The following is a 55064-nucleotide window of genomic DNA, read 5'->3' as shown; positions in this document are numbered from 1 at the left end:
TTAATGTATGTTGCATCATAGGGCATATAGCCCTAAACATACAATCGATATCTAACAAACTCTTTATCGATCCCTTGAATTGTGCATTTCCATATATAATGCAACACTTGATCAACCATAGTGAAAACCACCCACACAATATGTCTTCATTATGAGATGTCAACAACATGAGAATTATTGTTTAGACACATGTTGATGATATTTGAATCGATGCATAAGATAAGAGAATTGAATAGTAAATAAAACACAAATGTGAACCATTTTAAAGAAAACATCAGAGTTAATGTTTCATGAGAGAGCGATTAGATTTTAATCCTAAAATATACGAGAACTACTACGTTGCCTCTTAAGAGAGGCAATGCAAAAAAAGAAAGACAATTGAATGGGAAACTCCTCGATTTATCATAGTATGAGTGTATTGTATGTATCTATCTTATCATATGTGTTGATTTTACCATACAAAGTTTGTATGTCACATCATATAAGGCCGCTTACTATAAATGACAATGCCCATAACCTCAATGGAAATCACGGACATGGAAGCACATTAAGCAATAGAACTAATTGGATTGGTGCTAGCAACATGCCTTTTTTTCGCTCGATGTCTTGGGAACAAGAAAGCTGCTGTTTATTTGATTCACGCATGGATAGAAGGGGCAAGAGGGACGAATTGATCGAGGTGTACAAATGAATGGGAGTGACATAACGGGCAGAGCGTTTGGTTTGGTTTGGTCGGGTGGGGGGGGGGGGGTCTAAGAAGAACACGAGACGACATGGAGGAGAGGGAGGGGAGAAGGGTGGGTCACATATGTAATTTGGCAGAACTAAAAAAGAAGAAGAAGGGGTCATATATGTAATTTGGCAGAACTAAAAAAGGAAAAAGAAGGGGGTCATATATGTAATTTGGCAGAACTAAAAAAAGGAAGAAGAAAGGGGGGGAGGGTCACATATGTAATTTGGCAGAACTAAAAAGGAAGAAGAAGGGGGTCATATATGTAATTTGGCAGAACTAAAAAAGGAAGAAGAAGGGGTCATATATGTAATTTGGCAGAACTAAAAAAAGGAAGAAGAAACCGGGGGGGGGGGGGAGGGTCACATATGTAATTTGGCAGAACTAAAAAGGAAGAAGAAGGGGTCATATATGTAATTTGGCAGAACTAAAAAACGAAGAAGGGGGGGGGGGTTGGGGGGCTTTCTCATGCTTCTTTGGCTTCTTTTTCGTTTTCCTTTTTCCTTTTTCCTTTCCTGTGTTTGCTTTCTCTCTTTGAACACGCAAAAACAAAACACAAGAAGAAAGAAGAAAGAAGAAAGAAAGAAGAAAGAAGAAGCGAGTTCTGCTGCTGTCTCCTTCCAAAGCTCCTATTTTCCTGTTGTTTTTTGGTTCTGCTTTTGCCTGCCTGCCTGCCTGCCTGCCTGCCTGCCCCCGCTTCGCTCGTATATCGATCCGATCGAGCTCAGCCTTCTCCTCCGAATTTCCTTCTTCGTAAGTCCTCCTTTCTCAGGCTGAATCGTTCCTTCCCCTCCCTCCCTCTTGTCTCTTCTTTTCTTCTCCCTTTCGTTCTCTTTCTCTTTCTCTTTCCTTCTCTTGTCTTAGATTTCCCAGGTTTTGCTTTTCCCTGACCGATCACACTTTCTTTCTTTCTTTCTTTTCTTCCTCTCTCAGTGTTTCTTTGATCTCGCCCCAGTTCGCAATCTTCGTTTCTCTGGTTATTTCTCCATGGATCCTTCGCAGACCGAGGCAATACAGATGTTCATGAGCATCACTGGTGCATCAGAAGAAGTTGCTGTGGGGAAAATTCAGGTTAGATTCTTTTCATTTATAGGCTTATAGGAACAGCAAGATTGCGAATTTGTATGAAATGGGGGATTTTTCATGAATCGGTTGGAGATATTATAGCTGGATGATTAAATAAAGAAAAAATGAGGATAAGAATAGTAACAAAGAAAAATAGAGGCCAATCCTTATTGAAGGAGAGAGGTTGTACTATTGAGTGTTTCTAAGACATAAGTTTTCATCTGTTTGGGTTGTTAGATTCATGGGGATGTCATGGATGAATGTGAAGATTCAAGGTTAAGCACACTAAAGAAGCATTTTTTTTCTATTTATCTCCTTCAATGTTGAAGAATTTTTCCTATTGAGTGTTCACTAGAAGAGTATTTTCATTTCATCAGTTTAGAGTATCATTGCTGGATATTTAAGTGAGCAATATCTGAGGCTAAACATATGAAGAAAGAAAATTTGAGGCCAAGTATATGAAGGAAGAATGTTTAAAGTACAATTCTATGAGAAGGTTGTGAAAACTTGAGAAGCCTCATCCGTAAGTTAGCTGTAGAAAATGGCATCAAGATGAGCATATAAAAGAGAAAGTATATATGGCTAAAGCTGGATGAAGCAACCCTGCATAAGCAAATAAGTAGGGAAGGGGCCTCAAATTGGCTCCAACTTATTACATGGTGGGATGAAGGCCTCAGTTAATATGAGCTGTTAGGTGTGTATAGGTGCCTAACTAATCCATGATACATATATCCAAATATTAAACAATATATTTCTCAGGTCTCGTAGGTAGTTTCAAACCATCCAAATTATTTTCTTTGATCATGTATTTTGAACAATCACATAACTTGGAAGGTAGATAATCAATATTTTGCATCCAATTTGGATACTATACAGACTATACACCTTACTTGTGAATTCTTGTAGCTCTAAAATCTTGTTACTGCAAACTTGTTCTGAAGTCCCAGGTGACTTCCCAATAGAATCAGACCACAAGGAAGTGGTGAGCAAGGCCTAATGGCTGAAGTATTTCAAAGCTGAGTCAGGTCTAAGACCAATCAGGTTAGCTAAAATATGCGACTTATAAATAGTTACGTCTTCAGAACAGACAACTAGAAAACACAAAAGAAGACCAGATGGGAAGGTGAGGGGTTCATTGACAATAGAGTAATGGAGTTGATCTCCTTCAACAATTTTTCGGATATGTGAAGTAGATTTTCTCCAAGTCAAATGTAGTAAACCTATTGGGTATACTAAAGGTCTGTCCTGTAGCAAGTTAGACAGATTAACCTAGGCGGTGATAAAGAACCCAAACCAATTTTTATTGCTATAGATCTAAAACTGAAGGTGGACAATGACTTGGTTACACTCCTTAAGAATTCAAGGATGTGTTTGCGTGGAGATATGATGAGATGAACGTGCCCCACCCAGTTGTCATGCACACAATATCCATGAGGTAAGATGTGCAGCAAATTTTCAATGGCCTAGGTCGATGACCCTCACTGCAGACAGGAAGTCCAAGGTGAGATAGAAGAAAGCACAAAACCGGGATTATATGCTCCATAGAACACACCACATGGATATCTCCCATTGTAATAGTTCCTAAGAAGAATTGTAAGATTCAGTGGTCCGTTGATTCTCATAAAGTTAATGAAGCCACTACCATTATAATTACCCGGTCCCATTATCAAGCATATTTAGAATGACAAGTGGGCAAAGAGGCTTATGGTTTAATTGATGGATTCTTGGTGTATAACCAAATCGTGATTGCCACCAAGGACCAACACAAGGCAACTCTTGCCGTAGAATTCAGCACTTTGGGATCTCCTTCAAGTTAACAAGTGCGGATCATATATTTGCATCCAGCCTTAGAAAGGGTGCAATCATATATAGAGCAGAGTAGGTGACCTCCACCCCCTCAAGTTAACAATTGCTTTAAGCACTTATCACCGTAGGGTGAATCATATATTTGCATCCAACCTGGGGACGGGTTATTTTTAAAAGAAATGATAGTATTAGTTATCTTTGAGCCTGCTTAAATGCCATTTCAGGTTCCAAAAATGGTAAACAACTCGAAGAGTTCATCAGGGAATATATGCTATTATCGCCGGCTTGTCACTATGTTTGCTGAGCAAGTCCAAAAACCATATGCCACCAACGAATAAGGCAGTTGGTAACACTATCTTGTCGCTGTTGTGCCATTACATTTGGGATTCTGAACTTAGAGTGAAAGATATTCAACATTTGGCTAATTCAAGATGGAAGATCTTTAACATTTGTTCTCCAGAGGGAGGGAAGCACTTTCAATGCCTGCTGATAATGGTCTTTATCTATTGATGACAAAGGTGATGGGAAGGAAACATTTTCAGTGCCCGCTCATAATAGGCTCTATCTGTTGATGGCAAATATAATAAGGCTGTGGTGTAGATGGCCATGCCTACATCATGACAAATTGCCATTGCACAATCTATCATGACCACTTTCTAGTATCATAGTCAAGACCCTACCTGTGTAGCCCTTGATTTGCCCGTAGCATGAGAGATGGAGCTGAAGAAATCTGTAATGTTTCTTTGTCAATGAGTTGTTGTGGCTGTATTATTGTCCTTCAACAATCAATGTTATATCTTGTGAGTTCTGGCAAGAACAGTCCCAAGTACTATTCATCTTCATAACTCATTACCATCAAAATTCCTTCCCAACTTCGCGGTTTAGGTCAACATAATGCTGCAAAAATATGAAAATAACTATCGTATTTCTTGGAAAGACTTATGTATTAGGTTAAAGCTATGCTTTTAGAGCTAATTTTATTGCTCCTGCTATTAGGTTGTCCATATATTCTGTTTTTTACATTTTCCTTGATTGACTGATCAATAGTGTTGAACTATGCAGGTTCATCACCTCTCTCTCCAAATGTAAAATGTGCAACACAACTTATCTTACATTTCAAATTTCCACTTCCAGAGGGCATGAACATGATTTGCTGATTGAAATTCTTGTATTATTGAATCAGCTAGCTTCATAAAAACGAAAGCAAATAACTTCTGGCGTCTATCCCCTACTCACGGCTGTTTTCGTTAGGCTTCAGAGCTTATTGGCATTGATTAGCCAATTAGTAAAATAGTCTCGAGCATTGATTTCTATGCTCCACACTTGGAGCTGCCTAACTGAGAGGTTTCAGTAAAGACTGTTAAAAACTTTTAGTGGCTATGATATGATGCCTGTGCCCAATCAATGTGTTCTTTTGGCTTCTAAGAAAATTATAATGTCCCCATCAATTTTATTTGCCTACTCAATAATGCCTATTCTGTTTCATAATGGTTAACATGGTTTACGGGGCTGCAATTTACACTCCTGAAATAGTACAAATGATGCTCCAATGAATTCCATTGATATAGTCATCTATTTGATGCGTTTCAACAGTTTCATCTAACTGACCAACATGTGGATTGATATACATGCATAAATGTATGTATATGTACATATATATATATATATTATATATATATATATACATATATCAAGTGTATGTATGTGTATATACATATGTGATAAATATATGTGTTTCTATGTGTAGGCATGTTTGTATATACTTGTGATTTTCAATATATAGTGTATGTATATATAGTTTGATTTATATATGATTTTGTGTACACATGCACAATCTATTATATAGTTGAAATAGTGCAAACGATGCAATGTATTTTGAAGAAAAACCATGGAATCTGATGCTGTTCTCGGAGTGTGTTTCTTCCTTTCTCCTGAACCAGGTACATCACACTTCATAGGATTAGACAGGATGATATGTGTGCATATGACATTATATGACAGCAATGTCTCATCACGTATTTGAGACAATGAAATAGCTTTACGAGATAGTTTCCCACAAAGTGCAATCTCAATGTGATTGCACTTTGCTTACATTCTCTATTGCTTTATATGGAACATTCAAATTGTTTGGAGGCATCTACATGTTTGTATTTCTCTATTGCAATCCACTATGTTGGATCAGGTGATCCTCAGTTTTTATCCCATAGTTATTTCTTGCTTAAAGGAGAGAAGGCACTGTGGTTAGGATGATCGTACCTACTGTAACGATATATATGTCTGTTAATGTGTATATGTTAACATGCTGAACATACATGATGTTCTTGTTCAACCAACCTTTGCATTTCTAGGTGTTTGAACCTTGTAAGTTCTTTATCTATTTGCAATAAAACTCTGACGATATTCTATTTTTATTGTGGAGTGTTTGTTTGTTGGTCTAAATATAATCACTCTTCATGTTTGTAGGCTTATAGAGGAGATCTCAATGCTGCAGTAAACAGTTTCTATAATGAAGGAGAAAACTCTGTGTAAGTGGATTTTCAATTGCAGTTCTTTTCTATGAATGGGAAAACTCTTAAGTTTATGGATTCACATGTTTGAATAAACTGCAAATCATTTAAGCAAATTGAGATGGTATCTTTTTAATTAAGGCTCTATTGAAAAAATCTTAACTTAAAGGTTTGTACTTGTGTACATACTTTTCTAGAGATTTTTTTGTGTCTCTCAGCAAAATAAAATCTTAGAACCTGGAGACACATGTAGAAGTGATGCTAATCATAATAACTTATCAATGAAGCTGGTGGATTAATACTAATTCTGAATCTTCAATGTGAATTTTCTTTTGTCAAGTTTCAAGTGGGAAGTTTGAGATGTTTTGTAAACTAGAATGAAATTGTGTGTACTGATGCAGTTAAATTAGGACAGTATCTATTTATTTGTGCAGCTTGATGCTATTAATTTAGATTTGTATTTCAATGTAGCCCGCCTATGCAGAATCAAGAGCCAACTGGCAATGTAGACCTCATGGAAGTGGATGAGCCTCCAGCCGTACAGCATGCTCTCTCTCCACCCTTTTATCCCTTACCCTCAGCTCCTATCTTTGACAGAGGATTTAGGGGGCTTGATACCTTACGTCGAGGGATTCCTTTGAGGGGTCAACCCATTGTTTCTCAACCAAGGGATGTCAGGGAAGTACCGATTGAATGGAAGGATGAGGAGCCGTTAAGAGCGAGATCTCATGGAGATCTTCTCATAGAAGAAATTCCAGACACAGGGGTGCATGTACCATCTCAAAGTCACGCTCATTTCATAACAGACGATGAAGAAGTCTCTGGTTCGGCCCCCTCCAGAGATGAGGGCGAGAGATCAAGATACAGTTTTGATCCTTTTCGTACAGAAAGATTAAGAAGGATCAGCAATGCTAGTGCTCCATCCATTGATGAGATTCCAGCTGTGGCAAATAGTGAAGGGGATGCTATCGAACAAGAAATGCTAAGAGCAGCTATTGAAGCTTCTCAAAAAGATGCTATGAGGATGCATTCTACGGAGGTATTTTGTGAGGTTTGATTTTAGCATTATATGTGTTCATGTACTCCTCAACATATAGTTCATTAGATATTGAGTTGGCTCTTTGCAGGATCAAGGTGGAACGCATGCAGAGGATGATGATCTGGCAAGGGCAGTTTCACTGTCATTGAAGGTTCTCCTGCATTGCCACAACAGTTGTGTACTGTATTTGGCTGTATGTTATTAGTCAAGTTCTCTGGCATAAGTGTATGTTATTTACAGACTGCAGAGAGAGAAAAAGCATTGCGGGAAGGCAAAGATTTTTCTTGGCACTCAAATGAGGATGATTATCTAAGTTCTGAGGATGGAGGACATCGTGATATTTTGAAGAGGTGCATACATGTGAAAGTATTATATTTCAATTATGCGACTGTTAGTAGTTGTTGATCTATGTAGAGTGAATATTATCTTCAATATTGGACTCAGAATCAATGCTATAATGCCTTTAGTTGCACCATTTAAATTTTAGTCTATCTTGTGTACTCCTAGGAAGGGCTCTAGTTCTTCTGCAGGAAATGATTATGATGGGGATCTTGGAGTTTCAACAAGCACTTCGTTGCCAGTGGATAGAAAGATTTTGTCCAGTAATATAAATGATATACCCATTATCCCTATAGAGGATGTTGAAGATGATGAAGAGAAACCTCTATTCAGGAAGAGACCAGGTAGGCGTTCAAATCCTATGATGACACAACCTTCAAATATGGGGTTGCTGGAGTCACATGGACAAGCGATCCCTGTAGAGGATGTGAAACAATATGAAGAGCAACCACCGACGAGATCAAATAGGCGTTTGAATCCAAATATTGAGGTGCCCGAGTCATATGAACCAATAACTTCCACCAGCATGGATCCTATGCCCTCAGAGAGCAATGGAGATGCTGCACATCATGATGAGGTGAATTATATTGTGTGACTGCTGAGAAATTTTGTGTGTAAGCAAGCTTCTCTCAAAAAATAGCTGCTTAAGTTCACTTATCTTTGTTATTATAATTGTACTTTCATTACTTGTAGAGTTCCCGAAACTTATAATCATCATGAAGATACGGTAATACTATAATCCATAAAGATACTTATATCAATGCATGATTTTACTGTGTTGATCATCATACTCATGAACAATTAAGTGTTATAGTCATGTAGACACTTAAACTACCACATTAGTATTAATAATGATTAGAATTCCGAAGATAAGTCAACATCATAAATATTCGGCACTCTAAACATTATAATTATTAAGCACTCTAAATTGTTCAGGGAGCTTTAAGGTGCATGAGGCATGTTGTTTACTTATAATTTTTTCGTATTGGAATCCTTGCAGTGGGGAGTTCTGACCTCTGAAGAACAAGAGGAAGCTGTCATGCTTGAGGCAGCAATATTTGGCACTCTACCAGAAGATGCAGCTAGAAGATTTCGTTATCCATCTATTACGAATACAGTTGATGAGGATGGTCATCTGGATGAGGGTGGATTCCACAACTATGGTCGACCTGTACAACAACCTCCATCACCTACTGTCATAGCCCAACGCCTATTAAGAGAGCAACAGGTACTTGCAAACATTCTTTAGTTTTACTCGGTGTATTTCAGGAAGTTTTACTTTTATTTTACATTTTTATATTTGTTTTTGGTTTGCTCTCTGAATTGAGATAAAACTTTCAAATGTAACCTCTCATATGGCCCTGCAGGTTATTTTGCCCTAATATATCTCTCTTCTGTTTTTTTCTTTCTTCCTTTCTTTAGTTTCCTAAAACTACAGTGCACTTTTTGTGAAGTAGATGATTGAAAGGCTTTGCAACATAGAAAAGGGCCAGTGCACAAACACTGTAGCAGTTTTCTGTACAAACAAATCATTATATAGATTATATAATCTATACTTCTACGCTAATCCAGATTCCATATATATGCATATTTCTAGACTTTTATATGTACATATATACGCATATTTGTGCATGAACATCTATATCTATATACAATTGATCAATATGGCTTTGTTCTTGATTCTGATCAAAGCTGTATCCTGGATTCTGTACACCATTGTTTTGGAGCCACATGAAAACATAGGATGATTAATGTACATGCTTGCTGAATGTCAGAGCTTAATGAGTTGTGATTATTCATTTTGCACATGCGAATTTATTCTCCTTGATTGTCTATCAACTTTACATATTCTTTACTAAATGTTTTTAGGACGACGAATATCTTGCTTCATTGCAAGCAGATAGAGAAAAAGAGGTACATGCACTGCTTGAGGCAGAGCAACGTCGTATAGAGGAGGAAAAAGCAAAAGCTGTTGCATTAGAAGCAGAAAAGCGTCGAGAAGAAGAGGAACTACATCAACGCCTTGCAGAAGAGGTGGTTGAATCTCATTTTACCAGCAAGTTCAAGGGAAAAACTCAAATACCCACGACTTTTTCTTTATTTTTCAAATGTTCCTAAGTTTCAGTTATTACCTCAAATGTCTCTGGTCAACTAACAGAAACTTACAGATATTTGGAGAAATAAAGGAAATTTCTTTATTTTGCTGCTTTTTCATATGTTCAATTAGCTTGGGTACAATTAATCTTATGTTTTAAGGAACATGGTTGTGTTGACATGGCAAACACTCTAAAACAAAATTAGTTACATTTCTAGGAATTAAAGAGACAAAAAGCTGCGAAAAGAGCTGCTCTTCCTGAAGAGCCTTCCATAGATGATGATGCTGCGGTTAACATTATGGTCCGAATGCCTGATGGAACCCGACAAGGCAGGCGGTTTCGTAAATCAGAACCTGTTCAGGTACAAAAATTGTCCATTTTAAAGTTTACTTTTGTTTGCTTCATTTCTGAATGTTAAGTGACAATTATGTAAAATGCAGTTCTTGTTCAACTTTATTGATGCTCATACTCAAGTGGTTCCTGGCTCTTACCGATTGGTTAGTCATTAATTCGGTGCCTTTACCCTTATTTATTCTTTTGTTTTTTCTAAAGATTCATTGGGATTATCTGTATTTTGATTTATTGTTTCCGAAGATTATATTTAGGCAGCCTCATCGTACACAAATGGATCACACAGTTTGATACTAGTTAGTCGTATATAATTAATGTTAATATAAGCATCATGAAACTGTTCTTTGTTTGTTCTGTATTATGATATTATGTTGAAGAATCCTGAGGTGGATGAGGTCTCTCTAGAAGAGATCAACTCCATACACTTTACTTTGTTATCACTTGAATATAATTTCGTTGATCTCGTTGGTGATTTTGGCTGGCCTCATGAGAGACTCCCTAAATCTGTAAAATCAAATGAAATGACATATTAAAATCTTGGAGAATTACTGATAAGGTCAAATAAATTACATTCAGGTGATAACAAGTAATGATTAAAGAAGGAAAGAAACTGCAACCTACTACAAATAAAGTAGAAATGGAATAGATAAAGACTATCCTGATAATATGCACTGAACAACAGCAAAGAGATGCATGATACACATGCAACTTGAGAGTGTTGTAATGCTTGGTCTCCTCTAAATGGGTGTTGCGTCTGTCTCTGATGTCCTGGTAGGCTGAGCATCAATGTTGATTATCCATTGCATGAGAGGGACACAGAATCAATGTAAGGTTGAGACCGAAGGTGTCTAGCCATCTTAATCCAAACCCGAGTGATGTGGGAGAAGTATGTTTATGTAATTTGGTTGAACTAGAAAGCTATTGGACATCAATGTCAGAAAGTGGTTTTGCATAAAATCCCATTTTCATTCCCAGATGTTTTATTGGTTGCTCGGTCCCAAGTTCTGTATGTATCAGATCCAATAATATTCTGCCTAATCACTTGTTCTCATGATGATAAAAAGTGAGTGAATAATAGGGAACTTCATGCTGTATTGGAGTTAACAATAGGCAATGATTCAGGTTGAGCTAAAACCAAACCATCAAGCTGTGGCTTAATGGTTTAAACAGTTTATTTCGGTTAAAGATTCATTTTGAAATTGTATTGGTTTAGCGGGAAAATGTTCTGTTACCAAACCATCATGATCTTGGCCCCTCCCAGTTTGTAGGTTGCCTGTCTATCCTAGTAGTGAAGAAATGACACTGTGAATGATATGATCTGGGAGGTAGTTGAATGGATGGTTCATGTTGGGCATGGGTACAATTGAGAAGCATATGCATGGATTAGGATCCTAAAACATTGTCAAGCCTCCCCAACCAACTACATAGTATGTAATACTACACAAGCTCATCAAACAGTGCTTTTTAGCTTTCATTCCAAGAAAAACCAATATATCTCGTAAGGCTATATATATAGAGAGAGACCAAAATGACCTACAAGACTGAATGAGTGATCACATCTTAGAATGTTGTCTATCTTGGAGATCACTAGCCAGGTTACAACTGCTTATATACCTAACAAAAGATATGACTGTTTACTCCTTAAAAGTGAATATATCATGTTTACAAGTACACGATGTTTTTGCAACTGCTGACTAATAATTGGATATGGGTATCTTGAACAGGTAAGACAATACCCTCGAAAAGCATTTACAGATGCAGAACATGAGAAGTCTCTCCATGATCTGGGATTGAGTAACAATGAAACGCTATTCTTGGAGCTTATCTGAGTGAAAAGAAGTGTATACTTTTACATTTTGAGTCTGTGGAGGCTTAGAGCAGAGCACATAGGAAGGCACTTCTGTATATTTATGAAAATACCCTGCTGGTCACACATGAACTGTGAAGTGTAACTCACATATTGATTGGGTCATTTACTTCAGAATGTAACCCTCTTGTTCAGAATTTTATTCTTGATGTAGAAGAATTTATTGTGCATATATCCAACATTATATTCTCAAATTTTAAGAATGATTTAAGGATTATCCCTACATATTTTGTTCTTAAATCTGAAGCTTAATAATGAAGAAGAGGTTCATGGTTTTTTATTAAAAGTGTTTTACCTTGTTTCAAGTTTTGAGTTTATGCTAAGCTACAGCTTAGTCAGAAGTTATCTAGCTAAGCTCTCATTACATTTAATAATTACCAACCAGATAGGCCAAACAAATTCCAGGTAAACATTTGTTGCAAGCTGTGGCATGAATTACCTATGTTTGTTCTACTTGGCTTTTGGGTTTCAAATTATTGTGCATGTCCATCAGTTTATGCGAATAAGCAAATACTGGTGAAGTTAAAATAATTATCAACCAGATAGGCCAAACAAATTCCAGGTAAACATTTATTGCAAGCTGTGGCATGAATTACCTATGTTTGTTCTACTTGGCTTTTGGGTTTCAAATTATTGTGCGTGTCCATCAGTTTATGCGAATAAGCAAATACTAGTGAAGTTAAGTATGAAAAAGTAATTATTTTGTTTCCCATGTTCTCAGAATGCTGTTTGTCTTTATGAAATTATTTATACAGTACATAATTTGTTACACTCAATGTTAAATGACAGTACTGATTCAGAAATGATCTGGCCAATTTCATGAGATCCTGGTACATTTCAAAATTACCAAATGGGCCAAAACAAGCTCCCAAGTAAGAATTTATTGCTAGTCATGGCCAAATTTCAAACCTGTTCCACATTGGATTTTGGGTTTCAAACTTGTTTTCATCAGTCTATATGGATAAACAAATGCGTATAAAATTAAGTAATTATGCTGTTTGCCCATGGTGTCAAAGATATTTGTGTTTGTGTAATGCAGATCATGATTCAGATGGTAAAGTAAACTTAATTGTCAACCACAAATGGTATAATTTGTTACACTTTAAATGACTAATGTTTTTGGAAGTGTTTCATTTGTTGAGTTTTCTTGAGCTTCTCCTGCAAAATTTGTTTCAGTAATTATTTGAACAATTTAAGTTCTTTGGTGATGTATGCCTTCTTGCTTTTAAAACACAACTTGAACTAAGATGCGCATGGTTCAATTCTGTTTGCATGTATGATAAACATTCCATTGGGTAAAATTAATTACACATGAAAACATCTTACTCATATATTTCCATGCAGTAATGGAGCCATTATCCTGAATAACACAGGTTTATCATAAGTCAGTTCATGTGAGTAGTGTCCTGTTAGGTTTCCAGAGTAATATTCAACGGATGGAGACATGCAACAAAGAGAAGAATGCTTATTGTCCACCACTAATTTTCAATTGGTATTCCTGTAGACAGTTGGATCAAAGTGAAGCTAGAAGCTACTAGCATCTTGCAAAGGTTCTTGGGCTAATCCACAGAATCACATAAATAGTTTACCTAGCCATGTGGTGGTGCAACCATACGCAAATTGGCATACATTATGCAACGCAATTCTTTTTCTTTGAAAAATTCCACTCACATGGATTCCGTAAGTGTGCTTGGCATGCAATTGCAATGGAGTAAGCAGAGTGTCCCACACCACATTTGTTTTTCCCATTTTCTTTCAGAAACGCATGCAAAAGAAGTGTCTTGTCAGAAATGAGTCATAAGCCAAACCCAAGCATGAATCAATGATCACCAAGGATACGTAGTGGGATACTTAATGGTTCTAATAAGTATATTTCTTCTTGTCCATTTTGAACCACCTTTGTGAACAAAGATGTCCATACCCATGATTTCCCAACTGGGGCTCAAACCCACAACCCAATGTTTAAGGTCCACAAAGCTTTACCAGTAGATCCTTGTGTCAAAACACAGCTCTTAACATCAGTTGGACACATTCACCCCATTATGCCTCTGACGGATGAATGAATTCCCGTTCCCACCCTCTTAAAAGGTGGGAAAACGGGCATACTATCAGAAAAACCTGATTTTCTCATAATTTTATTCCGTTCGTTTTTTCCATCAGCATATTTTAGTCCTATCACTCCAACAGTTTTGGCATCCTCTTGCATACCAGTAGCAGCAAAGGTAGCAGCCATGAGGACATACGCTGCCGCACAAGTAATATCTACTTGTAATATCTGATCAAAAACCAATCTTCCAAGCTTTACATTTCCCCATCTCCTACAAACACCTAACAGGGCAAGCCAAACTGCAGAATGATAATGCAATGGCATAGCTTTAATGACTCCCATGACTTTGTCAAAATGCCCAGTACATCCAAAAGCCATAACCATGCAAGTGTAATGCTCTAATTTTGGAACGGTACTATATTTCGTGGTCATATCTGCGAAAATATGTTCCGCCTCGGTCAATAACCCCACGTGACCACATGCACTAAGAACACACACAAATGTCACCTCATCCGGATGGATGCCCTCATTTTGCATCAAATAAAAGCAACTCAATGCTTTACAGACTAGCCCTTGTTCTGCATATCCCACAATTATGACATTCCAGGGAACTATATCTTTGGTAGAGAAATCCTTAAGCACCTGTTGTGCTTTTGCAAGGACACCACATTTTGCATACATATCCACCAAAGCATTTCCAACCAGGAGATCCTTCCCTAGCAAGCCTATAAGTGATATCTCATCATGAAGGTTTTGTCCCTTGTCCATAGATCCTATGTTTCCACATGCCTTCAAGGCACCAGTGAAAGTAACTGCATCTGGTGACATACCCTCACTTTGCATCCGTTCAAAACAGTTTAATGCTTCATGACCTTGACCTTGTTGAGTATACCCACCTATTAATGCTGACCAAATGAATCTATTCCTTACAGGAAGCTCTTCAAGAATTTGTTGTGCTTTAGCAGGTACACCACATTTAGAGTACATGTCCACTAAAGCAGTACCAAGTACAATATCTTTCTCTAACAAACCACTACTCACTATGCTAGCATGAATTTTCTTGCCCTTTCCTATAGCCATCATGTTGCCGCATGCCTTCAACATGAAAATAAAAGTAATAACATCTGGACAAAGGCCCTCACTTAGCATCTGTTCAAAATAGTTCAATGCTTCACGGCATTCACCTAGTTGGGTATATCCTGCAATTAGTGTAGACCAAGAGACTATGCTTCTAGTAGGAAGCTCGTTAAACATTTCTAATGCTTTTGTAAGCAAGCCACATTTGACATACATACCGATCAAAGCATTTTGAAGTATGATATCCTTCCCTAGTAAGTTACAAGTTAAAATGATTTCATGACATTGTCTTCCTTTTTCTGAAGCTCTTGCTGAGCCACAAGCCTTCAAGATTGAAATGAAAGTAACAACATCTGGAATGAGGCCCTCACTTTGCATTTGTTCAAAGCAATTCATTGCTTTATCAGCAAGCCCATGCTCAGCATACCCTGCAATAAGTGCATTCCAAGAAACTACATTTCTAATAGGAAGCCTTTCAAGCACTTGTTGCGCCTTTGCAAGGACACCGCATTTGACATACATATCCACTAAAGCGTTACCAAGCGCAATATCCTTCTCGAGTAACCCTTCATGTAAAATTTCTTCATGGAGCAGTATACCTTTATCGGTAGATCTTGTCCCACCACAAGCTTTTAAGAGGCATATAAAGGTAATGGCATCGGGTGGAAAAAGGCTCTCTCTTTGCATGTCCTCAAAGCAATTCAACGCTTCCTGGCATTGCCCTTGTTGGACATACCCAGAAATCAATATATTCCAAGAGACTAAATTTCTTACAGGGAGCTCTTCAAACACTTCCTTTGCTTTAGCAAGATTGCCACATTTGCCATACATATCTACTAAAGCATTGCCGAGTATAATATTCTTCTCTAAAAAGCCCTTAGTCATAACTTTATCATGTATTTGTTCACCCTTCTCTATAGCCCCAGTGCTAGCACAAGCCTTCAAGATGCAAACAAATGTAGTGGCATTCGGAGAGAGGCCCTCACAAAGTATTTGTTCAAAAGAATTTAATGCTTCAGCGTCTTTCCCATGCTGACTATACCCTGCAATTAAAGCATTCCAAGATACTATATCTCTAACAGGGAGCTCTCCAAGCACATGCTGAGCTTTTGGAAGGTCGCCACATTTAGCATACATATCAACTAAAGCAGTGCCAAGTATAACATCCTTCTCAAGTAACCCCAAGTTCACAATCTTATTATGAATTTCTTTGCCTTTATCAATGGATCCTATGTTGCCACAAGCCTTCAAGATGCAAATGAAGATAGCCAAATTTGGAGAAATGCCCTCATTTTGCATCCGTTCAAAACAATAGAGGGCTTCCAGACCTTGACCTTGTTGGGCATACCCAGCAATTAATGCAGACCAAGAGATTGCATTTAATATATGGAGCTCTTTGAGAACTTGCTTTGCGTTTGCAAGTGCACTACATTTACCATACATATCCACCAATGCGGTGCCAAGAACAATATCTTTATCTAACAATTCCAGGCAAAACATCTGAAGATGAATTCGTTTTCCTTTCTCTATAGATCTTATGCTTCCACAAGCCTTCAAGACACAAATGAATGTCACCACATTTGGAAAGATGCCCTTGTTTTGCATTTGGTCAAAACAAGTGAATGCTTCATATACTTTCCCTTGTTGAGAAAGTCTGGTGATTAGTGTAGAATAAGAGACCACATCTTGAAAAGGAAGCTCTTCGAGCACATTTCTTGCTTTTCCAAGATCACCACATTTGGCATACATATCCACCAAAGCATTCCCAAGCACAATATCCCTCTCCAGTAACCTTTTATTTAAAATATCCTCATGAATTTGTTTGCCCTTGCCCATAGCTCCGATAATGCCACAAGCCTTCAAGATGCAAGTGAAAGTGACCACATCTGGAGAGAGGCCTTCACTTTTCAATCTTTCAAAACAAATCAGTGCTTCATGACCTTTTCCTTGTAGAGTATATCCTGAAATTAATGTATTCCATGATACTAAATCTCGAGTGCTAAGCTCTTCGAACACATGTTGTGCTTTTGTAAGATCTCCACACTTTGCATACATATTGATTAAACTACTGGATATAAATGGATTTCCCCGAAGCAATCCCATTTCTAGAATAGCATTGTGTAATCTAGATCCTTCTAAAAGGTCTTTCTTCTCTGCACAAGACTTGAGCAAGGTAAGAAAAGGCAAATCTTCATTGTAATTCCCACTACCAGACTTTATCTCATACTTTTCCTTGTGATTTCCACTGTTGATCTTTATCTCGTATTTTTCATTTAGCTCTTTGCATGTGCATGAAAATTCATATGATGTTCTCTCAATCTCTTCAACAATGCAAGACGGATTGCCAGATCCATTGATCCACAAAGATCCATCATTTGATAGGTGTCTGAAATGTGGTAATATGGAAGTATCCTGTTTTTAAATGCAAATAGGGAAATTCTCATCCATCTCTTTCTCTCTCTCTCTAAAATGGATTATGCAAAATGGAAGTATCATGTTCTTGCTAGTATTTGTGTATTTAATTCAAATTCAAAATGCCTCAAATCACCTGAATGATGCGGTGGCAGCCGAGAGGAGGTTCTCTGAGGTAGTAGTATTCATTACAAGGGAGGGACCACGTTGGATAGCAGCTATGCTGCTTCTTCTTCACCAACATTATTTAGAAGTTAGAACCTGCCACACACACACACACATGGCAACAACATGTGTCTAGATGGAAGTCATTACAGGCTCTGTATTCCGTCACGTTGACTTCATTCCAAACCTCTTTCCATGTGCACGCGGAACTCAGAGAGCTGCATGGAATTTCATTGATGTTTCCCCTGTTATTTAATATGAGTGTCATGATCGATAGAATTTGATGCTTTCTGATATAAATTCCGCATTCCCATTTAGATTGGGTTCAAAATCTACACGTTTCATTTAAGGTTTGCATCATCTGCATAGATTTTCCAGCATTGTTATCTGGTTCTTTCACCCGACCCAACATCAAATTTACACTTAACATGTGCTTTTCGAGCTTATATTTGGATGTTGAAGTGTGAGGAATGAATTGATACAAAAACTTGTCCTTGTAGTCTGTAGAATCAAACTTCAACATCCGGATGAATCACAACTTCTGAATTCCCAGATTACAGCTCACAGTTTTGATTTTGTATAAAGGCGGATGGAATTCATACTTCAAATATCCATATGGATAGAGTTCACAAATATGATACATACTTGCTGTACTACTTCCTACTATGGTGGAGCAAGAGGAAACTTGATCCATTTAGAAGTCTTGCATTTATACAATACCCCGATCATACAAAGCAGTGAAAGCAGAAACGGGTTTAGCTTTTTCCTATCTCATTTGCCACCATTTTATTGAGACAAAAACCTTCTACATTGAAAAGACATCTATTTCTTGTTTCATTGCTTGTTTATTGTATAGAGGGGGGATAGATAGTATAGAAGGCTAAAGAGAATGGGAGCAAACCATTTTTTCCTTGATGTGTGTGCGGGTGCGCGTTGTCGTGGAGAAAACCGTCAACAGTGAGAAATCGAAGAATGTTGGAAGGATCGGCAAGGTGCACTGTGTGCACCCACCCTTGTACAAAATTAGCACAGGGGCTAGGGGTTGCTTTTGTGGTGCCGAATAGGCAATAAAGTTGGGAGAGAGGGTCCCATGTAATAGGGGATTTATCCCACATTGTAATGTCCCTCCCTCCTTGGGCTATAAAAGGAAGGGAGGGGTCTCTTGTATAAGGTTGCCCATTTTGAGTTAGGAGGGTATACTGTTAGATTTAGGTTAGGTAGTTTCTTCTTCTTCTTCTTCTTCGTCGTATGGGTCGAGAGTTCGTGTATGTTTAGGGTTTGTTTCTACTCGGTCTCTTGTGCAAGACCCCGCTCGGCGTGACGAGCCTGAGAACTCCCCTAATCTGCGGCTTGGTAGCAGACTGTTGTTGTAACCTAACCTACCTTGGCTCGGCTCGAAGCCGGGGATGTATTCTTTCCCTTGTAATATACATACTGGTGTATTTGTGTATATTGGTGTATTTGGGGGTGTCAGAAGCACAACCGCTTGCTTCCTGTGCATAAGAGTTAGTGTCGTGCGCACGCTCTCCCTCTCCTTTGTCTCTCTCTCTCTCTCCCTCCCTCTCTCTTGTGTTCGGCTGCATCCAGGTCGTGTCCGGTGTTGGTTTTCTTTGCATCCCTCTTCTCCCTCGTCCGAGACCCCCGTGGTCCTGCCCCTTCTACATGCACACGCGTAACAACGCAACAACGCACAAAATGGTCTCATGCATGTGGCAGGAAGGTATAGTATCTAGCTAAAGGCCATTGTAAAAAAGCTATGAGCATAAGAAGGAAATGGCCTACGAGGAAAGAGTTATTAGGTCTTACAAAAGTAAATAAGATTTTGGAACTAAGCGCTTTCCTACCCTTTGTCCTAATGGGCAGTTTGATGTGCGAGAGAAAGGTTGCCTTCAATGTGTGTTGTGTGTTAATAAAGTGTCGATGAAAGAAGTCTCACGATACTTGTTCCCATCCCGCCCCTCCCCACTCCCTCTAATGCGTTGGTTGGTCGTTCATCACTTCCTAGGAAAAGTGTCCAACAATATCGATAGGGAGTGAGTAGCAGATTCAAAAAATGCCAGTTGGTTCTGGTGTGAGCAACCATGGAGCATAAAACTCATTGGGGGTCCAAGGGTGGGTTGTGAGATGGGCTGGGCTAGTCTTAAGAGAGGCATGAGGGTAACACTACAATACTAGGAGAAGGGGGGTCTGGTCCGGTTCGGTCCGGTCACGACTTCTGATTCTCTACCGCTGCTTCTTCGGAATGAGATTGGGTCTTAGCCAAGGGGAGAGGGGGGGGGGGTGGCTAAATCACGACATCATAATACTATGAGAAGGGGGGTCCGGTCCGGTCCGGTCTGGTCTGGTCTGGTCCTGACCGGTCATGAGTTCCGATTCTCTATTGTTTCTTCTTCGGAATGAGTCTAGGGCCTTGGTCTCTTCTTTCCGCAACTTTGGAGTCCAAATGAAAAACAAAGAGAAGCCACACACACACAGACAGCATCTCATCTCTTTTCCATCCCACAGGAGCCAGAGGAAGTTCCATGTCACCATCACCATCACCATCACCATCACCATCACCATCTCCATCATCTCCATCTCCACCTGCACTTCCTCCCCTTATTCTGATCTCCTGGACCCGATGAGAATCATTGTTCCCTTGCAAGGTGTGGTTCAAGGGCGGGCTGGGGTCTTCTGGGGCTCCCTCATACCTTGTGCACTCTTCTACTTCCTCCAACTCTACATCCGCCAACGCCGCCCTAATCCTTCAGTACCCGATTCTGATGACTCTGACTCTGACTCTGATTCCGATTCCCATCCCACCCCCATCGATTCAGAGCATTCCCCTGTTCCCAAAGATTCCCCTGCTCAGAGTCTCCCTTGCATTACCTCCGTGGGATTGAATCTCACCCGTGTCAGCTCCTTGGGTTCAAGCCTTGCTCGCATAGGCTCTTCAATTGACGTGAATAACGGCTCTTCGGCTTCCTCTTCTTCACGTTCTGGATTCTCTTCAAAAAGCACCCGCCGCCCTTCCTTTGTCTCAGCTCGGGCTATCTCGGTATCGGGCACAGGAGATTCTCTTTACTACATTGGGTGGAAGGAGTATAGTCTGAACCCCTTCCATGCTCAAGAGAATCCAGATGGTATCATCCAGCTTGGCTTGGCAGAAAACAGGGTATGTTTTTGGGACCTATCTTTACATATGCCGTTTGGTCTTTCCATCCCATAATGTATGGTTCATTATCTGTATTATCATCTCTGTTCATGCGTGAAACTATATCCCTGCTTGTGCATGCATTGGAATGTATGTATTCTTCCATCATCATCATGGTGATGGTTTTTTTTTATTATCATTGGCCATATATGTGAGGCTTATAAATGCATTCTCTTATTCTATGACGTATGTATGTATGTATGTATGTATGTATGTATGTATGTATATTAGCTTATTCTATACGGTTATGTTTGTGTCCATCATCATCAGCATCTACTATGATCATGATCACGGTTATAGAAATTCTTTTGATCACATGCAGGGCCATGTGTGCCTCAGTTACCTAGGAGCACATGACCTTACATCTTTGTTGTATCATGACTCCACTGTAATTGCACTCATGTGCTTTTACAATATAATTCACACTTCTTATTTGAATACAATTATATTTTGACCAAACATGTTGGATATGGATTCCTCATTTTTGCAGCTCTGTCTTGATTTACTTCAAGATTGGTTAACAACACACCCAAATGCTTGCTTATGGAATGAAGACCAAGATTTGAAGTTCAAAGATTTGTCATCTTATCAAAACTATAATGGGATTCCTTCATTTACATCGGTATGTTCATACCTAAAATTCTTCCTGAGACAAACATTTTGTTACAAACTTGCATGTATAATATATATGTTGAGAAGTTGTAAGAATTCCCCCTAGATGTGTCCTGCTAACATTTGTATGAGGCAAATGAGCGAGCAGGTAAAAGAATTGAAACACAAGATATAAAGCAATTGATGGAAAATATAAACAATGATATGCAGCAATTTATACAAAAGAATAAAACAAAGTTATTGACATCTAAGGCCTGGGGCATGTTGTAGATCATGTCAAAGTTATTAAAAAAACGTGTATTTTATGTTTAGAATACTCAAGTATTCAACACGTATTCTACGTTTGAGAAATGCTATTTTAGAAGGGTTTCACGTATTCTACATATTTATAACTATTTAACGTTTCCAAAACAGTTTAAAATTCTCAAAAATTACAAAATTACAAAATTTGGCTAAAAAATAAAATGTTTTATACATTACAAAGTATTTAACATATTTTTATCTCTAGATTATGTTTTCGAAGTATTTTAAAAAAGGTAGAATACGTATTGCATGCATATTGTATGCTAAATATTCGACAATTATGGATCATGTACTAGAATAAATGCGGAAATGTGAGTAAGTTCACATTGAGAAGCATGATCCACTATAACTATATGCAACCCTTTGTTACCACAGTTTTTATGAGTCTAAAGCTTAGGCTCTCTAGAGAACAACATGAAGAAACTCATTCACTGAAGAATTTGTAAAAACCCAATTCAGTGAATGAATTTGTAATAAACCGCATTGGATCATCCCTTAGAAACCATGCAACTTTGTCGGAAAGGAATTCATTCTTTGAAGAATTTGTAAAACACCAATTCAGTGAATGAATTTGTAATAAACCACATTGGATCATCCCTTAGAAACCATGGAACTTTGTCAGAAAGGAATTCATTCTTTGAAGAATTTGTAAAACACCAATTCAGTGAATGAATTTGTAGTGAACCACATTGAATTGTCCCTTAGAGACCATGGAACTTTGTCAGAAGATGATTCCCTATCAGTTCCTTATTTATACTTAATCTTGTGAAACAAATTTGCATTTTCAGGTGGATAACCCATTGCTGGCTTGCTAACAAAATTTGCACACTGCAGTTCTCATAACTTTGTTTCTTGATCAGCAATTTGATATTTTTATATCAAGTGAAACCTCAAATATTTTATACAAGTTACCCTGTAGATCCGAAATAAATAAATGGATATATTTTGGAAAGTTGTAAATGGTTAAGTTTGGGTTCGGTTTGGCATGGGGATTCAAGAGTTTGGTTTGGTTTAGCCTTCATACGGTATGGGGGGGTATTTTTTAAATATTTATTAAACATTTAAACTAGCATTATAAACCATAGAATATTTAATATTTCTTATGAAGTTTTAACTTTGAACACTAACAATTCTTTAAGTTTTAGTTTTCTTTCTAATAACCCTTTCTTGAAAAGTAAGAAATTGAGTATACAATCACCAACAATCTGGTTCAAGTCAAACTCGAATCTTAAAATCGCTGCTTAATGGATTATAGTTTGTAAATATCGTGAAGCGTTTGGTTTGACCTTGAAAACTCCTCAAATGGTTTGAATGGTTTTGGCTTAAAGGTTTGCGGTTTGGTTTAAGTTTCCAAATTTATATGTGGTTTTAAGTTTGAGACTTCTGAACCGAACCATTGCCAATTCATAGAACCAATAGTTTGTGTTTTTGTTTTTTAATATATCTAATATATCAGAAACTTGTTCTTGATTTCAGATTATGGCTTCTTTCATGGAGGAACTCATGGGTGGAAACATGAAATTCCTTGCGGATAATATTGTGGTGACGGCAGGAGCAAGTGCTGCAATTGAAATATTGTCATTTTGTATTGCAGAAGCAGGGGATGCATTCCTTGTTCCATCTCCATACTATCCAGGGTAAGAAAAAAATTGTTTCAGGGAATAATTCAATAGACCTCCTATAGCTGAATCAATCAAAACCACAATTTGAGATTTTCTTAAGTGTTAACTATATGTATATATTGGATGTCTCTTCTTTCATGAAGATTTGATAGGGACATCAAGTGGAGGAATGGAATTGAGCTTGTTCCAGTGCCTTGTTATAGCAATGAAGGCTTCACTATTTCAAGACGTGCACTTGAGAAAGCTTTTAGCCAGACTCAGCGACGCGGCATAACTGTGCGTGGTTTGCTGGTAACTTCTCCAGGAAATCCGGTGGGCAATGTCATCGATCCGGATACCTTTAGATCTCTCTTTGATTTTGCAAGAGATAAGCATATACATTTAGTAAGTGATGAGGTGTACGCTGGTTCGGTCTACAATGGCCCTTTTGTTAGTGCATCGCAAATCCTCAGTTCAGGTGAATATGATCACAATCTTGTACACATCATCTATGGATTATCCAAGGATTTTGGGTTAGCTGGTCTAAGAGTGGGAATCTTGTATACTGCCAACGAGAAGGTATTATCTGCCTCAAGGAATCTTACAAGATTTTGTGGTGTTTCATCACATACACAAAGGCTTTTAGTTTTCTTACTTCAGGACAAGGTGTTCGTTAAGAGTTTCTTGGATGAGAATAAGAAGAGGCTACATGATCGATATAATGCTGTAGTTGAAGGTTTGCGAAAGGCTGGGATATCATGTGCTGAGGGCAATGGAGGATTATATTGTTGGGTGGATTTTCGATCTCAATTGATGTCTAATACTAGTGATGGTGAGAAAGAGCTTTGGAAAAGGTTACTTTATGAAGCAAAGATTAATACAACGCCAGGCTTTGCATGTCATTGCTCTGAACCTGGATGGTTCCGCCTTTGTTTTGCTTCTATAGATGAAGAGAGTGTTGATACGGTTTTCACACGTCTCGGATTGCTCATAAGAAAAATAAAATAGCGATATTTTTTATCAATTTTTCTGCATGTAACACAAATGCTAAAAATAACCATGTAATACATGCCCACATATTCAATCTTATAAAGAATTATTGATTCTTTGCTCTGCATAGATGAGCTTATATACAGAGAAAGGCAGTAGTATACATATAATTTCTTCAAGCATTTCTTTTGCTGTAGCAGGCATGCCACATTTTCTTATACATATCCACTAAGGCATTGCTAGTGTATAGTAGTATCCTTCTTTAAACAGCCCCTACTCATAATGTCAGTGTATTTGTTCACCCTTGTCTATAACTCTTGTGGTACCAAACTAGCTGGATGCAAATAAATGTGGCTGCATCTTGAGAGAGCACAAGAAACAATATCTTTCTTAAACAATGCCATGCTATAAATCTGAAGATGATTTTGTGTTCCTATTTGTATGGATGTGATGTTTCCATGCACCTTAAAGCCTCAAAAGAATGACACCACGTTAGGAATGATGCCCTGTTTTGCAAGTTGATCAAAACAATTGAACGCTTTGTGCACTTTCCCTTGATGAGAATTTTTGCTGATTGGTGTGGTTTAAGAGATCATAGCTTGAAAGATTTTAGAAGATCTCGCCACATTTGGCATACATACCCACCAAATCATTAAATTGAGACAACTTGATTGTGTCTTAATTGGGATACATAATGTTTTTCTACTCGATGGTGGACATGGAGTTACAACATATCTACAAAATTTGAAGGGATTATTGATGTGACAATTTTGTTTATTAAACCAAGTTTAAATTCTTTTGTTGACAATGTTTATCTTGCCTATTGGAAATTCAACATATTCCACCATCAATGTCACAATAATGCTACTTAGTAGTGGTAGATTGAGACAACTTGATTGTGTCTTAATTGGGATACACACAATGTTTTTTTACTCAATGGTGGACATGGAGTTAGAGCATATCTACAAAAATTGAAAGTATTATTGATGTGGCAATTTTGTTTATTAAACCAAGTTTAAATTCTTTCGTTGACAGTGGTAATCTTGCCTATGGGAAATTCAACATATTCCACCATCAATGTCGCAATGATGCTACTTAGTAGTGGTAGCATTTTAGTGTTTTTCATGAACATTTATTTATATGACTATGTGTTCGAGAGAAAGATAGATAGATAGATTCTATTACCATCTTCAACGCTCAAATATGACCTATGAGACCAAAAAATTTACATTTTTCTAACTAAAAATTACAAAATAAGTGATTTTTTTTCACTTGTTTTATGTGAATTGGGCCATTTGATAGAATTCATTTCTAAAATGTTCATGTAGAGATGACAAATTTGGTAATTTCGATTGAATTCATACGTAAATTACCATAAATCTTACAAACTTTATCTATTTAACATTGTAAAATATCAAGTGTCAATGGTGAATGAAATTTTTTGTTATAATTGGTTCAAGTTAGTAGGTTTCATATATGTGCTTTGTCAATGTTCACTTAGAAAGTTACATTTAGCCCACAAATGTTCACTCTAGCCCCTAAACCTTTTTTAGATTTTCTTATCACTCTAAAATCAAGGCTCCAAATATGTATTGTAAGAGAGTACATGGCCCTATACATATATTAGAATGATAGTTATAAATATTGGAGTTTAAATCTGTTAAAGGTGATAGTTCGATAAGTGGTCATGGGCCATGGCGTTTTTTAGTGCATGAGTAGACTATACAACTCTCCAAATATATTTATGACATTTCATAAATAAGAATTAGTTGCATAATCCACATTCCCCTCTTTTTGAGAGGATAAAATAACTCTAATTATTTAGAAAATCTTGAACTTGTCTTTGGCTCCTTTATTGTTGCTTGTCGTTTGCATGCCTTTAGATAGTTCGCATGGGTTTTCCCAAATCATTAGAACACAAAAAGACTTTTATACATTTTTTGTTTGAGTATATCGAAGATTCCTTTCACCCATCTTTTAGACTTATTTTCGTGCTATGTACAACACATCATTTTCCTTCCATTTTTAGTGATCATGGGATTTCCTCTTCCTTCTTTTGTGGTTCGTGATCAAATTGCTTAAGCCCATGTGAGCTTGTCTATTTTATCTTTTCTTTAATGAATTGGTCACTTCCTACTCTCTAATAAATAATTTGTCCCAATCGCCTTCACTTTTGCAGGGATCAAATCCCATGATAGGGAAAATTTGTTCATCTTAGGTGAGTATTTAGATATCTTTACATATTGGGGCACACTATAAAAAGCAATTAGAGTATCATAATATTAGGAGAAGAAGACACCATGATGCAAGAATACAAGGGTATATTTTTACATTAGAAGACAATCACAAATGGTAAGAGTATATCCTTATATTGCAAGACATTTATAAACATCAACATGTATTGTTATATTCATTTCAGTTAAATCAACCGAGTCGTTCATATTTACAATCCAAAATGTATGTCCCTAAGCATTAACAATCACGAGTAATCTAACAGCCACGATCTTTTATGATTGACAATTATTTGCACCAAAATGATCTATCCTTTATTTACCCGGTTTGCCCCTCGAGTCTTCCTTCTCTGCTCGAGTACCCTATGTCAATCCCAAAAAGAGAGAAAACGGGGATGCATCGACCATAAATGGTTAAACTAGAGCACACGATCGAGAAGAAAAAACAACAAAATCAAATAGTATATGTATAATAACGTGCTTGTACAATTGGATGGCCGACAAGCGACACAAAATCAAGTGACAAAAGTGGTTGGTTCAAAGTGACCGGGTCAACAGATCGAAACTAGACTCATCCAAGACAATGTTGACATGAGATGAACAAGAGATCGCAAAGGCTTTAAGCCCCACTATAAGCTTAGGCCTTTGTAGAGTTATAGGGTTCGAGAGACCAAGCGCCCAACAAAACATAAGATGTAGTATGTGCATACCCAATAATATATGTAGTAGCCATGGGTCCAAGAGTCCAGAGTTCAAACCCTTCTTCTTCTTCTTCTTCTTCTTCTTCTCTCTTGTGTGTCTCTTCTATGTGGTCACTTCTTTCCACAACAAATTTTGACTTGGGGGTGGGGTTTGAACTTTGGAGTCCAATGAAAACAAAGAGAAGCTACAGCATCTCATCTCTTTTCCATCCCACAGGAGCCAAGGAAGCTCCATGTCACCATCACCATCACCATCACCATCTCCATCTCCATCTCCATCTCCATCTCCACCTCCACCTCCACCTCCACCTTCATCTCCTCCCTCCTCCTCCTCCTCCTCCTCTTCTTCTCCTCGGCCCGCCGCTATGCGAATAATCGTCCCATTGCAAGGAGTGGTTCAAGGCCGGGGCGGGGTCTTCTGGGGCTCCCTCATACCTTGTGCACTCTTCTACTTCCTCCAACTCTACATCCGCCAACGCCGCCCTAATCCGGTGGAATCCGATTCCGATTCCGGCGCATCCGACTCCGAGCCTGACCCCAAAGATTCTGGACATCCCCCTGTTCCCCAAGAATCCATCTCCCCCAAAGATTCCCCTGTTCCCGATCACGGGGCCCGACCGAATCTCCCTCGCACCAGATCCTCAGGATCCAATCTCGCCCGAGCCAGTTCCGCGGGTTCAAATCTCGCCCGCATAAGCTCTTTGAATGATGTGAATAACTACTTGGGCTCTTCGTCTCGTCCTGGATTCTCTTCAAGGAGTCCCCGCCGGCCTTCTTTTGTATCGGCTCGAGCTATCTCAGTATTGAATGCGGCAGATTCTCCTTATTACATTGGGTGGAAAGAACATCGTCAGAACCCCTTCCATGCACAAGAGAATCCAAATGGTATCATCCAGCTTGGCTTAGCAGAAAACAAGGTATGTTTCTGGCCACATCTGTATAAATGCCTTTTGCTTATTCTATCCTATAGTGGAGCCACTCATCATCTTCATCATCATCTATGGTCCATCTTGATTGTTATGGCACCATCATCATTATCATCTACGGTCATCTTTATGGATATGGCTTTTGTTGTGGTCACATGCATGGTCATCCTTCCTTATGCATGTGTGCATGCATCCGTCATTATGGTTATGGGAATTCTTGTGATCACATACATGACCAGCTCTGAGGCTTATACCTGTATTTAGGTATTCTAATGTATGTATATATGTATGTCTCCCTCTGCAGCTATGGTCATGATCATGGCTATGGGAATTCACTTCATCACAAGTATGGATACGTGTGAGGGTGAAATCTTTTGTTATGCATGGCATACATATGTTTATTCTTCCATCCTCATCCTCATTTATGTTTATGATTATGGTTGTGGCAATTTTTAATGATGAACATGGGGGGTGTTACTTTCTCATACATGCATTTATTTCTTCTATTATGTATGACATATGAGTGCAATTGTATGTACCAAGGAATTGGAAATAACTCCAAGCTGTTAAGTATGTCTGCTCTATGGATGGTAATGACAAATCTTGTGAACACATTGGCATGGGTGAACTGAATCCTTTTCTGAAGGTTGCATTTGCTTATATATAATGTATACTGTGTTGATCATCATTATACACAATGACCATCATTTTGATCATGGTTATGAAATTCTTGTAATCACATACATCGCAATGTGTGAGGCTGAAAATCTTTCTTAGAAATACACTTACCTCTTTTTATTATGAATTGAATTCTATTGACCTAACATGTTGGACATGGATTCCTAATCTTTGCAGCTCTCTCTTGATTTACTTCAAGAATGGTTGACAACACACCCAGATGCTTGCTTGTGGAATGAAGACCAGGATTTGAAGTTCAAAGATTTGGCACCTTATCAAAACCCACATGGAATTCCAGAATTCAAGTCGGTAAGTTCATAACTAATATTCTTCTCAACATGGATATTCTGTTCTAAACTTGCACAAGTTTTATTTTGTATCTGATGAATAAGCCATAAGAAACATAAATATGTGCTCACCCTAAATGGTTCCTCCTAATGTTTGTATAAACAAAAGGGTTGAGAACTAAAAAAGATTGAAACAAAGATGCAAAGTGATCAATACCAAAAAGAAAGCATTGAAGTAATCCTCACTAAAGGCTCAGGGCAAGTAGTAGATAATGCAATAAAATAAATTTGGAAAAAGATTTAAAGCTTGTGTTGAGAAGTATGGTCTAATAAAACATTATGTCAGCGTTTGTTATCCCAATTTACTTCTCGGTGCTCTGTGTCCAAGGCTCAGGATCTCTAGGTTATAACTTGTCTGCATTGCAAGGAATTCACGCATTGAATATTTTGTACAAATGAAATTGTGATATAGATAAGTATGTTAGCCTATTGAACAGACCACTCTACATCAAATTTTTGTGGTTGTGGTAGAATGAGGCCAGGTCACCCTGTATGAAACACATCATGATACGATACCTTGAATTGTACTAGTATCTTATTTATACATATCCTTAGAAATCAAAGATGACTATTTCTACATTATAAGATGGTTGAGATCCCCACCATATGATCAACCCCACCCATATTTCTCTATTTGATTCAAACATCAATGATCATAACAAAATTTAGCTGCTCATTTTCATCACACAACTTGATGAACCTTACAATAAGCAAAACCCATTTTTTCTATGCTTTTAACATGGATTTTGTAATAGTGAACTTAAGAGGTGTGTGTTGCATGTCTCGGTCAATTTTTTGCTTCAAAATTCTGGCTTTATTCATATAACTTCTATTAATCATCTACCTTTTTACTGACTTTCCCTTCTTGTAACTTAGTTTTAGTTATATGTGTAACAACTGGAAGTGCATGGTTCTCATCCATTATTTTATAATGTTGATTCACTTTTCAATTTCTTTTTATATTTTCTAGCTGAACCAAAACTGGGCTCTGAAATCAAATTCTTTAGATGAATGAGAAAGCAAATACAGCTGTATGTGTAACAACTGGAACTGCGTGGTTCTCATCCATTCTTTTATAATGTTAATTCACTTTTCAATTTCTTTTTTTATTTCTAGTTGAAACCAAAATTGGACTCCGAAATCAAATTCTTCAGAAGAATGAGAAATCAAATAGCTACAAAACAACCAAGAAACAGAAAAAAAATTGCCAAAAGAAAAGGAATAAAAATGTTAACGAACATGAACATAATGAATGTTGCAGCCCAATTTGATGACACGTTGGATCAGTCCTTAGAGACTATAGTACTTTATAGGAAGATAACTCACTATAAATCCTTTTTTGTATTTAATCTTGCCAAACATTGTCCACATTTGAGGCACATAACTCCTTTCCTGACTAGTAGCAAAATTTACACAATGCAGTTCTTGTGACTTTATATCTTGATCAGTGAGTTTAATATCTTTATATTGCGTATTCAAGTTAAACTTCCAAGTTTGATGTTTGTATTATATGTATATGAAATAAATGAGGGGATATATTTTGATAATATTTCTTTCAACATGAAACCATAGGAATGCACCTTCAAAGCTCAGCAAGCCCTGCCTATTAGAGGATTTAGTAAACAAATGAAGTGAATTTTCCGAGAACTAAGAATAAAAGAAACGGCAAGATCATAAATCAAAATATGATTAAATGCTAGATTATGTGTTAAAAATATTATCTTGTTTGATAGTGACCTTTTTTATTTCCAAAACTTAATGTAAAATACTCTTTGCTTCCCTTTATTTTCTATGATATTAGGTGTAAGTTCTTTATTCATCCTTGATAATTCCAGATATTCTACATATTATTTCATTGCATTTCTGGCCATTTCTTATTGACACACAGCATATCCTTTAGGGTGTTTGAACTTCACGGTCTTGTAAGATAGCAATATGAGTTACTTTGTGTGAGATATTCACACATTCTCTCAAATGGAAATTATTTATGAGTGAAAATGTCAGGAATCAATTACATTATTGATCAGACAACAACATTCAAAAAGCAAGTACTTTTTTTCAATCATAAAAGATTCTGTATTTTATTCCAAGGACAGATTACTTTTTGTATGCAATTTCATACAAGGCCAGGAGATCATCTTCGAATAATTAATGTTTGTGATTTATTGTCAGTATTTGTGAGTGAAATTGAAATATAGAATTAAAATGATGCTCCTGGTTTCAGGTTATGGCTTCTTTTATGGAGGAACTCATGGGTGGAAACATGAGATTCCTTGCGGATAACATTGTGGTGACAGCAGGAGCAAGTGCTGCGATTGAGATATTGTCGTTCTGTCTTGCAGAAACAGGGGATGCATTCCTTGTTCCATCTCCATACTATCCAGGGTAAGAAAACAAAATGTTTCAGGGAATCATCCATGTAGACCTTATGCTTGAATCTGTTAAAACCAAAATTGTGGAATCTCTTAAGCTCTAACATTATGTATGTCCTCATTATGAAGGTTTGATCGTGATATCAAATTTAGGAATGGAATTGAGCTTGTTCCGGTGCCTTGTCATAGCAATGAAGGCTTCACTATTTCAAGAGGTGCACTTGAGAAAGCGTTTAGTCAAACTCAGCGGCGTGGCATAACCGTGCGTGGTTTGTTGGTAACCTCTCCAGGAAATCCAGTGGGCAATGTCATCGATCCTGATACCTTCAGATCTCTCTTTGAATTTGCAAGAGATAAGCATATACATTTAGTAAGTGATGAGGTCTATGCTGCTTCGGTCTATAACGGCCCTTTTGTTAGTGCATCCCAAATCCTCAGTTCAGGTGAATACGATCACAATCTTGTACACATCATCTATGGATTATCCAAGGATTTTGGGATAGCTGGTTTAAGAGTGGGAATCTTGTATACTGCCAACGAGAAGGTATTGTCCGCCTCGAGGAATCTTACAAGATTTTGTGGTGTTTCATCATATACACAAAGGCTTTTAGTTTTCTTACTCCGGGACAAGGTGTTCATTAAGAGTTACTTGAATGAGAATAAGAAGAGGCTACATGATCGATATAATGCTGTAGTTGAAGGTTTGCAAAAGGCTGGGATATCATGTGCTGAGAGCAATGGAGGATTATATTGTTGGGTGGATTTTCGATCTCTATTGATGTCGAATACTAGTGATGGTGAGAAAGAGCTTTGGAAACGGTTGCTTCATGAAGCAAAAATTAATACAATGCCAGGCTTTACATGCCATTGCTCTGAACCTGGCTGGTTCCGCCTATGCTTTGCTTCTATAGATGAAGAGAATATTGATACTGTTCTCACACGTCTTGGATCATTCATAAGAAGAATGAAGTAGTAATGTCTTTTGATCAAATGCTTGACATAAATGCAAAAATAACCGTGGAACACATGATCAAATCTTCAACCATAAAAAGAAGCTGTGATTCTTTGCTTTGCATTGATGAGCTTATATACAATGGGATTATTTTATATCTCATTTCTTGCCAAGGCCTTAGAGAGAGAGGGAGAGAGAGGGGGAGAGAGCTCACTAAAGTTTGTATTATGAGTCTAGTTTGATTCTCCGGCTTCAGTAAATTTTTGGGACTACCATGAATTATATAACCCCGGAGGGAGCTATGTGATAGAAAACCAGTTCAGGTAGCGTAAATAAGTGCTAATAGATTTAGCTGTTCTCTGTAATTTGAATTGGAAATGAATTTATACTTTTGTTCTCCTGTATGTTCCAGCTCAATGGAAACGCCATTAAAATTTGTACCATCTTTGTTAATAATTATACTTGTCCGAGGAAGTTGCCATCTTCTTCAATGGTTAATAGTTTACATTTGATATGATACATCGTGCTCATTGGTTATATAGTTGAGCCTGTGGAAGTTGCCATCTTGATCACAGTTTGCAGATGGTTTACACAAACATGCATTCACACACACACACACACACACACACACACACACACACACACTGGATGGAAATAGTTGCACAGAGAAGTCGAAGTATGGAATGGACTTTGAGGCAAATCCAAAACTGCACAACTTTCCAACAATTCTTTTGAATTGCAAAATCTCATTGCCTGAGTTCTCTAAGACTAGCACAGGTATTTTATACAGAATATACATCTGGGGTTTTAGTCCCTAGCCTAGATCAGCACTACATTGAGGTGTTTCTATGCTGATTGGAGATTAGAGGTTGATGGCAAAGATGTCCATGATCTGCATGATGTTTTAGGTGATGCCCAAGTCTTTCAGCCATATCAATACCCTTCATGCACACTCATACATCATTAGTATGCCAAATCAATACACTTGATACACAATATGTCATACATCTTTGGTATGCCAGCTAAATACACTTCATATACAATATGTAATAGGTGATTGGTATGCCTAGTTGTCTGTTTAGTCTTCATGTTACTCTGCACAGAAAACTTCATCTTTTGAGTCGCAAACGTTGCAATACCACAACTTCTTACATTTGATGCACATTGTGTTTGATATGTCATCGAATACGACAACACATCATTCAGTTAGACATCCAGCGTTTGACATAGCCAGTAGATAAAGGTGATGGGTTTTACAGAGAACATATCTTTTGCACCAGACAACGGCTTCAAACTATGACCTAGCTGCATAGATGCGCATCTGCCCCCTGGGTATTAATACATGCCATTTGTCAAATACACACTTCCTCCAAACAAGACATTTGGGAATGGGAAATGTGTTAGGTTTCAATAGGGCCCAACATGGAGCATTATACTTGCAAGTGCACAACCTGGATGTGACCAGAGAGGTTTTTGAACGTTTAGACTGATTCATGTATTATTATGATCAGATGTGAATGGGTCTGAATCTACTGAGGATTAGAATGCCATGGATGTGTGGTTACTATTGGCTTGTCATATTGTGCCAATGAATGTGGTTCCAAATAAATTGTTTCTTTTCCTTGTTATCAAACATTGTAGCAGACCTTATTGGGAGGCAATTTTCTTTGGCCTTTCAAATGGAAAACACAGCATTTCATTTCTATACTCAACCTTTATTTTCAAATTCCCAAGTCATTTCTAAATCTTCTTCACAACAATGGTCTCAATTCTGTTCTCCCCCACCTTCCAAGTCCCGGATGCATCAATCGGTTGCTGGTAAGGAGCACCTTTATGGAGTGCTCAATGAAGAGAGCTATTAGAGAGCTCTACCTCTTCATAAATGTGATTTAAGAGATCTTTATGAATCATAATATTGTGTGATTCAAGACCATAATTCTACATAGTAGATGAACTAAGGAGTGTCCATCATAACTGCATTTCCCATCTCCAAAAACATGGAGGCAGTGAAGGTTCCTTATCATAACCCTTCCAAGTCCCGGATGCATCAATTGGTTGCTGGTAAGGAGCACCTTTATGTAGTGCTCAATGAAGAGAGCTATTAGAGAGCTCTACCTCTTCATAAATGTGATTTAAGAGATCTTTATGAATCATAATATTGTGTGATTCAAGACCATAATTCTACATAGTAGATGAACTAAGGAGTGTCCATCATAACTGCATTTCCCATCTCCAAAAACATGGAGGCAGTGAAGGTTCCTTATCATAACCTTTTGTTCTTGATTTAGGATAATATGACAATCATCATGTGGAGGAATGTTACAGGCAACATGTCTAGTTGCCCCTTCACATTCATTGACGAGAGCAGAAGCAATGGTCAATATCTCACCATGCCAAAATATTTGGCAGGATTCTAAATAACCTCGTTCAGACCACTAAAGTAAATTCACCTTTGCATATATACAGGGTATTCTCAGTTGAAAATAAATGAATATTTATATTCACATTGACCCAACATAATTTTTCCTAGCTCATCCCCACAAGTAGTAGAAGCATATTTCAGCCTCATTGCTTCAACACTATAAAGATCCTCTTGCATGCCGAGAGTTGCAAAAATGTTAACCATAAGAACATAAGCTGCACCACAACTCTCGTCTAGTTGCAGTGTCTGATCAAAAGCTAATCTTCCAAGCTTCAGATGTCCCCATTTTCTACAAGCACCTAAAAGTGCAAGCCAAATTGTAGGATGTAAGTCTGAAGATGGCATTGCCTTAATCACTAAAACTGCTTTATCAAAGAGTCCTGCATACCCAAAAACCATCACCATGCATGCATGGTGTTCTACATTCGGAACAATGCCATATTTTGTCTTCATATCTCCAAAAAGCATCTCAGCCTCGTACAGTAGACCTGAATGACTACATGCACTCAAAACACAGAGAAATGTGATATCATTTGGGGAGATTCCCTCGCTCTGCATCTGTTGGAAAAAGGATAATGCTTCATGACCTTGCCCTTGTTGAGCATACCCTGAAATTAGTGCACACCAAGTTACCACATTTCGAATAGGAAGCTCTTCAAGTACTTGCTTTGCTTTTGCAAGCATGCCACATTTGGCATACATATCCACCAAAGCAGTGCCAAGCACGACATCTTTTGCCAATAAGTCTCTGCGGACAATCTCATCGTATACTTTTTGGCCCTTATCTATGGCTCCTGTGCTCCCACATGCATTCAACATGCAAATGCAAGTGATTGCATCAGGAGATAGACCTTCACTTTGCATCCTTTCCAAACAACCCAATGCTTCATGACCTCGACCCTGTTTTGCATACCCGATAATAACTGAACACCAAGAGCCTTCATGCTGCACTGGAAGTTTCTCTAACACTTGATGTGCTTTTTCAGGTGCACCACATTCAACATACATATGCACCAAAGCATTTCCAAGTACAATATCTTTCTCTAGTAACCCATTATATATTATCTCTTCGTGGATCTGTTTGCCCTTATCTATTGCTCCTATAATGCCAGAAGCCTTCAAAATGCAGGTGAAAGTGACAGCATTTGGAGCAAGGCCCTCACTTTGCATTATATGAAAGCAATTCAGAGCTTCATAGCCTTGCTCCTGTTGGACATATCCAGAAATTAGTGCATTCCAAGAAACTACACCTCGAAAAGGAAGCTCCTCAAGCACTTGTTCTGCCTTTGCAATCTCACAACATTTGACATACATATCCACCAAAGCATTGCCAAGTGCGATATCTTTACCTAATAAACCTTTACTGACAATATGTTCATGAATTTTCTTTCCTTTTTCGACTGATTGTGTGATGCTACATGCCTTCAAAAGGGAATGGAGGGTGATGATATCTGGAGAGAGGCCCTCGTTTTGCATATGTTCAAAACAAATTAGGGCTTCATGTCCTTGATCTTGTTGGGCATACCCTGCAATAAGAGCATTCCAAGAAATTACATCGCGAACAGCAAGTTCGTCGAGCACCTGTCGAGCTGCAGTAAGCATACCACATTTGGCATACATATCTACCAAAGCAGTTCCAAGCACAACATTCCTTTTCAGCAATTCCCCACAAATAATCTTCTCATGAATCGCTTTGCCCTTATCTACAGCTCTTGCACTAGCACAAGCTTTCAAAATGCAAATGAAGGTGATTATATTTGGAATAATACTCTCCCTTTGCATCCGCTCAAAACAGGCAAACACTTCAGTATCTAACCCGTCATGGGCATAACCTGTGATAAGTGCATTCCATGAGACTTCATCACGATTAGGAAGCTCTTCCAGCACCTCTTTAGCTTTCCCAATTGCACCACATTTCACATACATATCCACTAAAGCATTGCCAACCACAATATCATTCTCTAGGAAACCCATACATAGAATCTCTTCATGGATTCGCTTTCCCTCGTCGATTGCTTTTGCTTTGCCACATGCCTTCATGATGCAAACAAAAGTGATTCCATTTGGGGAGATTCCCTCGCATTGCATACATTCAAAGAAATTCAATGCTTTATGAACTTGCCCTTGTTGGGCATAGCCTGTAATAAGTGCATTCCAAGCGATTACATTTCGAATCGGCAATTCTTCAAGTACTTGTTGTGCTTGATTCAGCATTTCACATTTGGCATACATGTTGATCAAAGAACTTGCCAAATAAGCATCATCTCCAAGAACATTCCATTTGAGGATTTCTACATGTAAGGCTGTACCAGTCCCAATGTCCTTCTTCTTTGCACATTCCTTTAACAGGGCTACAACATTAAATAAATCTTCTTCTCTATGGTTTGAGGTGATGACTTCCTTGCCATTAAAAAACTCTTCTTCTCTACGATTCTTCGAGGTGTTAATTTCTTTCTTAAGATTAACCAACTCTTCTTGTTTATGGTTTAAGGTATTGGTTTCCTTAATGACATAATTTTGGTTGATTTGTTCATGTGATAGCGCCATAATGTGTCTTCTTCTCTTGAGTTCTTCATGAAACCAAGACGGAATGCAAGTCCGTTCAACGCAAAAAGTATTGCCAAGAAAAATATTGGTGAATATGGAGGTATTCTGTAATAGGCCACACTCTTAATGTGTGTGTGCGCATGTGTGTGTGTGTGTATGTGTCTCTCTCTCTCTCTAAATACAATATAAAGCAATGACGAAAATACTCGGTTTTTACCTCGACAATGGGATCCTTGAAAGACTCCTTCAATAACAGGTCGAAGTTTCCATGAACATGTACTGATTTTCTCTGTCTACCCATGGGAGAATTGATCCTGGGTTCTTCTTCTCGTACTTACAGAGTCTGTGTGTACTCCTACCGTCATGCCATTACGTTTCCAACAGAAGGCATAATGAGTTTTCAATTAAACAGAAGGTATGTAGTATGTATGTAATAATGTATGAATGACTTTCCAATGGAATTAAAGGAATTTTTGTTGTGAGTGACTTGGGCTTGTATTGTCTTTGTTCCACGGACAAGTAATGGTCCCGATCGATCGATTTCATAGTTATTTCATAGGAATGATTCATTAGATCCATAATGCCATCGAAATCTCGTAACCACAACTAACTCGGTGGTCGGTCCGGTCCGTTCCTATGAAGGCGATGAATGATCAAAAACTAATCATGATATTATGTTTCTCTTACTAAGGATTCTTACATAGAAGTTGTGTGTAATATGTAGGATTCATCGACATCGTGTTCCTTTGGTTAAGGTTTCGGATATGGGAGTTATTGTGCATAAGTAGGATTCATCATACCTTCAATAACATGTTGTTCTATGATTACATATAGGGGACCTATCGTATCTACATAGGAATGACTGGACTCACGATATTATTCTATTACCATGAGGAAGTATCGCTTGTTATCCTTAGATGGTAATGCAGTTGTGATGGTTGCTCATGTCAAGGAGGTGGTGATAGCACTTCTTCTTCTTTTTTACTAAAGATTCACCTTGGTATTAATGAAAGATGCCCAAAGGCTACAAAGAACTCACGCAGTAAAATATAACCCTCATACTCACAAAGGAGGTGGTGATAGCACTTAAGGGTAACAAGACCTAACTATTTAACAAATATGGACACTATAATTAGAAATATATAAGATCCTTAATCATATAATTATTCGATTAAATAAGGAGGAACAACACTTACTTAAGAATTAGGCAATTAGACTTAAAGTATCCTCTCCCTATCAAAGTATTAACCCAAATGTTATATGCAAAATGCAATTACATTGGAAGGTATATGTTCAATATCTTGTACTTCAAAGTTATAGCTAAATAATTCTAGTGGATCATAAGTAAACCTTCAAGCTCAAAAGATAAGACTTTAGGTCACCTTACATTTTGGTAATATAATAGTTCCAAATATATATGCACATCCTACAAGATGGGCAACACGTAGGGATGCATATGGAAGACCCAATCATGTGGCTTTGGATTAGGTAAATAGGACACACAAAGGGGAAATGCCATTTTAGCTAGTTTAATGTGAATCCTCCAAGATTAAGTATAAATATGAGAGGCTTATGCCTTAAAGTGATGCACTATCATTAAGTCGTAAAGTCGTAGAGCTTTGTACAATGCGTGAGAGGGGAGAATTCTTGTGCAAGATATTATATCTACTATTTTGAATAGGGAACCTACCATCTTTTGTATTGTTTATTGAATCTAGTGGGCATGATTTCTTTGTTTTGGGAAGATTACGTCAATACAATTTTCCCCAATCATGAGATAACGAATAAAATATATTGCCATTTGAGAATGCTTTCACTATCAATTACCCAATGCATCAAGCTTGCAAAAACAAAACTCTTTGGCCTACACGCCACACATGTGTATATATATATTTGACCCTGATTCTCGTTATCAAGTGATAATTAATCTTGGACTCTAGCTCTTGGATGCTTGTGAGTTTCATGTCTCATAGGTGTGTGCCAATGGTATGAAACGCCGAACTTTGGGTCAAGGTCAATGCACTTTATGGTGATCCTCTTTTGGCTTTATGGTTGGGAGGTGAATTTTATGTCCACATTTACTTTGTACATGTGTGTATGGTTAGGTTATGAATACATCAAGGAACCTAATCTCTATCTCTCTCTAAAAGCACACATTTATATTGTATGTAAATTTCACTTGTTACAACTTCTTAATCTATCCTTTAAAGCATTAGAAAATCTGAATATGCACTTGAGGAAATGATCCCCACATGCTCTAACATCCAGAAAATCAACATAAAAATGCCTTTCAACTTCTTCATATAGGCTTTCACCCCATGTCAAACATAAAAGAATTACACATAATCTAGTTGTGTTAAAGTGCCCGATATCATAAAAATTGGAACCATATCTCTAGCTCGTCATTTGGAGTATTTTGAACATATTACAAAAATTGGACTATCTCCCCCTCCATTTTACGTAATTAGCTTAACCTAGTGGTAAGATGTTTACACTATTAGCACTACAACTTGGGTTCAAAACCCATTGTTCTCATCCCTCTATTACTCCATAGATATCTCTTATGTCACAAGATGCCACTATAGAATGTAGGGGTTGAACCCATGACCACCTAGTCTCCATTGGGCAACCTTACCAATTAAGCTACATCCATGGAGACACTCACTCTTTCTTATCATAATTAGCTTACCTTAGTGATAAGTTGTTTATACTATTAGCACTACATCTTGGGTTCGAAACCCAAATTTCTTACCTCCCTATTACTCCATTAGTATCTCTTATTTCACTAGATGCCCCTGTGGAATGTAGGGGTTGAACCTCCACCCATGACCACCTGGTCTCCATTGGGCAACCTTACCAACTGAGCTACATCCATTTGGGCTCTCTCTCTCTCTATCTCTCTATCTCTCTCTCTCTCTCTCTCTCACACACACACACATTGAATCAAACCACAAGAGAACCTTCAATTAAAACAAGCGCGAGGTACAAAGAACATTGTCAATAAACTAGAAAGTGCATGAGATTTTAAAACATGCCATGAAAAATCCATTCTAAATGTTGATTGCCTTGAATGCCATGTCAATCAAATAGACATCCTTATGGGAAAGTAAGAAGATGTATGAAACCATGCGAGAAATTATAACTCTTGTCTTCCTAATGAAGAAGACAGCCAATCAAAGTTCAAAAAAATTCCATATAATAATTTACTTGATAAAGAATATTAAAGAAATTTGTCCACAACTAAGAAAACGAGCTAATGTACTCTTGGAAGAAATTTACCTCTGCGTTGAAGCCATGTGCAGGTTGTAAGAAAAGCATAAATAAAGGTAATGGTACCAAAGAGCCTTAAAAACACAAGCAATTTTGTACTCTTGGGAAATTTAAGGGTGAGAGTTGTTAAGAAAAGGTTGTTCTTCTAGAAACAAACACAATTGAGAGAGAGAGAGAGAGAGAGATTTGATGGTAGGCATGGTGTGAACGCATGTCTCCGAAAGTTGAAGGGAGTACTAATGTGGCGATTTTCTTTATTAAGCGGAAAATCTTTCCTCGGTGGAGTGTTTGTCTTGCCTATTGGCAATTCAACATGTTCCACTACCCATGTAGTGGGTGACCATACTCCATTGTGACACCCATTGTAAATAGTGTTTTTCACACACATTTATTAATATAATTTTGTGTTTTCAAAGAGAGAGAGAGAGAGAGAGAGAGAGAGATTAGATATGCTAGAGTTAGATACAATTGATTTTATGTGTGAGACATAATACTACTAGAGGCCAAAATAGGCCTATTACACAAATTGCTTAAAAAAAAAAAAACAACTCTATATTTCCTTGGGTTCCACCATCGTGATCTTATTGCATGTAGTGGAATGACTTTTGAGATGGTTTACAAGCATGAATTGCATACTAATAATATGTATTGGTTGAGTAATGGTTCTTGGACATCGTCTGTAGTCTTAAGGTTGGTTGGTGCACCATGGTGTCCTCATGTGGATAGGTATGGCAAGAAATGATCCCCATGATCTGGTGATGGTATGTCCCATGAGCCTTATATCCATGATCATGGTCTTTATTGTCATCAACATTCATTTGCTCACTTTGATGATTTGGTCTCTATTGTCTCTAGATGTGTGTAGCTATGGAAGAAAGCAATGATGTGTGATTGTTTTTGCATCTCAATGCTAATACAAGGGTTGATTCCTTGTGCTTTTGAATCCCGAGTAAGGTTTGGCCAAAGGGTCATGTGTCAACCTTGTCCATTTATTGTCGAATAGAGGTTAAACCCACATAGAGGGTGGCAAACTTCTCTCCAATGCACCAGTAAATTAAGCATCTACACAAAATATTCATCCATTTCTATCTCTCCATAAATTTTGAAATTTTCTCTTTTGGTAGACATAGACTAACAAACTTTATTATTGTCCTTGAGCCTTCATAAAATTTTGAAGTTTTTTCGTTTGGTAGACATAGACTACCAAACTTTATGATTGTCCTCGAAGGTCAAATATGAGCTATAGAACAAAGTGAAACATTTTTATGTCGTGTGTTGGAGGCTGGAGGAGATGAAATGGTATACATACTAACAACTTCCAAATCCGTAAAGACCTATGTGAGCAAAAGTATAAAACAAAAGTAGTTAACATTGTTATACTTTTGGACTTGTACTATCTCGAGTAAATTTATGAGAGCCTTTAGAAAAAGTATCTTCTAGAAACTAAAAAAGTTGAGAGAGAGAGAGGTGACTTCCTAAGTAAAGACTACAAAATGTCAAAATGATTTATGAAATCAAAGTCACATTCAAGTAAAATCTAAAACAATGTATGAGAGAAATAGAGAATAAGTTTGTATTCAATAAGGTTACTGAGAACATGTCACTCGAGAACAAATGGAAGTGGCAACTAGGATTGGGAGTGTTACTACTAAACTTGGTTCACATTCCATAGTTTGGGATGAGCTCAAATTATCATCCAAGTATGAACTGCTAGAAATGGAAGGATCAAAGGGTGAAACAAAGTTATCGAGGGATAATCATCATGAAGAAAATATAAATCGTACCATAAAGTCTAAATGTAAATCTTATCTAAAGGAAGTGTAACATGTCGGTGGGTGTAAATGAACATGTACACTATTGATTTTCTAGCACAAAATGATTGATTAAGCTCACAATTTATCATGTATCTTCATTTGATGGAGGTTGGTACACTATTGGAAATCAAGATTACAACCTTGGGGGATAATGAACGAATTATCAAAGTTGCGTGATCTTCACTGAGCTTCGAACATATTGCAAGTTATGCTTATAGTTTATTATAATGTGTCAAGTTGTAACTTTACGTCATAGGAGACCAATTGTGCTTGACCTTTTTAGATTAGAGTGTGGGTGCACTTATGTATAAGAAGATAGAGATGCATGATAACATGGGGGTTGATGATAACTAATAATCACAAGATAAAACTCCAATCTTTGTAGATGGCAATAAAATCATCAAAATATATGTCTGGTCAAAATTGGCAAAATTCTCAAGATAATGCTTTGAAGTTTGAATCGTCCAATGTAAACATCACCGACTATGGTAAGAATAGGATAAAGTGGTGAGGGCTAATAGTGTAGCAAGTCCAAATATACTTATTGCATGGATCTATGAATTATCTCAAACACATGTTTTATGTGAAGTTATTTAATGTTTGGTTAATATGCCATCACTTTGGGATTCTTTTGGTTTTGGGTTTGAAACTACATGTTACTAACTCATGATTGTCATGTATCATCTCTTTCCTATTTGTTCTTTTGATTTACCTCAACACCATTCAGGATTGTTTGATGCAACCTTGATTCAAACATAGGCCATGTAGGTGGGGATTGGTCAATGTACGAGTAGACGGGTGATTGTTTTGTTCATTTCTGCTCAACCATTCTTTGGTCCGAAATATAAATTTGAGCATAAACATGTACAATACAATTTTATGGATGGTTGCATGTGGATATTAGGCAATGTAGCCTCTAGGGACCGACAGACTCATTTCTTACATGTTTACCTAGGAAGAATAGGAGAACCCAATTTCCAAGCTAATAATTCGAAATTGAGTGAGGGACGAAGGAGATAGAGTTGGATAATGTCTCATTAACTTTAGGAAATGATAGGTAGGGGGTTCCAACTTGCCCTCTGCAAGTGATGTGCATTCCTAGTTCTTTTGAGATGGAGATATCCATGGGCGCCCTTTAAATTCCCAATATATAATCAAGATTTGAGATGATAGATATTCACGAGCGTGTTGCTTGCAAGTGAAGACAAATATGCACACATAAACACACATTAAAGTTGTGTTTATTGGCCGGTTAACAATGCTTTTACAATGCACGATAATCACTTTGTTGAGGTAATTGAACCATGATACTTTATGACACCTTTATAGAGAGCCCCTCCTTTCTCTCTCTCTCTCTCTCTCTCTCTCTTCATTAATTGAAACTTGCATGTTCCCATTAATGCACTATATGACAAGCCATGCACGTCATGAAGTTCATTGCACACTTGATTGGGTGTCTATATATAATACATGGTATATGCATGCATGATATAATGTATATAATAGATATTGATTTATCATTGGGTGGTGTCTGAATGTTTAAATGTTGATAGAGATGGACACCAATAAAGACTGAAGTCTGAGACATAAAATCATAAGATACAATATGTAAGGGAGCCTGAAATTTTAATTATTGCAATAAGCAAAGATATTGACATGTGTCATGTCAAACTTTTATATATAAAAATTTGCATATATTAGGGTTATAAATAATATAGGCATTCATTACAATACCAGAAGATATGAGTACTCTTTGGTCACCTTAGGATTTCAAACCATCTATTACTAACCAAGCCATCATGGCATGCAACCCCATGTGGATATTGTCATGCCCATTGCCCCCCCCCCCCCCCCCCCGTTTGTGTTTACAAAATTCCCAGTAATCTCTCTTTAGAACTTCTTGGTTTCACAAATTGTTACAATATAGTTGTTATCCAAAACATCACAAAGAGGTGCCCAACAAATGTGTAAGTTCATTCTCCTTCTAACACAAAGTAGTTGAAACCCAAAATTAATGACTTGGTGGGACTCAATACCAAATGAAGATAAAAAATCAAACAATTAGTAACCAACAAGGTAGTTGAAGCAAGCATTGGCCTCCTCTGTGACAACAAACCATTGAGGGGGTATGCTTTCTCATAAAAGTGTCCAAACATAGTCCTTTGTGAATTGTTGTAGCAAATTAGCAATATACATTCATTTTGTAGTATGATCTTGTTGTTCATTCCCCAAAAAAGAAAATTTGAAAGTTAAGAATCTACTTCCATTTTTTACTTAATCTTTTCTATCAAGCCACATTTTTGTGCAACTTAGTTCATTGATCAAAGATAATGTCAATATTCACTACCGAGTTTAATATAATATAAAGACAAGTAGATATATTTGCAACATTCCTAAACAAATTCAAGGAAATGAAGTGAAGATATTTATAGACTTTTACTTCTTTAGGTGCATGATTTCAAAGCAACAATTTCTTTAACCATTGTGCAAGTGAGAGTATCATCCACGTGGATAACTATTTAGGAATCATGATCATTCGATCATCCATGTTGATAAATGATCATATATATAAGGGTACACCCTTTGTATAAGAGCTATGGGTTACATTTGAGTCATGAAAAAGTATCATTTTTTTCAAAATTAGGTTTAAAAACCATAAATTGCCATATGACTCGAGGTTTAAATGTGCATAATTGATAGCTAACTAATGTATTATGTCCGCACATGATAATCTTATCTATCCTATATAAGTCTATCTATACATAGAAAGAATTATGAGATGAACCGCCTCAACATTTCCTTGCACATAGGTGTGCATATAATGTCGGTAGGTCTGCATAGCTCATAATGTGATGTGTACAAGGTGTGAATAGTTGAATTGGACCTCCTCGTATGCGAGCAAATAAATGAGATGCCATAAAGTTGATGAAAGCGATGCATTCATACATTAGGATATCAATGGACATAGATAGGATACTCACATAGGCGTAAATAGAGGTTGATAAAATCATTTATGATGGGGCCGCAAAAGATTCTCGGGTAGGCACCTTATATGAACATTAGAATGAAAACAACCTGCTCGCTATAAAGTGAGTTTCGAAGGAGAGGGATTATTCTGCACATACGTTGGCAACATTCGCATTCAATAAGTTCTAATGTCATGTGGCAATGATTCATAGGTAGTCAAATATCTTGTAAGTTGCTCGATGAACAGTAAGGGAAGTGGGGGAGTGGTGGTCATAGTAGTCATAATGTAAATCAACCTTAGAGCTAGAAACTTAAACACCTTTTTAGAATAAGTTTTATGCATACACCTTACGTATTGTTTCCAAGATTTGCACAATCGATGCTATATCAATGGGGTGTGGCTCTAATGCAAATCAACAAGCAATGAACCAAAAAATATACCGAGTTGTAATGTGAAGGCGAAATATCTCTAGCACAATTCATCAAACTTCATACTATCGTATAATAAAGCCAAATTAAGATAAAGAGGGGAAACATAAGTAATATCAAAGCTATAGTACTGTTTTTAAAGCATGCAAGTAAGAGCCTTGAGTTGTCGCTCTCGAACTATGAAGAAGAGACATAAAAAAATCTAATAATAAATTGGTATAGAAGGACACCTTGTCTTCTTTATGTTTTGTAAGACATACCTATATCTATAAAATGTTAAAGGGTCATTAATAACTGGCATTTGTCATAGAACAAGGGGTCTTTGTCAGGAGGATCCACAAAAGACAATCTTACACTCCGCCCTTTTATAAACCAAGTAAATACAAGAGCGCAATGCACATCATATGCACACTCAATCATAAGTATAAGCTTTTGCACTTTTGCTCGACCATAATAAAATGGTTTCCTTTCTGTGGTGCTATTCACATAGATTATTACCTAGAGCGTATAAGTCAAGGTGAACATTAAACGTGAGATTCAAGAAGCTTTTATGCCTCCCTAGCAATTAAAATTGTAAAAAAAGGTAGGGCAAGGGTAAGGGTACTTGATGTGCAATGTGCATGTACAAACTCATTTAATGCCCAAATGGTGCAATGCTCCTAACATGTGAATTCATTACGCGTTTCTCGTTCGCATTTAGGAAGAAAACTTAGACTACGTAAATTCTGATTTTGACGTGTACTAGATTATGGATACATATAAATATGTCGTCACATATATGTACAATTACAAACATTTATTGTGTGTCTTGTCCTTCTTAGCCAAAAAAGCGTATATGGGATTTGCAACCCCCAAACTATGTTTGGCTATATCGCAATGGCATATAGGAGTCCTTGGTTATGTAGGGTTCACTTCCTATTATTACAGACGTATATTTCTCTATTGATGTCTTCGTGGGCTCTCGAATGTTGTTATATTACAAATCAAGGCAACTTTGCTATTGTTTACGATTGAACTACACGAACTATTCGTATCGATCAATATTGGATGTTCATATTTTTCCCTACGAGAATGTTCATATTGGATGCTATGTTTCCTTGACAACAATGGGGCATTTATCCTCGACTCTTTGAATGTTTCTAGTTTGCAACATGTGCAAACATTATATGTGGGGTTTCACATCACTTGAAGGTTTATCACTTGCAATACCATGCAACACTTTGGAAGTGTCTATATACATTTCAAATATAATACTCTTTTGAACATTCGTGAGGTTCCACAAGGTAAGAGGAAAAACGAAATATTAAAATCTTGTGGATGAAGCAATATTCGTCGATGATAAATGCTTTGAAAAATAAGAAAAAGCAAATAGTTGCAATATCTTAATTGCATGTGACTCTAATAAGGCTATTTCCATTGTTGCTAACAACATGTGGCAGATGTGTCGTAACCATTTGGTTCTCAATTAGTCTTTATATTTATTTATCATCCTAGGGTGTTCTTCATTGAAATGGCTCTATTTAGGTCTCAACATGTTGTTCCTAAAACATTTCTTTAGTGGGATGTGAAAAATGTTAAATATTATGAAATAAGATTAGTGAATATATTCACGGAGTTAAAGTTTGTTCCCACGATATAAAACATTCTCAGATCCAACCAACAACATGTAATTACTATATCATTTGCAATAATATGTGAGTTTTTGACCATCTAAAATTACACGATTTGAGTTGATAGTTGATAATGCATGCTCAAAAATTTCTTTTTGTTGTGATTATACGACAATAGTGATAATGTGTGTCAAGGTTACTCATATTGAATATAAAAAATAGTGTGATATGAGTGTAAAAGAATATTAGTTATTATATCATTTGCAATACATACTACATGAGTTTTTGACCATCCAAATTTACATGATTTGAATTGAAATTTTCAGGATCTTTTTTCTTATGCGATTATACAATGATAGTGATTATTTATGTCAAGGTTATTCATAATGAATGTCTAGACTCCAGAATAGCACAATACAAGTTAAAAAAAAGATGTTGATGTGCATTACCCCATCTATAAACATCGGGAAACTAAACTTGTGGAGGCCTATTTGTTGAATCTTGTGGTCTCGACTCTCGGTTTTTATGGTGATGTGAAACAAGGTGTTTGGCTAGACGTTAACTTGACAAAGAAATGTGGCTAGATGACATGTTCACAATTGAGGGATTTTGATTATCGGTGTAAGGTCTCATAATTATAATCCTTTACTCATACAAATTTCCTTTAAAATAAAAATCCCATCGATCGACTTAAATATGTGTCCAGATATCTTAAACAATATTATATCACCTTAAAGCAATTTATATATAGCCGCTTCTCAACAACAAGCCCACGAAATGGTTCACGAAAATTAAGCATCCTTCTTGGTGTATGGAGTTGTTCTTCCGAATGGCAAAGTCCTTAAATATGACACATGAATGTTGATTTCTACTATATTCTTGTTGATTATATTTTATAAGTGAAATCCTGTTGAATTGACATAGCTAAACATGTCTCGGGATATCTTGCAATATATTCACATGTACTTGACATGTTTACACATGAGATTGTGCATATATATTTAGATTCAAGCTTTCTTGGTATCTTGGTATTGTTAAATTTGGAGAAAATTCAATATTTAAAGGTTGGAATTGAGCTTGTTGAAATCAACTAATTTGCCCTTGGACACCAAAACATATGGCTTTCAAGTTCATGCATTTAAACAATGTACTGCTTTAATTGACCTATTTTGTCTCATGTGTTCCAAGTTTGGTGATTAAGTTCCGTGAAGTTCAACTCTCTTGTTCCAACAACTCGCCTCATTGAAGGTAGGATGTGACATTTGAAAATAATCATCGTGTTAGAAGAACACAACATATGTTAAAGGCTATCAATCTATGAATCCAAACTAGATGCGCAAAGAGCAAATAATTGAACTAGACCTTGATGAATATTTTAGGTGAAGTGGCTTTTTAAGATTGTTGGATCACTAGAATATTGAGGAATAACCTTTTTAGTTTAGGGGTTGTTATATTCATCCAAGGGAGTTTGAACCACGTGGTGACGTAGGTGAAGCTCACTTTGTCATTGGTCATCATGGGAGATGGGTTCATGTTCCATCCATTGATATTTTTTCCTAGGTAGGGTTGCATGTAGAAACAAAGTTAATCCGAGTAAAATTACAGTCACAATGCACAAACAAAGTTAGAATCATATGACTTGGGTTAGTCTTTGATGAATGTCATCTTATGCTCAAAGGTGCATACAATGCATGCAACTCCATCCATGGAGTCAACTACGTGCTAACTTCCAATAGGACCCCCAGGTATGTACCTTTGTGGAACTTAATCTAGGTATCACTCTTAACCAATAGGGTTGTTCATATATCAAACATCCTCTCTTGTGCAAGGCTGTGATGTTGATTGGATAACGTATAGTCAACAGTACAAGTCGTGTTGTTGATTGCCCACTTCAATCTAGGATATAAATAAAGGCTTTAACACACACTCCTATGATTGCCTTGCTTCTATCAATGTCATTAATTTGCGGGAGGAGAAAAAAAACTGTAAGTTGGATACTGAGGAACGTTAAAGTCATATTGAATGGACTAAAAGACCTTAGAATACCCCTATGTTTCTGGGATATTCACAAGGATACTTTTCCGACGTTTATCTGATGGATCTACCAAAAACAATAGCTCATGTGCAATGGTGAGGTATACGAGAGTGTGTTCGGAGAACCCTCCCGTAGCAGGGGAAGCAGGTACATTGAAAAGGCCGGACGGTAACATCCCTTTAAAATTACGAGGAGAGATGGGGGTCGCGAAAGTATCATATAGGGGGGCCTCACGAGGTTGTGACCGGGTCATGGAGTAAAAATATGTATGCGAAAAAAGAGCCGTGTAGGGTGCTGAGGTTCACACACACACACACACACACACAATTCAGTGATCAAATCAGAAGGGCCAAGTGAGTGGTCAATGGACATCCATCCCATAATGAAAAAATCATTCATTGAATGGAAGGAAATATAGCCCCTTTTCAATAATAAACACATACATACATACATACATACATACATACATACATACATACATACATACATACATACATACATATATCATTATATGTATGTAGGGAAATGTATACATATATGTATGCATAGATATGTATATATTTACAGGAAATTCATGTCCTCTACACACACACACACACACATTTATAGAAGCTTAACATAAAAAATGCATATAAAACACATACATACATATATCATTATATGTATGTAGGGAAATGTATACATATATGTATGCATAGATATGTATATATTTACAGGAAATTCATGTCCTCTACACACACACACACATTTATAGAAGCTTAACATAAAAAATGCATACAAAACATATTCACAGATACATGTATGTATATATATGTGTGCAGTGTGTGCTATGTAGGTTCTGCTAAGTTCCTTTTCTCTGTTTCTCCATTCATTCATTCATTCATTCATTCTCCCTGTTTCTCTGCCTCATGTCTTAACATTAACTGTATTAAGACAGAGGATTGCAGCCATCCGTTTTCTGTGATCATCATTGGCCTTCATTATCTCCTCAAGGTCCTTATTACTTCATATAACAGTGACCCTTACAAACATAATAAGCTCACATGTATGCATACATGCACATTTATTAAATATTCTTATCTGTTTTTTCATTAATTCTCATAGTCTTTCCTTGATTTACTAACGATGAGGAAGAAGGAAGGGAACGAAACAAGTGAGTTTAATTACATGCGTGTGCCTGTGTGTGTGTCTGTTTGTGCTTCATAAATTTATTTGTTTAATTAAAGAAGAAGATGAGGAAGACAAACCAAATGTGTATTCTGCAGCTTGGGTTTTTCACAGTGATTACTTTTCTTGCTTATTTCAAAGTAATTTGCTGTAGCAGTTTTGTTGGCAGAGATTAATTGAATCTTTCCTTCTGTTGCGTAAATGCGTGCTTCTGTTCACTTTCTCATCTTCCTGTTTTGAATTTTAAAGGAAACAATAGGGGAGTTTTTTTTTTTTTTTTCCCTTCTGTGCTGAACTTTCTTGTTTTTTTCTGTTGGTTCGGATGAAAGCTCTGAATCAAGATTGCAATGTCGCAACACCATTCTTGGGGTTTAAAGATTTAATTAAGGGAAAGAAAATAAAACGAACGGGGGAGCTCATCCGAAGGAAGAGCAAGAAAACAGACTGTGATCCCGTGGCATATAAAAATCTCTGTCAGAATCGAAATCTAAAGAGAGTTGCGATATTGAAGCGGTTCAATCCGATCCTCTGTACAAAAACAACACCACAGAAGGAGATGCAGAAGGGATTTGTGCTTATGATCCAATTGAGCCGTGCCAATATCGCAACAGAAATAAAGAACAAATGAAGATAAAACAGAAATTCCTGCTACTTCCTGCAAATTTCTAAACTAAATGTTGTCTGGACAGGAGTCGCCATTGCAATCCATTTGTGTGTGTGTGGGTCTCTCTCTGTCCAATCGATTCCATCACACACTGTCTGATTATACTACTACATTAATACGAACATTAAAACATAAATAAATCGAACAAGATGATGTATTATTTTCCTTGCATCCGTGCACGTGCCTCCCTTCCCCTCACTTGCGCACGACAGATATACATACTTCATGACCTCCTCTCATATACATTTATATACATTTATATATATATATATACATGTATTTATATACATTTAAATTCTGTACATGTAATGTATATGTATATGTACAGAATTTCTGGTTATTATTATTATTATTATTTTCAAATTCTGGTTTTTGCAACTAGCTAGCTAATCTGCAGGTTTGAATTCCGGTTAAAAATGGCGAATCTCCTTGATTTTTGTCGCTCAATTCAATCCGTGTAAGTTTTGTGTGTGAGACCCTCAATTTCAATACACATTAATTAGCACATTCATATACATATGTATGGAATGTATGTAATAGAGAGCCAATTGATTCAATCCATTTGTAAACATCGATTAAAGGATCTCTCTGAAGTGTAATTCCGGAAGATAATCATCCCATTCAATGAATGAAATTAATTATTTCTCTGAAACTGGAATCCGCGGGTGTGTATCCGAATCCCATAATTCATTACCTTTTTTGTCCGGTATCTGAGGAATGAAATATTTTACAGACTTTATTTTCTGCAGTGATACATCCTCCTAACTAGCTCAACCTAACTGGCTAACGAATTAACTAAACCAACCAACTAACGAGCCGGGCGAACGGAGCAACTAACCGAACCGAACCGAACCAAAGCAGGCAGCCGACGAACTAATTACACGTGACGTTGGGCCGGAAAACTCAGTTTGGATCAAAGAAAAGAAAAACAGCAGAAAACAAAGAAAGCAAACAAAACACACACACGCCAACTTGTTGTAGCCCGCGCGCGAGGGGTGTGACGTCAGGCTGACGCAGCATTAAATGCGGGCCCCGCAGACGCGGGCCCCACGTCATAAATACGGCATTCAATTCCGTATACGTACATGTACATGCATATGTACATGTATATGTATATGTATATGTATATAGATATATCATATGGCTATGTATATTTATGTGATTGTCTGTGTATTTTTGTTTACCCTATTTCGGATTTCCCATGGACACAACACTTTCTTTTGGCTTCATGCAGCTTAAATTACATTAATGGAACCCTTTTTACTTTTGTGGTGGCAATGTTATCTCTTGTACACCCCCCCCATTGATTAGAATTTCAAGTGAATTGAATTAAAAACATGTTTTGCCAACCTTGCATATGTCGCCACTTATGTTGCGCGAGCTAAAACTATGAAGTGCGTGTCTAAGTAATTCTGTAAGAGTGCTTAATTCATATCGGTTACAAATTGCTACATTGTAAATACATGTGGAAAAAGTTGCACTACGAATAACAAATCACTTGGTTAATGTTGATTGTGAATTGATGCAATGATATATATTTCCCTAGTAAGTATCAACTCTTTAATCACCATGGCAGTTTACTCCTAGTATGGATTCATATTTGGTCCTTTTTTCGTTGGTTAGTGAGCAAAAGGTGTAAGTAGCTTTCAATAAGGAACAAAAGTGCCTTTGAATATCTGTAATTGCCATTCTCTATTTAAATAACTAGGATTAGTGTAGTATAGCACCATTATAGCAGTCTTACTGGAGATTTCGACTAGTAGTCTCGCAATTACAAGAAGAGAATTGAGAGCTTCGGGAAATTACCACCTCCCATGTTTTTACGATGCTTGCAACATCAAGAAATAGATCAGCCCAGATAAAGCTACTAAATAAAGGCTTCTCACAATACAAGGTTTAATAATGAGGAATTGTAAATCACCTATGGCTAGGGTTGCCCATTTCACTAGAGTCCTTTTGTGGTTGCTCTATCCCCTCTCATCCAGCTAGAAAACCAATAATCCTATCTATATATAAGTAAAGTTAAAGCCTAAAGGCAACAACATATTGGGATGCATGGGTGAAACTTGATTATAGAGCAAAGACATTATAGTTTTGTCAAATTTCCCAACAAGCACATTTATCTTTGCCATTCAGAGTTCCATGGTATATAGTAGATAATGCTGGAAACCTTAATTTGGCAACACTTAAACATCCAATAAGTAGATGCCTTATCCATTCATTGGCTTTCACCATTCCTTATATGATGTTTCAGGTCAGATAGAAAGACAATGAAGGTTTTTTCAGCATTTGAAACCGACTGCGGTGATATGGATCAAGGAAGATTTGACCCATGGATGTCTGTTTCTAAATAGATTTATTGAGACTTTACATTACAAACTTAGTAATGTTGGATTCATTGGGGGCATGGTATCCAGGGAATAGCAAGGATCGATCTACAGATATGAAGAATAGAATGGCGATTCGGGTCCGGCAAGAAGTGGTGAAGTTAAGTTTAAAAATTGGTGAGAAATGATGAGAAATGTGAAATTTGGGGAAGGTTTCACTAGGAGGAAACACAGTCACCCAGTTAAACTTGTTGCTTAGCATGCTTCCTTATCAAGGTTACTCCGTATTGGAAGAAGATGAGTTTTTAAAGCTTGGATGGAAAGACATGAGTTCGTATACAGCTTCAGGCATGGAGTTTTAGAAAAGAAAATCTAGACCGAAATTAATGTCCTAAAGTGACAGTCTAAGTCTTATTTGAATCATATGGAAACTCTATCCTCATCAGCACATTTGATGCATTGTACCTGTACCAACTATATACTTCGACAAATGGCTCACAACTCTAGGCCATAGAGTAATAAAATCTTTCAGACTCACGTTGGTCCAAATGTGAATTTGTGTATATATACGAGATATTGTTTTTATGCCAAATACTATTGTTTTAACAGTGTCAATTGTAGTCATAAACTTGGGCAAAGCTCTGTCTTCGAGTTTGCCCATGCTTTGTACATTCTAAAGTGGTCTAAACCTATGTGTTGGTATTCTACATTTGAGTTTGTAAAAAAGAGCACACACCTAATGTTTTTGGAGGGTTTTTCTAGTATTTGGGCTGTTCCTTTACCCTAAATTTGGTTCCTTTACATTTAACCGGGGTATATTGATATTCCTATTTTGTACGTGGATTATCAAATAATAACATTTCAAAGATATTACATATTCCGAGGCATTAATGAATTTGGTCTTATTAACATTGAAACAGGCACATAATTTAAATTAAACATAGTATAATATTTATTTACAATGTATATTTGGTGATCTCACAAATGTTTTGGAGGTTTTCTTTCATGCACAAATTTAAGGTTCAGCAGATTTCAAAAACAAACAGACATCTAGTTTTTTGCTTATATCATAAGATTCAAAGTTCATTTTGTTTCTAGCTAATTATTCACAATACACAAGCTGCTGTTGCTCATCAGATTTTTCTTTTCAATGGCGTGAACATACACACCTTGTTTCTTCAATTTAAGGAATCAATATCATTTGATTTGTAAAAACACCCTTCTAATGCTAGATCATTCACTTTTTTAACAATGTTGGTAGAAACTCAAAACTCATGATGACCTCTTCGACTTGGTAAAGACATAATAAGCACACGAAAATATCAACTAATCAATGTGTGAGGTAACTATCCTATTTCTTTATCCTCCAAAAATAAAACACTGTATTGTTATTTCTCGAATATTT

The 55064-nt window shown here is 37.1% G+C and overlaps 5 protein-coding genes across 10 annotated transcripts; 3 read left to right on the top strand and 2 right to left on the bottom strand.

Annotated features, from left to right (window-relative positions):
* Positions 1–1345: 1345 nt before the first annotated feature.
* On the top strand, positions 1346–12023 carry LOC147868656 (plant UBX domain-containing protein 8-like). 3 transcript variants are annotated; one of them, XM_087322014.1, is made up of 13 exons: positions 1346–1483; positions 1686–1801; positions 6065–6126; positions 6580–7147; positions 7236–7298; positions 7388–7497; positions 7655–7830; positions 7909–8063; positions 8487–8714; positions 9356–9520; positions 9800–9943; positions 10023–10079; positions 11658–12023. In XM_087322014.1, exons 2-13 carry the CDS (start codon positions 1718–1720, stop codon positions 11760–11762), a joined length of 1917 nt encoding a protein of 638 aa, XP_087178140.1. In that variant the 5' UTR covers positions 1346–1483; positions 1686–1717; the 3' UTR covers positions 11763–12023. The 3 variants fall into 3 exon arrangements, with proteins under 3 accessions (XP_087178140.1, XP_087178123.1, XP_087178131.1); XM_087321997.1 differs by having other exon boundaries at positions 7655–8063; XM_087322005.1 differs by having other exon boundaries at positions 1361–1483; positions 1664–1801; positions 7655–8063.
* A 1110-nt stretch (positions 12024–13133) lies between these two features.
* On the bottom strand, positions 13134–18191 carry LOC147868655 (pentatricopeptide repeat-containing protein At2g39620-like). Its single transcript, XM_087321985.1, has 2 exons — positions 17473–18191; positions 13134–17336 (listed from the first exon to the last, which is right to left on the bottom strand). The coding sequence occupies exons 1-2, from the start codon at positions 17578–17580 to the stop codon at positions 13833–13835; spliced, it is 3612 nt and encodes a 1203-aa protein (XP_087178111.1). The 5' UTR covers positions 17581–18191; the 3' UTR covers positions 13134–13832.
* A 1818-nt stretch (positions 18192–20009) lies between these two features.
* On the top strand, positions 20010–32804 carry LOC147868653 (putative aminotransferase ACS12). Of its 2 annotated transcripts, XM_087321952.1 has the most exons (5): positions 20010–20072; positions 27424–28049; positions 28914–29045; positions 31308–31468; positions 31585–32804. In XM_087321952.1, the coding sequence occupies exons 1-5, from the start codon at positions 20024–20026 to the stop codon at positions 32426–32428; spliced, it is 1812 nt and encodes a 603-aa protein (XP_087178078.1). In that variant the 5' UTR covers positions 20010–20023; the 3' UTR covers positions 32429–32804. The 2 variants fall into 2 exon arrangements, with proteins under 2 accessions (XP_087178078.1, XP_087178072.1); XM_087321946.1 differs by lacking the exon at positions 20010–20072 and having other exon boundaries at positions 27258–28049.
* Positions 20079–24641, top strand: LOC147868654 (putative aminotransferase ACS12). The gene is made up of 4 exons (XM_087321963.1): positions 20079–20655; positions 21185–21316; positions 23086–23246; positions 23375–24641. The coding sequence occupies exons 1-4, from the start codon at positions 20122–20124 to the stop codon at positions 24216–24218; spliced, it is 1671 nt and encodes a 556-aa protein (XP_087178089.1). The 5' UTR covers positions 20079–20121; the 3' UTR covers positions 24219–24641.
* A 1636-nt stretch (positions 32805–34440) lies between the features above and the next one.
* LOC147868652 (pentatricopeptide repeat-containing protein At3g09040, mitochondrial-like) lies at positions 34441–37766 on the bottom strand. 3 transcript variants are annotated; one of them, XM_087321931.1, is made up of 2 exons: positions 37594–37766; positions 34441–37481 (listed from the first exon to the last, which is right to left on the bottom strand). In XM_087321931.1, exons 1-2 carry the CDS (start codon positions 37675–37677, stop codon positions 34881–34883), a joined length of 2685 nt encoding a protein of 894 aa, XP_087178057.1. In that variant the 5' UTR covers positions 37678–37766; the 3' UTR covers positions 34441–34880. The 3 variants fall into 3 exon arrangements, with proteins under 3 accessions (XP_087178057.1, XP_087178059.1, XP_087178060.1); XM_087321933.1 differs by having other exon boundaries at positions 34441–37399; XM_087321934.1 differs by having other exon boundaries at positions 34441–37180.
* Between the last annotated feature and the right edge of the window lie 17298 nt (positions 37767–55064).

Source organism: Azolla caroliniana, unplaced genomic scaffold (genome assembly GCF_043228905.1).
Source record: "Azolla caroliniana isolate FFs.n. ecotype wild unplaced genomic scaffold, voAzoCaro1.0.p SCAF_1, whole genome shotgun sequence".
Classification (NCBI taxonomy): domain Eukaryota; kingdom Viridiplantae; phylum Streptophyta; class Polypodiopsida; order Salviniales; family Salviniaceae; genus Azolla; species Azolla caroliniana.
This window is presented reverse-complemented; position numbering and strand designations above follow the sequence as displayed.

Excerpts from the sequence above, each read along its gene's own strand:
- LOC147868656 (XM_087321997.1), top strand. The coding sequence starts at position 1,718 with ATGGATCCTTCGCAGACCGAGGCAATACAGATGTTCATGAGCATCACT. Across the intron at positions 7,299-7,387 it reads CAGTTTCACTGTCATTGAAG|ACTGCAGAGAGAGAAAAAGC; the intron begins GTTCTCCTGCAT and ends TGTTATTTACAG. Across the intron at positions 8,715-9,355 it reads GCCTATTAAGAGAGCAACAG|GACGACGAATATCTTGCTTC; the intron begins GTACTTGCAAAC and ends AAATGTTTTTAG.
- LOC147868653 (XM_087321946.1), top strand. The coding sequence starts at position 27,366 with ATGTCACCATCACCATCACCATCACCATCTCCATCTCCATCTCCATCT. Across the intron at positions 28,050-28,913 it reads TTGGCTTAGCAGAAAACAAG|CTCTCTCTTGATTTACTTCA; the intron begins GTATGTTTCTGG and ends TAATCTTTGCAG. Across the intron at positions 31,469-31,584 it reads CCATCTCCATACTATCCAGG|GTTTGATCGTGATATCAAAT; the intron begins GTAAGAAAACAA and ends CTCATTATGAAG.
- LOC147868652 (XM_087321931.1), bottom strand. The coding sequence starts at position 37,677 with ATGGGTAGACAGAGAAAATCAGTACATGTTCATGGAAACTTCGACCTG. Across the intron at positions 37,482-37,593 it reads TCAAGGATCCCATTGTCGAG|AATACCTCCATATTCACCAA; the intron begins GTAAAAACCGAG and ends GGCCTATTACAG.
- LOC147868655 (XM_087321985.1), bottom strand. The coding sequence starts at position 17,580 with ATGTTGGTGAAGAAGAAGCAGCATAGCTGCTATCCAACGTGGTCCCTC. Across the intron at positions 17,337-17,472 it reads GCTGCCACCGCATCATTCAG|GATACTTCCATATTACCACA; the intron begins GTGATTTGAGGC and ends ATTTAAAAACAG.
- LOC147868654 (XM_087321963.1), top strand. The coding sequence starts at position 20,122 with ATGAGAATCATTGTTCCCTTGCAAGGTGTGGTTCAAGGGCGGGCTGGG. Across the intron at positions 21,317-23,085 it reads GGATTCCTTCATTTACATCG|ATTATGGCTTCTTTCATGGA; the intron begins GTATGTTCATAC and ends TCTTGATTTCAG. Across the intron at positions 23,247-23,374 it reads CCATCTCCATACTATCCAGG|ATTTGATAGGGACATCAAGT; the intron begins GTAAGAAAAAAA and ends TCTTTCATGAAG.